Genomic DNA, 61,563 nt, shown 5'->3' on the forward strand with positions numbered 1-61,563 from the left:
AAAAAAGAATTTTTTTTTTCATTCAAATGGTTAGAAGACATCAAAGGACTTCCTGAATCTATAATTTCTGTTTTGAAGATTCCTTCAGTCTCTGTTTCTTGATATAGTTTACTGGGAAAGTCAAGGAAGCAGATGATAGGAATTGAAAAGCTCATCAATGTAATAGAACAGAGTGCCAAAATCCTTCTCACACACATGGGGCTAAAATATGACCTCTGAATGAATGACGAAAGGATTTCTGGCTAGAGTACTAGATATATTTATGGGTTTTTGTTTTTGTATCAAGTACACAAACCTCAAGTTCTTTAGGCAGTATCAATGAATACATAAAATAAATGAATTTGACTGAGTATATATAATGGGCCTGCACATTATAAGCAGACTTAAAAAGCTCTTAAATGTACTGCTCAAAAAATATTTGTTTATATTTTTCTCCAACATCATGTCATGTGAGTCTCAACATCTGATTACAGAATGATTGCAATCATTCCAGCTAGCATTGTTAAAACACTTGTCATGTCATTTAATAGAACAGTGTAAACCAGAGATACTGACTACTTTAATAAACCCAATTTTATGTCATTTTGACTGGTTTGACCAAATACGAATGGGAATGGTTCTTGACATTCTTCTGCTGCTAATTGTTAAAACAGAGCAGTCCCAGCACCAACCAGAGGCAATTCTTCATTGAAAAACTGAGGCATGTTATCTGCAAATGCATCAGAGCATACTATAATTCTAAATAGAAATGGTTTCAAACCATCATATATATTCTATTGCAGGTATAAATAATCAGCCATCTCTGATTCTGAGCAAGAATCATATTTTCTGTTTCTTTTTAAAAATTTATTTTGTCAGTATAGAAACCAACCACATCTGACAATTTATACATCAGGTAGCTGTGCTCTCTCAATTTGTATCTAATTTATATCTAGAGCCTTAGAAATTAAACAACTTTAAGATGTGAAGTTATGTATTTGAATCTACTTGTAGAGTATCTTTATTTTAATGGGTGCACTTTTAAACTTTGTCATTTTTACAAAGAACATACTATAATTTCTGTATATTTTATTAATAATGGATTTCTTCACATTTGTTCTGCATAATTATTTTTAAACTGACTTAATATTGCTCAGATATTGACAATAGGACCATATTTTCAGTGTATGTAAGTATATTTTTGGCTTATTCCAAAATGAGAAACATTAACTAAATAAAACTGAACTCTGATCAGTTCTCCTCAGTGAAAGCACCTGACTAGAACTAAAACACCAAATGTGCACAATATTAGGCCTCAAATAATTCTCCCCCAAGTTTCTCTATCAGCGTTTTAATTAGCTGGAAGGACATGGGCATAAAGCTTTCATGTAGAGACTCTTCATGTCCTTGGATACCCAACACCATCATGTATAATAGATCCTCATACAGAGGTTTCAAATCTTGAGCAAATCATCATTACTATCTGGCCCCCACACACCCTACCAATTACTTAAACACTGATGTACTGACTTCTTTTCCAGAAAGCTCAAAAATACAATATAGGAATGTTTGTAATACATTCTATCCTCTGTTTTCTCAGTTCTAGAAGTTACTGCTAAAATGTACCCCATTTTCTGTTTTGTTTGAGGGTAACTCAATATCACACTAAATTAGAACTATTAAAAACATATGATAAAGATTTGGATTTTAAAAAAGAAAAAATTTCTTTTCAGAATGAGAGGCACCACTTGAATAAATTATTTAGTATATACTGAAACAACATAGAACTTCTCCACACACAAAAAATGGTCAGTGTGACAGAGCATTTCACCTGAAGGGATGCAAAACTGTCTGCAAGTACTTCAAGAGTAATTTCAAGGGGTCTCTGCTGCCATTTCCTGGACAGATGAAGGAGGCTCAGAGTCAAAGAAAAATGAGTTAACCTATAACAGATTTTTAAATACTAGATGCAAAGGTGAAAAATATACACCTTGTATAAAGGTGATTAAATGATGAAATTGCCATTGGAAAAAAATCATAACATTTTCATTCTAGAGCTCTTAAAGAGAAAACAACCATCTGTTTTGGAAATTGAAGGTAAAACTCCTGTTATCTGCATAAAGATGAATTCGATGACAATTTATGTCAGAGTGGTTGGTCTTCTTCACCAAAGAAATGGGATACAGAAAAATTAAAGGACTCAACAAATCTTACAAAGGATGCAAATTAATGTGTGGAGATATATGGGTATGGTGTGAGAAAGAGAACATTTTTACTTCAACTTAAGTTGATACTGTCAAATAGGAGAAATCTCAGATCTTATACATGGCAAATACATTGAAAATAGTTTTCACTTACACATATTCTTTATGAAATATGTGACAAGTTTTCTTACTTTAATAATTTAGATTAGCTCTAATTGCTTACTCATTCATAGTTTTTCACATCGAATGTATAGCCTTCTGAGAAAACCAATGAGTAGGTAGATGACTGTATGCTATTAAAAATATCTTTCCAGGGACACCTGGGTGGCTCAGTCAGTTAAGCCTCCAACTTCGGCTCAGGTCGTGATCTCACAGTTCATGGGTTCGAACCCTGCGTTGGGCTCTGTGCTGACAGCTAGCTCAGAGCCTGGAGCCTACTTCAGATTCTGTGTCTCCCTCTCTCTCTGACTTTCCCCTGCTCACGTTCTTTCTCTCTCTCTCTCTCAGAAGTAAATAAAACATTAAAAAAATAAAAAATATCTTGCCAAGAAAATGGATTATATGATTCCAAACCATTGTGGATTTAGCTTTTCATTTCAGCTGAAACTTTTTCTTATATAATTCCATTGAACGTCATCATAATTTGAAAGGCGGATGTTTCCCTGTGACTGTCCATTTATAATATCTCCTAGGACCAGCTCGGGGCAAAGCTGTTTATTGTGCATGGGATGCTTATGCACAGTGAACTCCACCAAGTGCTGTCGTTCACTTTACATGACATCCATGAAGACTTTCTTCCACAAAATGAGACACAGCTCACTCTAGCATCTTTCAGGTGAGTAGAATTGTTTGCTTATCTATCTGGCAATTTACATATGTATCTAAAATATATTTGGCATTGGCTAGGTGTTAAATCTAACCTGTGAGTGATTACATACTAAAAACCCAGAAAATGACTGATAAAATGATCAATTTATAACATTTGAAAAATTACACTATTGGGCTTTAGCACTCTGGACAGTAATCAAAATTGAAACAACTTCCATCAAAAACCTTTTTAAATATCCAGCAAAAAGTTAAAGCACTACAAATATCAATGTAAAGATGGCTTTTACTCAGAGCTGCCAAGAATTTTTAAGTCTCTCCTCTCCTCTCACCATCATAAAGTTGCCAATTTAACAGTTGGTAACTTTTGTATATAATGTTGAATCTCAATTTGTGTCTGCCTGCAATCAGAATGTACCACAGGATAGCCTGATAAAAAAATCCTTTTGTGGCTCATATTCTTTTCTCTCTAACTCTTATTACATCGTTTAATAGTCTTGGTTTCTTAGTCTATTTTTCTCTGATTTATGCTTGTATCTCATTAAGAAGCAGCTTGGAGCCTATGGCTAACAAAATGGACTGTTATACCAGCAGAACAAAGTCATGTCTCTAAGAAATGCTTACTTTTGACTCTAGAATATGACAAATAAATGCTACAACATTCAGACCTTATACAAAGTTTTAATATAGACTGAATAGCTATTTAAATCTGTCTTCTTTAATGAAGGTTATCGCTTATAAATTTAAAACCCACTGTAAATTCTGCTTACTATCTTTTTTAGCTCCCCAAAAAATATTTCCTTTCTATAAAGCATAAACTTACCTCTAAGGCAAGAGAAACAACAAGCAAAAGCATACATGTAAAATGAAGAAGATTAGGAATATCAGAGGAAACAAAAATACATTCACTTAGGTGTTAAACAGAAGAGATTTATATTAACTTATTGATGATAACAACACTCTAAGCTCTTCTCATTCTGTGTGCAGCTAATTAGACCAAAGGAGGGCTTTGTCAGTGTTTATGACGGTCAAGCCATAAATATTGAGAGGCTAAAAGTCCTCTTTTAATTTTTGTTATGAAATATCAAAAAGTCAGTCAAAGGATGGTGAGAATACAGAGAAAAGATGGTCATTATTTCAATCAAGAAGTTATGAGGAGAAAAACACTGCCCTGAAAAAAATATTAATTACATATAAAAGAACTATATTTCTCGTGTATGTGCATTACATAGCCTGCTACTATAGTTTCAGGTCTTCTTCTTCGATGCTCTGTTTTATTCATGTGAATATTCCTTATCTTCACAAGTAGATTGTAAGTTTGCTGAGGGATGGCAGAACCAAGTACACGTTTGAGCTTGCTTTCATTTCTCCCAAGATGTAGTGAAGAAAATGTTTACGTAATATTTTTTTAAATATTTTTATTTTATTTCTAGGAGAGAGAAAGAGAGAGACAGGATGAGCAGGGGAGGGTCAGAGAGAGAGGGAGATACAGACTCTGAAACAGGCTCCAGGATCTGAGCTGGCAGTCAGCACAGAGCCCGACGCGGGGCTCGAACCCACGAACCGCGAGATCATGACCTAATCGAAAGTCGGACACTTAACCGACTAAGCCACCCAGGCGCCCCTAAGTAATATTTTTTAATGAAAAAAACATTCTGCACTTACATAGTGGATCTTTCTAAAATACTGTCTGCTTTGTGTATAGGCCAGGTAACAACTTCCAGGTATACCAGCTTCTACAATCCCCTAAACAGTAGAATTAGATTGTATTAATTTCTACCAGTATATTCTGTTCTATAATTTTGGGTTGGTTTTGTTGCTGCTGTTGTTTTTATTTAAATTCCAGTTAGCTACAACATACAGTGTATTATTAGTTTCAGGTGTAGGATTTAATCATTCAACACTTATATATAACACCCAGTGCTCATCCCAACAAATGCCCTCCTCAATCCTCATCACCTATTTCACCTCCGACCCCCACTCCCAGCTCCTTTCTGGTAACCACTGGTTTGTTCTCTATAGTTAAGAGTCTGTTTTTTGGTTTTCTGTTCTATATTTTTATAACTAGTTTCCTAGTTTTTTATTGTCAAAAATTATATTTAAAACTTATTTCAGATTAGTTGTAGCAAAAGCAAAAGCTCTGAGCAAACCTGGTATTTATAACTCATATAAATTTGCTCAAGAAAGAATGGCATGTCTTTTTCTATCACTGCCAGAACAGCTCCTTATAACCTCTTGTTCTAAACAAAGCACAGAGATGCTCAAACAAGTGGCTGGTTTGTGGGAGCACCAGCATTTTTCATAAGAGGTGCTATTTATGATCACCAACCTATTACCACAAATAGTAGTAGCATAATGATATTTCTACATAGCATTAATGATGTTTCTAAATAATAAATTGTTTTATGTATTGCTTGCTTCATGGATATTCATTCTGCTGAATAGCTATAATCTTCCTGACCTAAAAATATCACAATTAAATGCCAGATAATAGCATTCACTAAGTTAGCCTCCTCCCTCTCTCTCTCTTCCATTAGATTAAAAATAAAAATATAAGGAAAAAATCAGGCATCTTAACACTAATCCATAGCAAGATCATTTAAAACAAATGTTTCTTAATTTTTGCTATTTCTCTTGAAACATATTATCAGATTTAAGAAGCATTTCTTTTCTGCCCTTTCCTGCCTATATTCCTGTAAAATAACACTTTTATGTTTTTCTATTTTCCATCATCAACACATACATGTTCTATCAGAACGGCTTTCTGTAGTTCTGTGCTCTGGGCAGGATCACAACCCAGTGGCACATGCAATAATGTGAAGTGTTAACTCTGGGGGCAGAACCTAGGGCATTGCAAATTTGGCATTTCCAGAAAGGTCCAGATGCCGTATGTGGACATTCTCTGTTCACCCATTAGCATTCTATCACCATAGCTTGTGAGTGAATAGCAGTGCTGTTTTCCAAAACTCACTTTATAAAAAAGCCAAATTTTCTCAGACATGGCAATTAGGGGAGACTACATTTGCACATAAACCTAATGTACTAATTGGCATGTTCATTTGGATCTCCAAATAGCATCTACACCTGTTTCTCAGTGTGTGAAACAAGTAATTACCTTTGCTTCTATCTCATTTTAATGAATTTTATGAGAAGACAACTCATAAAGTAATTCATTTTCTTTGGAAAGTTCTAGATTATCAAAGCTCTGGCTTTCTTTAAACACATCAGATGTGTTTGATTTTTTTAAAGTCTTCAATGTAACTAAAATTTCACTGCCTTCTAAATGAGGGAGGAGGAAATGGAGATAGAGAAGCAACAAGAAGGAGGAGATAATATTTTACATAAAGAGAGAACTTCAAAAACTATGTCAAAAAGCTTTCTGAGAAAATGGATGTGAATTTACTGCCTGAATGAAACTGACCCCATCCATCACCTTCCAATGAATGATAGATCGTTCAATATAATGTTTGCTTTTTCTATGTCCCCATATTTGACACTTTAAGGAGACAGAAAAACATAGAAACCCATCAAAGACTAATCTTTTACTATAGCAATTGCTTCTGAAATATATGTGAGTGATAGAAAGAAGACTTAGAAGACTATTTCTGAAAAATACGTGGCATTTTATAAGGAAACAAGATCATGAGGTATTTCACTTCAGATAAACTCTAAATCATTGCTACCATCTATACAACACCCTGAATTACATAACACAAATTACATTTTAAAATTTATTTAGAAGAAGTATCCATTAAAAATGGCTAATAAGAAGTTACTTTTTATTTTATCATATCAGTGAGATGGTCAAATATTAATGCAATTAGACAAAATCAATGGGGTTGGAATAAATAATTTTTCTGGATACAATGGTGGCTTCATAAATATACTTCATACTATTAGAATGTGGCCTTTAATATTTTTAACTGTGCAGTTTAGTTTCTATAATAATAGATGTTTCCAGTGGTACTTTTCTTGGTAGTTTAATTTCCTTCAGATTTTATGCCATATTTTATGCAGGTTTTGCTCTTGTTTTTGTCTTTTTTTCTTGTTTTTTTTTTTTTTTAATTAAGTACCTAAGGACTCCCATATGGCAGCAAAATACAAGTAGAATGTCATAACATATTTACTCTTTGCTGAAGATCTAACAGATGTGAACAGGAATGCAGTGTAAAATTGTTAGTAAAAATCCAATGCTTAAAACCACTGTTTTAGTTTGAATTCCCGTGATAGAAAAATCTGAGACAAGGACTGAGATGGAAGTGATTTATTTTGGAAATAATCTTAGGAAGTTAGAGTGAAGGAGTGTAGAAAATGAGACAGAAAAGCAAGAAAAATGAAGTATGTCTTACTGAGCTGGTTACCCGTGTAGACAGCTGGGTCTCAGTCCCCCAGGGACCCTCTGAGGAATCAGATGGAAGGTGCCTCAGAACTGTCCCTCTGAAGGAGACAGGACTGGGGCCTTATGCACTAGACTACCCTCATCCATTACATAAGGGTTACTCAGGGGACGTCATAACCCCCACAAATTCACCTAAGCTAAGAAACTCCCCATGGTTTCAGGGAAAGCTCTGAGGCAGGATAAAGATGTTATGAGCTTTGAAATCAGACCTATATTTGAAAGCAGTCCTTACCAGATTAGACAATCAGCATTAAGAAAATCCATTCCTATGCATCAGCACTCCTATATCCCTTGGGCACAAGTACCCCAATGTTCATAGCAGCACTTTCAATAATAGCCAAATCATGGAAACAGCCTAAATGTCCATCAAGTGATGAATGGATCAAGAAGATGTGGTTTATCTATACAATGGAATACTACATGGCAACGAGAAACAATGAAATCTAGCCATTTGTAGCAACATGGATAAAACTCGAGGCTGTTATGCTGAGCGAAATAAGTCAGGCAGAGAAAGACACTTATAAGTGAATCAGGAGAAACTTAACAGAGGACCATGGGGAAAGAGAAGGGGAAAAAATAATTGGGGAGAGGGAGGGAGGCAAACCATGAGACACTCTTGAACACTGAGAACAAACTGAGGGCTGATGGGGGTGGGGTAGAGGGGAAGAGGGGAGATGGACATGGAGGATGGCACTTCTTGGGATGGGCACTGGGTGTTATATGGAAACCAATTTGACAATAAACTATGAAAGAAAAAAAAAAGAAAATCCATTCCTCTTCCTAGGGAATGATAGTAGCCATCTCCTCAGGCTATGGTCAGGATCAAATAAATTAAGGTATAAGAAACATCTGACATATTGCCAAGTGTCCATGAGTGTTAGTTGCTATTGGCTTGTCCCACCAGTAGTGATAACCAACATAGTCATTTCATATGATTTTATTCACTGAAGATATTATGGCTTTTTATAATATAAGGAAGTTTTCTTTGCTCAGCTTATTCATTTTATATGTAGCCTTGCAGGTTAGCACTGTACTAGAAAAAGTACACTCCATCACAACTTGCTTGTCATCTAACTATAAGGCTTGTTAAGTTTCAGTGTAACTATTGATTACTCAGGAAGGATTTCCTTAACTCACCAGACTAGGTTAGCTTTCCTTTCTAACACTTAAGGTATTGTTACTAATTATAGTTATGCTAAGTAGTAAGGTCTATGATGAAGAGAAATGTCCATTATGTTTTCTAGGGCTATTGAGTAATGTTTTGTTGAGTTGTAATAATATATTTCAATCATATACTAGGAGAATTAAAATTTTACCTTTCACCTTTATCTGAATGCAGACATCATATACTAAGAACACTTACAATATTATACATGTTGACAATACAATATTTGTATCTTTGTTGCCAAAAATAGATCTAGGAACAATTTTTATTTTTACTAGAGTGCACAGTTGAAATTAAGCTTGAGATGATCCTTATTATTTTTCTACACGATCCATCTACCTTATCACAGAGCCACCGCCCTCCTTCAGTAAGAGAAGAAACAGTGGTTGAGCATCCAAATATAGGTGAGGAAAGGATGCTGAATGAAATTTTCGACCTCAATTTTCTAGACTAGTCTTTTACCATACCCCCAGATGAATTAGAACAGGTGGGACAAACCCCTTAGACCTTAGTTCTTTTCTACTTAGATGATGAAATGGTACAGCCATAAATATTGCTCCTCTCAGGGGCCCATTTTCAGGAAAGAAAAAAAAATATGTTAGTCTTATATATAAACTTCCTGAGGAAGCAAAAACACAAACTCTAATGTTTCTCTCCCTACTTCTTTCTTCTCCTATCAGTCATATCACATTAACTTTTGCTCATGTTGTTTTCTTTAGTTTTTTTTCCCCCTAATTTTCTAATTTGGTTTCTAGTCCTAACTTGGGTTCTTCTCTTCATTCAACTGTTGATATTTTATCAAATTTCAAGTATGGTTTGATTCCCTTTTCAATCCTGAATCCTTTCCTGAGTTGCATCATGCTATATGACAGCTCTATGCTTTCTTCACACCCAGACTCATTTGAGCACTGACCTTCATGATTTTAGATTTATCTTTTAAGTTCCCTCCTAGCTCTTAAAACTAATAACCTTAACTTAGATAACCCTTCCACTCTCCATTTGGTTTTAATTACTCAGTTGCCCATTACTTGGAAACTGATCTATAAATTGATAAAATTTCTAGCATATTCATGTCAGAATCCACCCCTGTCAAAACCATGTCTGATGTCCCTTCTGTAGATTAATCAAAATGGGACCCTATATGGAATTACAGTGAGTGGTCTGTCATCATTACTAATCCTCTCCCAATTACACTCATTCAATTATCTCTATTCACTGCTCATATGGCTTGGATGAATGCTCTCTACACAGAATTACAGTGGTATTGAAGGGAAGCATCCGGGTGGGCGTCCAATAAATGCTTTGCTGATTAAACTTTGAGACTGTTATTTTGCTCCAGGGATTAGCATGAAACAAACTATTTTGCATATAATGGGTACCCAATAAATATTTGTTGAATTAAATCAAGTGTTTTCTATATGTTCAGCTTTAGATGAGACTAAAGTACAATACATGGTGGCATCCTTTGGCGTTTGATTTGGAGCCAGCCCTTCTGTAGCCTGTAACCTTTTATGTAGGCTATAATCATACTCATTCTATTTTGGAACTTGGACAATCACAAGGCTGGAGATGACTTTGAAATCAACCAGCTTTTCACACAGCTGCTGTACCATCTTATGCAATATTTCATATACAAAGAATATTCCAGATACAGAGGATATTCCATTGGGAAAAAGCAGCCTCTGCCAAACAATGTAATGAGAATGCAGATAGTCCTAAACAGGCCTAGCCGGAAGATGTTTCACATTTGCAAAATATTTTGATCATAGTGGCTGAAAATACCTACAGTGGTTGGCAAAGTGATTGCAGTAGTTTCAAACCATTAGAATCCACAGGGGAACTAGTCTGGTAGAAATCAGTATAGAGAGAATAACTCACCTTATGGCAGCACTTGAAGATCCTGTGGACTACCAGCTGATATGTCTTCCTAAAGGGAAAGAAATGAAATACATGACTCAGCAGTAGGTCTGAAAGACTGGTCAGGGTTTGTGTGATAAGAAGTTGGTTTTTGTTGGTTTATTGTCACAACACATGGTGTCAACCCATGAAGAACATTACCTAATGCCAGGGTCTCTATCACTGACACCATTCCCCCAGAACCGTATGTCTCATCAAGATTTGCTGTTTGCGGCTACACCTCTGAAATATATTTAGAAGGTGCCAAAGAAAAAATAAAACTAAAATAGTTCAGTAAACAAAAACTTGTAGAGAATGAGGGCTTCTACATCCATTCCCTGGTGAATCACAACACATATTAAAGGCTGGGGGAAATCCTGCAGTAAAGAAATAACTTTAGGGGCGCCTGGGTGGCTCAGTCGGTTAAGCGTCCAACTTCAGCTCAGGTCATGATCTCATGGTTCATGGGTTCGATCCCACATCGGGCTCTGTGCTGACAGCCAGCTCAGAGCCCAGAGCCTGTTTCAGATTCTGTATCTCTCTCTCTCTCTCTCTGACCCTCCCCTGCTCACACTGTCTGTCTGTCTGTCTGTCTCTCTCTCATAAATAAATAAAAAAACATCAAAAAAAGAAATAACTTTAATTCATCTAATGCATCCTTTTTGTTTATTTTTACATAACATTATCAATATCCTATGAACAAAATTTTCTTTATACATATTGAGAAATGCTTCTCTGGAACACAATCCACAAATGAAAAGGATCTCCAGAACATTTCAAGTTATTCTCCCCTTTTCATGGACATGAAAAATACTAAATGGCCTTTTAGGTCCAAGAGTGCCTTTATTACACGCTTTAGGATTTCTAAACAGCTGGTTTAATTGAGTAATCCATTATGGATTCTTCTCTGATTGTAACTTCAGTAGCTAATAAAGTGCTACTTTCTTGCTGAGCATAGAACTCCAAGGATTCTCTGACTTAGATTTTCCAATTAAAGATTCTGGCTTGTCAACTTTTTTTTTTTAATCTGAAGTTCTCTCTTAAAGAGAGAACAGTCTTTACCTCCAGGCCTCAGAAAAAAATTTATCGACATTTAGCCATTATATTCACTTAGTTTAGGATTTTTTAGTGAATATTATTCAAATTCTTACCAGGTTACAGTTAAAAGACTATACACTGAGAATATGAAAATGATCAAAACAGACCCTTACCTAAGAGAATTCAATACTGTAAAGATTTAAGAAGAATGCTAAACAACTAGGTACAATTCCATCAGGATTATGATGTTTTATAGGTCATTGCAAAATACTATTGTAATACATTAATACTATTAATTCTACTTTGAAGGACTTGGGAGCAATCCAAGAAGTTGATAAACAAAAGATGACTATGTGGGGACGCCTGAGTGGCTCAGTCAGTTAAGCGTCTGACTTTGGCTCAGGTCATGATCTCACTGTCTGTGAGTTTAAGCCCCATGTCAGGCTCTGAGCTATCAGAGCTATCAGCTCAGAGCCTGGAGCCTGCTTCAGATTCTGTGTCTCCCTCTCTTTCTGCCACTCCCCGACTCATGATCTCTCTCCATCTCAAAAATGAATAAACATTAAAATCTTTTTAAAATGACAGCTGTATTCTCAGGGTCAAAAATTCATTCCTTTTCAATGAATATTCATTAATAAATATTTATTGAGCACCTATCTTATGTCAGGCACCCTTCTAGGCATTGGGGGGAGGGCACAATAAAACAAAATATACAAACATACCTGTTTCATGGAGCTTATATTCTGGTAGCAAATACAGATTATACATGAAAAAATAAATTTAAAAAATAAAGTACATACACATTTAGAAAATGATAATTACTAAAACTAAGACCAAAAAAGTAATCTGAAGAATCTGTGGCAGAAGACAAGGGTGAGAGGCCCCCAGGTGGCTCAGTCAGGTAAGCATCTGACTCTTGATCTCGGCTCAGGTCAATTTGTGAGTTTGAACCCTGCATTGGGCTCTGCACTGTCAGTGCAGCCTGCTTGGGATGTTCTCTCCCTTTTCCCTCTGCCCCTACCCTGCTCCCTCTCTCTCTAATCTCTCTCTCTCAATAATAAACTTAAAAATAAAAAGAAGACAAGGGTGAAATTATAGTTAAGATGGTAAGAAGTCCTTACTAAAGTAACTTTTGAGTAAAGACCTAAAGGAAGTGAGAAAATAAGCCTTGGGAATATCTGGACACAGTCACTTCAGGCAATAGGAACCAGGAAGGCTTAGACCACAAGCTATAAGAGTTCCTGGAATGCATGAGGAAGTGAAGAGGCCAGCATGGCTGTGGCAGCAGAGGGGAGGGAAAGAGTAATGGGGGATGACATCAAGAACTAAGGGAATCAGATAAAGGAGGCCTTATAGGTGACAATAATGACTTTGGCACTTACTTTAAGAAAGAATCCCATGGAAGGGTGCTAAGCACCCTGACTTACATATAATTGAATTTTAGGTACAGCACCTGAAATGCCATGTTGAGAGTAGACTGAAAGGCAGTAGGAGCAAAATAAGATAGTTGAATTACGAAGTTATTAAAATAATATAAATGCACGTTGATGGCAGCTCAGGTCACAGTGATAGAGTGGGATGGGAAGAAATTTTTGGAGTCTTGAGTATATTTTGAAGGATTTACTGATAAATATAGAAATTGAATGAAAGACCTAAGTCAAAATTAATTCAAATTCTTCAGACCGAGTTACTGGAAAAATGGAATCACCATCAACTGAATAACAAAGACCTAGGATGGATCAGTTTTCCCAGAAGAGGGAATTTTCCTTGAAGCTTTATGGTCCCTTATTTGCTTGTGCCCATTCCAAGACCTGGAAGAGGTCCTAAAAATATGTTTACATGTTCATATCTTTCTGTATAATTTGCCAAAGTGAAATAGTTTAATGAAGATGAGCTGACTACTATTTCTCTTTCCCTCAATCATAATTCTCCTCCTACTTGGTGGTGTTGGAATGGGCGCAGGTACTTTTGGGATCCAACTTTTAAGATCATTTAAATTGAGAATATAATTAGGTTGAGTCGCATAGTATATATACGTATCATGTCCATGTATAGTTAAGTTATTGCTAGACTTTCTCTTAGACTCCAGCTACTGATGCGATGATTCATCTGGCATTGTGACATTAAGGTGCAGAGCTAGGGTGGGAGTGCAAATGCACATATTCTATGGCATCCAGAAATAAAAGTATGAGTAAGAAAGGAGAAAAGGGATTGAAATGTACTGAACCAGATTTTAGTCTGTGGGAAACTTCTACTAATTATGTATGTGAGATTGTTGGTAAAAGATTCCACATTTATTGCCAACTAATCAAAACAGAAGTTCTCTTCTACTTACATTCAGTGATGTGGTTTATACAATTATGATCACAACAAATATTTATGAGGATACAAAATAAAATTTATCAGAATTAATGCATCTGTAGAAGTACTAAAAAGAGAGAGTTTTGTCTATGTATGAGGTCACATATTTTATGCATTCCAGTATATGAGGTCATATCTTAGTATATCTGTTGCATCTTGTTATGAAGACTGCCGTTCCTTGAAATGATTTACAAAAATGACATCTTGAAACTGAAATGACCTAAAAAATATATTCTCCAACGATAAAGCTCCTATATAAATATATTCACCATTAAATAAATGGTCATTAGGTTTAAAAGGCTATTGTATTTTTTTAATCACACAATTAATGAAGAGAAGTGAAATAATATTAAAATATTGGAAATATATTTAACTTTATTTCTCAGTTGAAACAAAATAGTGACATTAACAATAAAACAATCCCCATAATATAGAGCAGTAATGAATCAATGACAAACTGATTAATGGCCACAAACAATTCAAATGTTATTTAAGATTACAAAATAGGAGCACCTGGGTGGCTCAGTTGGTTAAGTGTCCGACTTTGGCTCAGGTCATGATCTCATGGTTCATGGGTTCAAGCCCCACATCAGGCTCAGCGCAGAGCTAGCTCAGAGCCTAGAGCCTGTTTCAGATTCTGTCTTCCTCTCTCTCTGACCTTCCTCTGCTCACACTGTCTCTCTCTCTCTCTCTCTCAGATATAAATAAAAATCATTAAGTAAAAAAAAAATTAAGACTAGAAAATATAAGGGAAAACTGTATGTGATACTCGACATAGAAAACCTGACAGTCTCCACCAGAAGCCTACTAGAGCTGATCCATGAATTCGGCAAAGTTGCAGGATACAAAATCAACATACAGAAATTGGTTGCATTTTTATACACCAATAATGAAGCAACAGAAAGAGAAATCAAGAAACTGATCCCACTCACAATCGCACAAAAAAAACCATAAAATACTTAGGAATAAACTTAACCACAGATATAAGAGATCTGTATGATAAAAACTATAGAAAACTTATGAAGGAAATTGAAGAAGACACAAAGAAATGGAAAAACATTCCATACTCATGGATTAGAAAAATAAATATTGTTAAAATGCCATTACTACCCAAAGCAATCCACACATTCAATGAAGGGAAGGGGGGTGATGGGCATGGAGGAGGGCACCTGTGGGAATGAGCACTGGGTGTTATATGGAACTATATAACTTGACAATAAACTATTTAAAAAATTAGAAAATACAGGGGCGCCTGGGTGGCTTAGTGGTTAAGCGTCCAACTTTCGCTTAGGTCATGATCTCACGGTTCGTGGGCTTGAGCCCCGCGTCGGGCTCTGTGCTGACTGCCAGCTCAGAGACTGGAACCTGTTTCAGAGTCTGTGACTCCCTCTCTCTCTGACCCTCCCCTGCTGACACTGTCTCTCTCTCTCTCTCTCTCTCTCCTTCTCTCTCTCTCTCCTAGAAATAAATTTAAAAAAAACATTAAAAAAATAAATAAAATAAATTTAAAAATTAGAAAATACAAGGGAAAACTGTATGCCCTGAAATCTTACAATTCGGATAAGAAAATACTTGAAAAAGCTTTTACCAACTTACAATAGTTTTAACATTGTACATGGCATTTCCAATTATAAGACATTTCCAATTACAAGTTCTAAGACATAAAGAAGGATTTCAAACATATCAATACAAGAAAAAAAACAATCACTGATGTTAGAGAAATAACCAAATTATCTTTTTCTTTTCTCCAATATAATTGATATACAATACAATTATTGGAATATGAGGAGATAACTGCAGAGTAGGTGGGGAAGGAAAGAATTACAGGGGGCTTTTAGGCAGTTCGTTAACAAAATTAGTATGTTAATTTTCTGGATTTTCAGAAGCTTATGGTACTTGCTATTTTTTTAAGTTTATTATTTGTTAATATTTCTTTTCTCATTCATCTGTCATGAGGAGCATGACAGAAAATGTCTAGAGTGATTTGAACAGACTGTTGTAAGAAATATGGATATTGAGGACACCATTGTTGAAGCCTTGAAGTAAGGAGCATTGTAGGGGAAATCTAAATTGCCTTAGGGAATATACGAATCATCATGAATGAACTGTTAGAAATATCAACCCAGAAGGTAATTCCAGTGCTGGCTTAGAAGGAAATGAGAAGCATGTTTCTAGAAACTAGAGGAAAGGTGATCCTTTGTTATACAGTGGCAGAAAGCTTAGTGTCCTGCAGTTACATGGAAAACAATTTTTGAACTTGGATATTTAGCTGAGGTGATTTCTAAGCAAGTGTTAGATGATTTTCTTGAGGCTTTTAGTAAAAATGTGAGAATTTGTGGGGGGGATGTTAAATGAATAGGAACAAGAACTTCAGGATTCGAGACATTTTCAGAGTATCTGGATTGCAAAAAAAATGCTAAAATTAAGAGATTCACTATTGGGAAGCATGCTCTAGACGAAAATAAACAAAACAAAACAAACAAAAAAGCAAAAACAGAAACAAAACAAAAAAACCCAGGGGTGTGTCTTTACAACCTTTTGCCTCAGAAAGATCAAGGAGCCTTTACACGAAAGGCTCTTTGAACAGACTAAAAGTCTGGATCACAGATCTCATTTAAACCTAGGAAAGGATCTGGGCAGCTTAAGGGCATTATCCTTCACCCATCTCAGCAAAAGCCAAAAATAGGGATAAGATTATCTAGGAATGATCTATGGATAATCCTCCTGCTAATGACATAAATCTCAGTGGCATATACAGGACACTCACAAGGTTCTTAAGTACTTTATACAAGCAGAGACACCACCAGCTTGGAGCATCAGGGACAAGAAGTACCAAACAAGAGAAGGCCATATCTGTGTACCACACCACCCTCCCTTCCAAATACTAAGGGCAGGAAACAGGCTGATAAAACACTCAGCTGCCAATACTTGCTGTCTTTAATGAAAGAAATAAGAATGACTCAGAGGGTAGAGCCTAGAGGATAGAGCCACAAACTATCAAGGATTATCCCCAGGTCTTGCAATTTAATGGAGTTTGCCAGACTGAGTTTCAAAATTTCTTGGGACTGGTGACTGCTTCCTCCTTCAATTTATCCCTTTTTGAACTAGGATATCTGTAAATATTATGCTATACCTGTCCCACCATATATTATGGGAGCAGATAATTTGTTCTTTAGTTTCACATGTCCACAGATGGGAAGAAAATATGCCAAAGATAGATTATCATAGCCTCACATATACCTAATTTGGATGATATAGATAATGATTATTTGAGATTTTTCAGCTTATAAGGTTTAGGTAAGACTTTGGGCTTAGAGTTGATGCTACAATGCATTAAAACTTTGGGGGGATATTGGGTTGGATTGTATGTATTTCATACATGGGAAAAATGTGAATCTTTTGAGGCCAAAGAGTGGACTGTACTAGGTAGAATAATGGTCCCTCAAAATCCATCACCTAATGCCTAGAGCTTTGTGAATATGTTAACTTATATGGCAAAAGGGACTGTACAGATGTAATTAAGAATATGGCCTTTGATAATGAGGAGATTATCCTGTATTACATGTACATAGAATCACATAGTCGTAACAGACTAAAAGAATCTTTTCTGGCTGTGGTCAAAGAAAGAGATAATGATGGAAGATAACTCAGAAAGATGACACATGACAATTACTTGACCTGCCATAACTGGCTTTGAAGATGGACAGGGGGACTATTAACCAAAGAATTCTATGACCTTGTAGAAGATGAGAATGACCTTCAGTTTATAGCCAGTAGGAAAACAGGGACCTCAATCCTACAATCACTAGAGACTGAATCCTCCCAGTAATTCAAACGAACAAGGAAATAGATCATTCCTCAGAGCCTCAAGAAAGGAGAAGAACCCTCTTAACATCTTTGTTTTATTTAGATCTTTTAGTGCAGTAATATCTGGATCAGACCTTTGACTACAGAACTGTAATAAAAAAGATCATTGGTTAAACCATTAAGTTTATGGTAATTTGTTGTTAATAACATAAAACTAATACAGATGTAATTCAAAACTGTGAACTTACCACTTACAACAATAGCATGAAGTTCAGTGTGGCTGAGGCACAGTACTTCAGCTAGAACAGCAGACAAAATGATGAAGCTACCAAGAAGGTTGGGCCAGATTATGCAAATCTTGTGATCTAATAGGATTCTTAGTTCTATGAAATAGGGACCAATTATAGCTATGTTAATGAAAAAGAAACATTTTGGAAAATGAGCAGAAACTGAAGCAGTTCTAGAAGGCCCAAACCAATAATTACCCAAAACAATGCTTCCACCACAACTCGGCAAACTGCTGCTGAGTCCACAAATGGACAGATTTTAACCAGCAGTTTGATTTTGCCTCAGCTGCTACAAATTGAATTTCAGACATAAATGTTCTGGAAAGCAAGTCCAAATCAAGTGCATATATTCTTTCTACAAGAGAGTTGATGGAGTTGCTCTGACTTCTACAATGAAAGACAGAATTCCCTATTGTAAACTTTATACTTAAGGGAGAGTAGGAAAATAGGAAGGGGGGAACTGTCACTGAAAATTACAAATGATAAAGTTTTGCATGTGTAACAAGAATCCTGACAAACCTTAATTATAAAAGACCAAAGCTAATCTACCAGACATATAAGGTAATTTAGGAATGAATATTAGCAGATTATTTCCAACTGCCAAAATGTTTTGACAAATAAAAGAAATCATAGAAAGCGGAATGCACTTAAAAAAACTGTGAATCCTGAATAAAAATCAATAAATTGTTTTCCATTTGGTAAAACCTGTAAATTCTCACAACTGTGTCATCAGTAGCTTCCACAGTGAATGGGACAAGTAAATATCCACCTAAACATAACCAGTGATTCAGCACAAGAATTCACAAGTGTGAGAAAAAGACCAACCACCACATGTGCCTTTCACTATACACTGAAATAAGCATCACTGAACCATCTGAGTAGTCTGGAAATATGGACAGAAAGAAACTTCTGTATCATCCCTCTATTGGGAAAGAGAGGAATCCATTTAACTAGTGACATCTAAAAGCTATTATTTCCTTGGCATGAACTCCATTCAGGTACTTTATTAATTTTGATGTACTGTCTTCACAAGAGTTATATGAGTGGGTATTAATGTACCCCTTTTACAAATAGAGATTCTGAAACAGAACTTGAGAATTTGCTAAAGTCATGAAGATAGTAAAGGACAAGAGACAGGCCAGGACAAAAATAAGGCCAAGCAACAAGGGACAGGCCAAGACTCAATATTGGTGACAGTAAGAAAGAAATAGACAATGTCCAAAAGAAGTTATTTACACACACACACACACACTCCTCCATTAACAAGGAAGAACACTGAAAAAATTATGAAAAGAAACACTTTCACAACTCTAGAAATTAACAAAAGATTGCATAATTCCAGGACCACTCATTCAAGGGAAATGGCTGAATCTCAGCAAAAACAGTGATCTTTGTCATATGTGACTTGTCACAACAAATGGATCCTCCATAAGATTAACACTTGACAATAAGGAAATAGAAAATTTGAACACTATAAACCAACTAAAAATAAGACATCCACTCAAGAGCACTAGAATACACATTCTTTTCAGGTGTACATGGAACATTCTCTAGGATAGATCCTATGCTAGTACATAAAATAAGACTCAAGATATTCCAAAGGATTGAAATCATACAAAATATCTTCTCTGACAACAGTATAATTATATATTAATAAGAGAAGGAAATTGTAGAGTTCACAAATACTAAAAATTAACACACTTAAAGATAACAAATAGGTCAAAGAAGAAATCACAAGGGAAATTAGGTAACATTTTGCTATGACTAAAAACAAAAATACATTAAAACTTATGATATTTGAAATCCCTTTTATGAAGATGGTCCCAAAGCAAAGAAGGTCTCTGCCTCTCCCAAAGCCAAAGCCAAAGTTAAAGTTTTGAAGGTCAAGAAAGTGGTGCTAAAAGGACTCCATAGTCACCAAAAATAAATAAATAAGTGAATACAAATTCATGCATCACTCACCTTCCCATGGCCCAAGACACTGCATTTCAGAAGGCAGTCCAAATATCCTCAAAAGAGCACCCCCTGGAGAAACAAATTTGACTGTTATGCTGTAATCAAGATCCCATTGACTATCGAGTGAGCCATGAAAAAAATAGAAGACAATACACTTGTGTTCACTCTGGATGTCATGGCCAAGAAACATCAAGTCAAACAAGCTGTGAAGAAGCTCTATGAGATTGACAAGGACAAAGTCAACACCCTGATAAGGCCCAATGGAAAGAAGGCATATGTTTCACTGGCTTCTCACCATGATGAGTCAGATCTTGCCAACAAAATCAAGATCATTTAAACTGCATCCTGCGGGAGGCCGGCTCTGGCAGGTCCAGGGGTCCCTGAAGGATGGACAGTGTCAGCGAGAGAGAGAGTGAGAGAGCCCCGAGATTCTTTCTGATCACCAGGCAGGCATCTCTGCTCTGACTGGGGCTCAACTTTATTTTATCATTAAGTGTTTGAGGGACTGCACAGAAGTGGCATTTGCCTTAGACAATGATTTCTGATAACAAACTTCTTTGATATGTAAGAATTTCCCAGAACATAGGTTTGTAGAAGACTCAAGCATAATGTTTACAATGGTGATTGAGGTAGGTGATTTAGATGCCTATCCTATGGGGAAGGAAGGCATCTTTAGCATACCAGACAAAGTTTTCAGCATAAAAAGGGTGAAGTTACTTCTCTGTGGGAAGGGGTCAATAGCTTGTTTGTTTAAGATGGAAGTATCAAGAAAAACAGGTCTTTCAGGGAACACCTCTGCTGTCGTAATCACAAAAGAAGAAGTTCCTCAATAGTTTCCTTCACAGGGAACAATCAGCATATACAAGGCCAGAAAATGCTCCAAGCAGAAACAAATGGGTGGGGGTGGATATTTGCCCTTAACTCTAAATTAGGCTCTTTGTCTCAGGGCCAGACTCAAGCCCCTTTTATTATGTAAGTCTTGGATGTGAAAGGCCCTTAGGAAGAGCCTTTTAACAATCATCCACAATGTTTTCATCTGAAATCTCTTTGGAAAAGGCAGGGGAATGCTTTTCCTTATGAGCAATCTGTCTGGGGAATATCGGTCTGATCTGGAATATTGTGAGGCCTGGTCAATACCAGCAGGCTCATTTCCAACATGAGCCAGTAGTAGCAGAAGGAGATACCAGTTTTCATTTATCATGGCAGGAGCTGTGCAATCGCTACCATTTCCTCGCTGTGACTGTCATCCAGTGAGGCATGTGCGGCTCCCAGGAGCATCCAGCTGACTAAATCTAAATACAAAATTTTCCACCATAAAACAAAACAACAGTAATAAAACCATGTGGTTTTGTTTTGTTTGGTTTTGTTTGGTTTGGTTTGGTTTTGGTTTTGGTTTTGGTTTTTTCGTTTTTATATCAACTGAAATATTTCCTGAAGGGAAATTGTAGCTATAAATCTCTACCTTAAAAGAAAGAAAATATCTCAAATTGTTAACCTAAACTTCATTTGTAAGGCCACAAGTCTAAACGCCTAAACCAAACTGACTCCATGACAGGCTTTAAGTTTCCCCTCTGAACTAGAAGGCCTGAGTTTCAGCTTCCCCGAAACTATCAGGCAGTTACACATTACCCAAGGCAGGAGAAACCACCCTTGCAACACCCAATCAGGAAAGGCCAGAGACCACCCTCCACATTACTGAGGGAGAAGCCTATAGATAGAAACTATAGATAGGACTCTGCTATCTAAAGTTAAAGTTAACCTGTTAGTCCCTGAACAAGACCCTAGGCTCGCTCTGTGATTGGTTGAATTTAAAGGTACTCTAAACGTTGTAATTGGATCTCGCCAAAAGTAACGAATACTCTAGACAATGTGTATGGTCAAACCCGCTGTCAATGATGTTGAATAATTATGATTGGATCACTGTTTCCATGTCACAACTTCCGTAACTCCCCCATCTCAGCACAGATCCATACGCTGGTGAAGTCTGGGAGTCCAAGTTTAAGCCCGTAATAAAGCCCTTTGCTTTTGCATACGTGACTCGGACTCCTTGGTGGTCTTGGGATTTTGGGGAGATCGTGATCTGGGCATAACACATTAAGAACTAAAAAAGAAAAGCAAGCTAAACCTATATCAAGCAAAACAAAGGAAACAATAAAGATCAGAATATAAATACAAGAAATAGAGGTAGAAAAACAATAGAGAGATTCAATGAAGACAGAAGTTGGTTTTTTTTAAAGATCACCAAAATTCATAAGGTTTCAGATTGACTGCTCAAGAAATTTTATGAGAGAAAAAACAAGTGAGAGAGAAGGATGGAGGCAGGGATAAGACTCAATTTATTAAAATAGAAATGAAAGAGAGGGCATCATCACCAGTCTCAAAGATTTTAAAACTATCATAAAATAACATGAAGAAATGTCAAAAAATTAGATAATCTATATCAAATGTACAAATTTCTAGAAAGACAAAAATTACCCAGATTCAGAAATACATAGACAATCTGAATAGACCTATAACATTTAAAGAAATTAAATAATTTTAAAATGTGGTAGGCAGAATAATGCACCCCCCCCCCCAAAATTCCCATGTCTTAAATGCTGCAGCCTGTAAATATGTTGTGCTACATGGAAAAAAGAGACTTTGCATGCATGATTAAGTTAAGGAATTTGAGATGGGAAGATTATTCCACCAATCAGTGGTTTCTAATCGCGTTATGCAGGTCCTTAAATGCAAAAAACAAAAACAAAACAAACAAAACAAAAAAACAAACAAAAAGAAAGAACATTTCCAGCTGAGTTGGAGTTAGAGCAAGATGTGACTATGGAAGAATAATCAGAAACGTACAATTTTGCTCGTCTTGAAGATGGATGAAGAGGGCCAGGAACCAAGGAATGCAGGTGCCCTCTGGAAGCTGGAAAAGACAAGGAAATGAATTCTGAATTCCCAGAACCTCCAGTGCTGGTAGAAGGGGAGCAGCACTGGCAACACCTTGATTGTAACTCTGCAAAACCTGTGCTGGATTTCTAATATACAGACTGTAAGGTAACAAAGTTGTGGTTTTATAGCCACTAAATTTGTGATCATAGCAGCAAAAGGACATTAATACAAAAACTTCCCACAATAAAATCCAACACCCAAATGGCTTCATGGGTGAATTCTATCAAAAAGTTTTTAAAAAATTAACACCAGTCTTACCTAAAGTTTTCCAAAAATTAGAAAAGGTTAACATTTCCTAACTTACTTTGTAATTAGTGTTACACTGACATCAAAACTAGACAAAATGTTCACAGGAAAACTACAGACCAATATTCCTTATGAATATAAATGCAAAAAGGCTCAACAAAATAATAGCAAACCCAATTCACCAACATATTAAAAGGATTATTTACCATGAGCAAGTGGAATTTTTTTTGCTGGAACATAAGATTGGTTTAATACATGAATATCAGTGCAATCACCCAATTAATAGAATAAAGGACAATATAGTAGAAAAAGCATTTGTCAAAATCTAATACCCTTAATTGTAAAAAACACTTTAAAAATATGAGAGTGAAGGAAAGTCCTCACCCTGATTGTTATCTATGAAAAATCCATAGCTAACATTATATTTAATGGTGAAAAGGTGAATTATTTCTTTTTACAATTAGGAAGAAAGCAAGATATCCATTCTGACCTGGAGGTTCTAGACACAGCAGTTAGGCAAAAGAGAAATAAAAGGCATTCAAATTGGAGAGGAAGAAGCAAAATTATCTGTATTCACAGATGACATGATGTTATTTATAGGAAGTCTTAAATAATAGGGACACCAGGGTGGATCAGTCAGCTGAGCACTGACTCTTGATTTCAGAGAGGTCATGATCCCAGGGTTGTGGAATCCAAGTCCATGTCAAGCTCTGCATCGGCGTGGAGCCTACTTAAGATCCTCTCTCTCTCTTTCTCTCTCTCTTTTCCCCCTGCCCCTCTCCCCACTCATATACTCTCTCTAACGTAACAAAAAAAAAAAAAGGAAAGAAAATAAAAGAAAATCTTGAAGAATAAAAAATAATCCCAGAACTAATCAATGAATTGAGCAAAATTGCAGGATATGAGATCCATATACAACAATCTATTTCTATGCTCTATGAATGAATAAGAAATGCAGCTAAGAAAACAATTCTATTCACCTGAGCACCAAAATAATACTTAAATTTAATTAAAGATGTATAAGGTGTATATACCAAAACTCAAAAATAATGTTGAATGTAATTAAATAAGACCTGTATAACTTGAAAACCACTCTATGTTCAGATGGATTGGAAGACTTAATATTGTTAAGATAGAATATATTTTCATATTTTATGCAATTCCATTCAAATAAAGTTGGTAACGGAAGAAATTGCTATTTTTATACAAAAATACCTTCCAAAATTGACTCTGATAGAGACAAAATTTTGAATGGAGGAATGACAACAGAAAACAGAGAAAGTAGTTAAAGAGCTACCCCAAGTAACAGCATCAGGCCCAGGTGGTTTTATAATAACTTATTGTTAAGAAATACTTTTATATCAGGGCGCCTGGGTGGCTTAGTCGGTTAAGCGTCCGACTTTCGCTTGGGTCATGATCTCGCAGTTCGTGGGTTCGAGCCCCGCGTCAGGCCCTTTGCTGACTGCCAGCTCAGAGCCTGGAGCCTGTTTCAGCCTGTGACTCCCTCTCTCTCTGACCCTCCCCTGCTCACGCTGTCTCTCTCTCTCTCCTAAAAATAAATAAAAAAAACATTAAAAAAAAAAAAAAAGAAATACTTTTATATCAGATGCTAATTGTTCTAGATCACAGAAAAAGAAAAAATATTCAAATTTCCTTTTTGTGATGAATATAACATAGTTCTCCAACTCTGACAATGAAAAGTATAGCAATGCTCACCATACAAATATTTTACATACACACACATGCACACACCCACACACCTTATTGCAACATCTAGCATTGTCATGAAAAAATATGAAGTCTGGAAAAAAGAAAGTTTGCCCAATATCTTCACTAATGTTAAACATTGTGTTGACGGTATCTGCAAGTGCAATTAGAGAAAAGAAAGGAAGAGAGATTTTACAACTGCAATGCAAAAAGCAAAATAATATTTTGCAACAATAAGATACTTCAACCCTACAGTTGTATACATTCATTTTACTACAAATAGTTGGATCATTTAACATGGCAAGCTATAAATCAACATGCAAAACTCAAAAAGCTTCATTCATATAAAAAACATTAGAAGATATCGTAGGGAACTCCATTTCTAAGAGTGAAATAAGTGAATAAATTGGCAATCCATTTTCAGAGATAGTAGGACAACATCATCAAGATACTATCATGGGCTAAAGTGTGTCCTCTAAAAAGTCCTAACACCTGGAACCTGTGAATGAGTATGACCTTATTTGGAAATACAGTCTTTGGAGATGTAGTGTTCAAGGTGGGTTCCTAATCCAATGACTGGTGTCTAGAGAAGACAGGGACACACAGGAAGACAGCCACATGATGACAGGCAGAGATTGCAGTGATGAGCCTACAAAATCAAGGACTACGAAGGATTGCAAAGTTTCTGTCAAACACCAGAAACTAGGAAGATACTAGGAAGGATGATCCCATAGGGGCTTTAAAGGAAGTATAGATCTACCTACACCTTGATTTTTGGACTTCCACTTCCAGAATTATGATATAATAAGTTATCCAGTTTATGGAATTTAGTTATGACAATCTTTGGAAGTTAAGAAAGACACTAATATTTTTAATGTAAAAATTAATGTGATTCCGGTTTTTTTGAAAGAAAGTTAAGCTAGGATAGCCTGAAAACCTTTGAAAAAGAAAAAAATGATAACAGGGTACCTTCATCAAACATTAAACAGAATGCAAAGTCTTGATAATTAAAAGAGTGCAGTACTGGTACTTGAATATAAGGAAAGAACCATAGAACAGAATAGAAAATGGCAAAAATAAACCCAACTGCATATGAAAATTTCACATATGAGGGGCGCCTGGGTGGCTCAGTTGATTGAGCCTCCGACGTTGGCTCAGATCATGATCTCACGGTTTGTGGGTTTGAGCTCCGCATCTGGCTCTGTGCTGACAGCTAGCTCAGAGCCTGGAGCCTGCTTCGGATTCTGTATCTCCCTCTCTCTCTGACCCTCCGTTGCTCATGCTGCCTCTCTCTCTCTCTCTCTCTCTCAGAAATAAATAAAACATTTAAAAAATTTTTAAAAAGAAAAGTTCACATGTGGTAAGGGTGGCTTCTCCAATTATTAAGGAAAAGACTTTTTTAAATAAATGGCTTGCAAATAACCAAAAAGAAAAAAAACACTGGATCTATTTCTCATCTTATACCCCAGGATACATTCCAAATGATTCATATATTTAACCTTTAAATAAATAACCATACAAGTACTAAAAGAATATGTAAATGAATTTCTCTAGAAACTTGAATGGCAAAATTGTCTTAATTATATTTTAATATCTAGAAGCAATAAGGGAAATAAAAGTTAAATTTAACTACACAAAAATAAAAAATTGTTTACTTGGTAAAAAAAAAACCTACCACAAGCAAAATAATATATATATTATAACGTATATAATACATAAATAAAGTTTTATATATTGAGCAAAATATAATATATGTTAATATATTATAAATGTTTAATATATATAACAAATTAATGGGAAATATTGCACCTTAAATCATAGAAGAAAAATTAGCACTTCTATTACATAAAGAACTCAAAAAATAGGCAAGAATCAATAACCTGATATAAAATAATCAAGAGATATAAAACATATACCTTTCAATAAAATAAAATGTCAATAGCGCTTAATCATATTAAAAGATCATCGACCTTGCTCACTATAAGAGAAATGTTTAAAACTACCATGAGATATAAATTCTTATCAGATATTCAAACACCAAAAAATTTGACAGCATGCAGTATGGCTGAGGAGAAAGAGGCATTCTCAAAGATCGCCAGTGACAATCTAAAATTATGCAACCTTTGTGGAGGAAAACTGTTCAATATCTAGAATTACATATGCATTTACTCTTCTCCAGCATTATGTTTCCAGGATCATTCCCCAAGTCAAAAGATACAGAATGACAACAAAAGACATGTATACACATAGGTCTAGTGATCATGTTCTCTAATAAGTTATTTCTGACACATCTCAGTGATGGAGACACTGCAGTGCTTCAAGACCCTGTAGTTTTTACTGGCTTATTGATTTTTCCTGACTCTTGCATTTAATCTCTGAAGTTGTTCAAAATGCTACTCTTTTCTTTATTTTCTCTATCTACCATCTTCTCTGTCTCTTTTATGTTCCAAAAGTAAGAAATGTGTACTTTCATTTATATCCCCCCAAGTTTTATTTATTCCTCAACTTTTTCTTACTTTTCTTAAGTGTTGCTTTTTGCTATTTATTCTGACTACATCATTTTTCTTTGATTCTAATTTTTATTTTCAAATATTCTTCCATAATCCTAATAAGATCAATGCCTGCTTCTTCTGAAGATGCAAATGGGTAAATTGACATTTTTGACCCAGTGTTTCCTAGAAAAGAATCACTAAATCACATGTAAAAATGGAGACTTTTCACACACAAGACACTTTCCTATTAGAAACCACTTGCTATCAACTTCCAAGCAAACTTTTCCACTCTTACTATCCTTTACTGTAATTATTATAATACCTCATTTTTCTTTTTAAATACAATCAAAGAAAAATTTAGTCTTTGAGACATAAAACTCTTTTATCCAGCATGGTTGGGATAAAAATTTCAAATAGATACATGCACCCCCGTGTTTATTGAATCACTATTTACAATAGCCAAGACATGGAAGCAATCCAAGTGTACATCGATAGATAAATGGACAAAGAAGATGTGGTATATACATATAATGAAATATTACTTGACACTAAAAATGAATGAAATCTTGCCATTTTCAACAACACGGGTGAATCTAGAGGGTATTAGGCTAAGTGAAATAAGTCAGTCAGAGAAAGACAAATACTGTATAATTTCACCCATATGTGAAATGTGAGTAACAAACGAACAAAGAAAAAAAAAAAGAGACAACAAAACCCAGACTTTTAATATAGAGAACTGATGGTCACCAGAGGGGAAGTGGGTGAGGGAGACGGGTGAAATAAGTGAAGTGCATTAAGAGTACTTATCATGATGAGCACTGGATAATGTTTAGAACTGTTGAATCATTATATTGTATACATATATTGTATAACATTCATATTAATTATATTTGAATGCAAAAAATAAGGGAATTTTTATATTTAATTTTAATACTGATAATTTAGAAATGTTTCAGTTCATAGCTTGTTAATGATAATATTTAATTGTAATTGTTAAATTTGAAAATCTTCTCATTTCTTTCATATATAAACTGTACACTTTCACAGCATTTTATGTTTTATTGAGATAAATATTGAATATTCTTTGAATCATAGCACTCATTAGAAAATGTGTCAATAATTGGAAATGGTCCCCTAAATTAGTTCTGCTGTCATATAGCTAAAACAGTTTCTTTTCTGCTAACCATGTATTTCCGTTGCCCAGGGCCACTGTCACACTACAATAAGAAGTCTGGCCCAGCACGTTAGGTTTACAAAATCAGGTAAATCAGTGCAGTCAGTGTAGGAGTAATTCTGGACACCATTCCTACACCAGGATAGCAAGCAATAATTGTAAACAATAAAACATAAATATATCCCACTAAACTCATCCTCCTCTTTAGCTGTAACCCTAACATACCATTACATAATACCACCTGAGAAAAGGAAAAGTATAATGAGTAGGAAGTGTGATAATAGACCATGGGCCTTAACTAACTGCAGTTAAAATTATTTTTTTAATTTATAAAATTATTCAACTACATTAATATATTACTAGGATCTCTACCAGGGAGGAGCGAAGGGATCTGAAGCTTAAGCTTTATATTAATTTCATAATAAATCCACCTGTGAATAGTATTGTTTTAGAAACAGGAATCAGAACTTCTATTTATTAACTTTATATTCTTAAAAATTCTACAGAAAATAATGGAATATTATGTAATGAAATAATTCAGTGTGGTGCCCAATTAAAGATTTGCATAAAGTCATTTCATGGGTTGGGAGCAGGGCCAGGGTGAAGGAGTGGTACTGATGAAAAGAAATGCAGTTACCAGGGAAGCTAAATCCAGCCTCATGAGTCTATTCATCAAAAAGTTATAGGGCACCTGGGTGGCTCAGTCGGTTAAGTGTCCAACTCCAGCTCAGGTCATGAACTCATGGTTTGTAGGTTTGAGCCCCATGTCAGGCTCTGTGTGGACAACTAGCTCAGAGCCTGGAGCCTGCTTCAGATTCTGTGTCTCCTTCTCTCTCTGACCCTCCCCTGCTCATGCTGTCTCTATCTCTCAAAAATAAATAAAACATTTAAAAAATTATTTTATAAAGTTATGATGGTTATGATGGTTCAGATCTAGTTCAGAGTTAACCCAAAAGAAGGGCTTTTACCTTCTTACACTCCAACTTGGATAGAAGCAACAATTGCTAAATTATGTACACTCATGATCCTCAAAGCAAATATTAGCTCACTTCACCATGAACAATATGCATATGTTCTAGGGCTTAAGACTTTCAAAAATCCATTCCAAAGGCCCTTTCTTGGAACATGATTTCTGATATCATAAAGAATCTCTGGTATTATATTCTTTTAAATGTGTCTATGAAATATGTGTAATTTATGGTTTTCTCTTTTTCTCCAGTCTAATGAAGTGTGAAAGTAGGCTTGGAATAATTTTTATTTTAAATACTGCAACTGTAAATTGTCCTCACCTAAATCACCCATTAAATGAATATCTTAAGCTTATATTTTCCTGAATAAAATTTCAGCAGGAAACAAAAAAATATCACAAAATCTAATTAATATGTATGAGCTAAAACATCACTCATCATTAGGGAAATACAAATCAGAACCACAATAAGATTCCACCTCATCCCAGTCAGAATGGCTAACATTAACAACTGAGGGAACAACAGATGTTGGCGGGGATGTGGAGAAAGAAGATTTCTTGTACTGCTGCTGGTAATGCAAACTGGTGCAGCCACTCTGGAAAACAGTATGGAGGTTCCTCAAAAAATTAAAAAATGAACTACCCCACAACCCAGCAATTGCACTACTAGGTATTTATCCAAAGGATACAGGAGTACTGATTTGAAGGGGTACATGCATCCCAATGTTTATACCAGCACTATCAACAATAGCCAAAGTATGGAAAGAGCCCAAATGCCCATCAACTGACAAATGAATAAAAAATATATACATATATACACAATGGAATATTACTTTGTGATCAAAAAGAATGAAAGCTTGCCATTTGCTTGCTATTGCTATTGCCAATAGCATGGATGGAACTAGAGGGTATTATGCAAAGTGAAATAAGTTAGAGGAAGACCAAATATCATATGATTTCAGTCATATGTGGAATTTAAGAAACATAACAGACGAAAATAGGGGAAAGGAAGCAAAAATAAGATAAAAACAGAGAAGGAGACAAATCATAAGAGACTTTTAAATATAGAGAACAAACTGAGGGTTGCTGGAGGGGAGGGGATTGGGGGTATGGGCTAAATGGGTGATGGGCATTAAGGAGGGGACTAGTTGGGATGAGCACTGGGTTATATAAGTGATGAATCACTAAGTTCTATTCCTGAAATCATTATTACACTATATGTTAACTAAATTTGATTTAAATTATATATATACATACATACCTTAAACAACTATGTTTGAGCTAAAAGCATCTTCTGTCAAAAGAAGCAGAGGTTTTTTTTTAAATTTTCAGGAATAAAACATTATTGCAGAGCTCACCATTATCTCCAGGTCTAAAGCTTCAACAACACGGTCATTTAAGGCAGATACTGAGTTAAGAAACAACCCACTATACCAGATCTATTATCATACCAACAATTTAATTTTAGAGTTTTCTATTGAGAGAAATACATTGTGAGAATTTCCTACTATGCCCATTCTGGCTTTTTTTTTTTTTTTTAAAGTCCTTATGGACACTAGTATGTCTCAAACTACTTGGTTTGATTTTGGTCAGGAGACAATAACAAGTGGCTCTTTATTCCCAGAAACATCCCCATTTTTAATCCAAATGAAGAATTCATTTTCCCAAGTATTTAGAGCAAATTTATTGGAGAAAATATTGCAGAAGTTTTTGGTTTCAGCTTTTGGCTGTGCAACTTTAGAAAAAACATGTTTTTATCAAATTGTACTTCAATCACTACAGTTTTTAAAAATGAAAATGTAGAGGTGCTTGGGTGACACAATTGGTTAAGCATCCAACTTTGGCTCAGGTCATGATCTTGCGCTGAGCCCCACATGGGGCTCTGTGCTGAGAGCTCAGAGTCTGGAGTTGGCTTCAGATTCTGTGTTTCCCTCTCTCTCTCTCCCTCCACTGCTCAGGCTCTGTCTCTATCTCTCTCTCAAAAATATACATATATTTAAAAAAATTTTTAATGAAAATGTTAAGTGATGGAAGAAATAAAGAAAAATCTCAGGTTATACTCAGGTGCCAAAGCTGAATTTTGAAAATCAGAAAATGTCGTAAATGCAAATATAAGGAAATGTGTAAGTATAATTGTGTGTGTGTGTGTGTGTGTGTGTGTGTGTGTATACAGACAATGTTTTTCTCCCTGAGGAGTCTATACCTACTTGATTGCTATGTCTCTTCCTTGCTTCTTACCTTCCTAGTAATACTAATTTTACTAAAATTTAGTAAATTTCCTCATAATTTTATAATTTCCCATTCTTCCAGACTCATCTTCCCTTACTCTCCTTGTTGAACGCTGAAGATAATTCAGGGAATAAATGCCTATTATATGCCTCTACTTAAACTCCTTCAAATGTTTTAATGTACTCATGATGTCTTGTTAATATGTATATCCACAAGATAGTTTCTGTCTAGGAATGGATATTATACTCCATTCTGTGCTAATATACAGGCAGTTTATCAATTTTTTCCCACTATATGAGACCCAGAATCATTATCTTGATACATGTTAGTGGTTAGTCTAAAAATCCACATTTAACTTGACTCACAGATTATTTAAAAAGGATAAACCCCTATTCTAACCTCTACCTTCTGCCTTAGACATTTGAACAAATAAATAAAAAGAGAGACTATGATTTGAATTCTCAAATCAATGGTCTAAAATAGCCATTAGGATCTGTACAAATGCAACAGAAATTTGTCATGGGACTGAAGAGCAATCACAAATAAATCTGTTCTTGCCTTTGTCATATGCCAGGTTTACAGGCTTTCAACATCTTAACTGGCATCACTTTCCTGCTCTCAATGAAGTGCTGAGATTTTGGTATTTCCCCCAACTTCCTCCCTCATTCCCAAAATCATGTGAAGCCTCCACTGAATCCTTCTATTTGGTGGGATGGTCTGAGTTAAAATCTTTTATGAGATCTTTAGGGGAAAAAAGAAACAAACATGCTACTCTCCCAAGAAAGTTGACCAATTCAGGAGCTACATTACATTTTTATTTGCGAAAAGTACAGTATAACTTCTATCGCCGTGGGGACAAGAGTAATCTCTTCTTTTCTTTGATGTCCCCACAGAATCTAATACTGTGCTGGCATGCACTGTTCACTCACAAATACAAATGTTGCCAGGGTGGCTCAGTCGATTGAGTGCCCAACTTTGGCTAAGGTCATGATCTTGCAGTTCGTGAGTTTGAGCCCTGCATCAGGCTTGCTGCTGTCAGCACAGAGCCCACTTCAGATCCTGTGTTCCCCTCTCTCTCTGCCCCTCCCTCACTAGCACTCTCTCTCTCTCACACACAAAAATAAATAAACATTAAAAAAATACAAATGGCATACAAATTATTCAATGGGATAAATCTAAAGTATGTGGCATTTCAGTATTGTTATGGTCTCAAATGCCTTCTGCGTTGTGGTGGCCAGAGGCCATCACTGCCACAGAGGGGGAAACATCTGTTTAAAAATGAAGTAATTATTTACATTTTAATGTGTTCCTGACATTACATTTAAGAGATATCATAAATGGATTCAGAATTTTTCTTCAATGGATTTTTTTTTAAATATTTTATTTATTTCTGAGAGAGAGATAGAGACAGCATGAACAGGGGAGGGTCAGAGAGAGAGGAAGATACAGAATCTGAAACAAGCTCCAGGCTCTGAGCGAGCTATCAGCACAGAGCCGGATGCGGGGCTTAATCCTACAACCGTAAGATCATGAGCCGAAGTTGGACGCTCAACCGACTGAGCCACCCAGGCGCCCCCAATGGATTTTTAAAAATAACATTTCATCCCTTTCTTTTTTTCTTTAACTTTTTTTAAAAAATGTTTTTATTTATTTCTGAGAGAGAGAGACAGCGTGAGCAGGAGAGGGTCAGAAAAAGAGGGAGATACAGAATCTGAAACAAGCTCCAGGCTCTGAGCGAGCTATCAGCACAGAGCCGGATGCGGGGCTTAATCCTACAACCGTAAGATCATGAGCCGAAGTTGGATGCCGAACCGACTGAGCCACCCAGTAGCCCCTTTTATCCCTTTCTTCATAGGCATACACACACCTACACAAGATAGGCTAATAAGCTCATGTACATGGACAATTCTAACAGGAAGTAAAGCAAGTCATGTCTCACTGAAGAATATCCCCACTAATTTCTATTTGAAGGGACTTCTGTATAAAAGCTAGATTTCTAGTATGAGTCAATCTTATCTGTAAGGACTCTTATATTTTATTTTTACAGTGTTGTTGAATGTCTAGTCAATAAAGTAATGTATTAAGATCTCAGTCACAAAGACATTAATATAGTAGCATATGGGGAAACTTTGGGTCCAAGCATCTTGAAAGTCAAGAATTTGGTTATTCTGTAGGGTTTGGCATGAAAAGACATTCTCCCCCACCCCCTCACATGGAAAACAAGTTTTTATTGGCTTTAACAGTTTGGCTGAAGTTTGTCACAACTAGCCTTACTGCACACCAATTTTCTACACACACACTCTTCCATACCATTACCTTTCTATCTGCCCAGCTTCTCAATGTAAAGAAATCTCCTAATTCAAATATAACAGTTGTAATCATGGCCATAATCATTTTTTCCTCGTGACACCCCACATTGTTTCAGTTTAATTTCTTATTGAAAAGATGCTGAGCACTCACAATTGCATCATTCATAAACACTAGTACATCTGTAGCATCCTATACTGTGTGTGGTTTTGGCAAGCTTCCTAAGGCCACTCTGGTCATAGGCAGATTTTGCCCTCAGCTCACTCAACACTCTGTCAATGCCCTTGCCTTTGTCTCGTAATTCTAGCACATAAAATGCAATTATAGATAAAATCCCTCTTGAGACTAGTTTTTCATTGTCTCTTCAAAGTACATTTTCTTCATGCATTAAATCATATCCCAGGACACCCCCCAACACTAGCAGCAGCCTGGATTCTTGCTAGCTCTGTGTCTAAGAGGCCAATTTATATTCTCACTCTTAACACCTCTAAGTTCCAGTCAATTCCCTGGATATATTTGCAGTTCAGATCACATATCTTTTAAACAGGCTTCTTGATATATTAATACGTAATCAATAAAAATGATTTGCTTAAAATAAAAATTTGAATGAACTACATTATTATTATTATTTGTAGCTTATTTTTGAATCATAAACTTTCAACATTTAAAAAAACTATTTTCCCCTCTCTAAATGTATTATTGCTGCCATCAATTCTGTGGCTTCTGGCTATAATGTTATGCTGATAAATCTAGTCTCTATAATAACTATTTTATCTTTCTTGTTATAAGCCATCTGGCCTGTGGATTTTTAGTCATCATTCCATATTATGAGATTTACTCTGTATACCCAGATGATATTTTACATTGTTTTTACTGCATTTGTTTTTCTCTCAGGAAAATAATTATTTTAATGGGAATAAGTAGGGGTGCCTAGGTGGCTCAGTCGGTTAAGCGTCCAACTCTTAGTTTCATCTCAGGTCATGATCTTATGGTTTCATGGGTTTGGGCCCCATCAGGCTCTACACTGGTAGGGCAGAGCCTGCTTTGGATTATCTCTCTCCCTGTCTATCTACCCCTCCCCTGCTCATGCTGTCTCTGTCTCTCTCAAAATAAATAAGTAAACTAAAAAAAATAAAAATTAAATAAAAATTTAAAAAAATAGGAACAAGTGGATCAAGAATTGTAATCTTTATCTTTTATATTAAAATTGTCTAAGTCTTCTGCAGGTAAAATAATTATGTTAGAAATTTCAAAAAGTACAGTTAGCTTTAGTTTCTAAATGGCATCCCATAAAAAGATTCCACCCTTGATCTTCCATTCTTCTTTTCTCTCTCCCTCCTTACTTCCTTCTTTATGCCAATAAAGATTCATCAAACACATGTTTTGTACCAATATCACAGTAAATGATGGTAGAGCTAGAAGTAATACAAGCACCTTCATTGGTCTTACAAACTATTGCGATGGCTGGGATCTAATTTTGGCATGCCGTTAATTATTTCTTATAAACCCATTACATTTTAAAAGTAAAGCTAACTGTGTGATAATAGATCAGATTATGTTGGAATCCTAGTTCTTATATGCACCAGATTTTCAGATCTACGTTACCTACAGCAAAACCACATATATTGATGGGTTTTTTCTTTCTGATATTTGATTTTTTTAATGTTTTATTTATTTCTGAGGGGGAGAGACAGTGTGAGCAGGGGAGGGTCAGAGAGAGAGGGAGTCACAGAATCTGAAACAGCCTCCAGGCTCTGAGCTAGCTGTCAGCACAGAGCCCGACGCGGGGCTCAAGCCTACAAACCGTGAGATCATGACCTGAGGTGAAGTCAGCCACTTAACCGACTGAGCCATCCAGGCACCCCTCTTTCTGATATTTAAAGGTGGATGTATGAGAAATAATGAGAGCAAATCTGGGTAAATAAGTTAAGAATGCCCAAAGGTACTATAATTGCTGCATCAATCTTTCCTAAAAAAGAAATTCATCTGGACCCTAAGGGCCTAGGAGATTCAGGTTCACCACATACAGTGGTCGTAATGGTGAGTGGAGTGTGTGAAGCTCTCCTCTCTGCCTACAGAAGGAGGCATGTTTTTTTCCACACAAAAATGATATCTGATATCTGGAATCTTAAAAGCCTGTATCTTCCAAGAGGGGGACTCTTTTTCCTTATTTGCTCACGGGCCATTGGTGACCATGATTATATCACTGAAAGTTTATCTTCCTTCTTCCAAGCTGCAAATCATTGTTCAATGGCATCTTATGGCTTTCATTACAATAGTGGAAGTGGAATGACTATTTGTTTCCCATCTCTCTGCAAAGCCCGGAAGCCCAAATGAAGGCAGAAGCTCAAAATATTGTGGATTGTTTTGGCAGCACAAGCAGCCAGCTGTTGACTGGAGTTCCACAGGACTAGCCAGGGACATCTGTGGCTGACTCTGGCATCTGTGTTATAAATGATATCTTGGGATAAAATCCCACCCCCTCTAGTTTCTTGGCAGCTTAAGAATCTCAGACTGAGATGAAAACATGGCTTTCAATGCCTCAATGAGTTGCTGGAATATTTTGGACCTGCTTGAGCCAGTATGATATTTGTGCACATCTCTAATTTTCAATCCAGCTTTGAACTAATATTCAACACCCAAGAAGTAGAGACTTAAAATGAAAAACATCTTTAATCGGTTCAAAGTTCCCAAGTTCCATTACCTCTGAAGAAAGAATACTTATTGAGGTTTTTCTGATCTGTCATCTGCCCACAATTGCCTTTCCTAATCAAAAGTAGCAAGGTAAGAATTTTTCTCTTTTACTATTTGAAATATAGTACTAATCTTTGGAGGCAAGCAGAAGGAAATTATCCTTTTAACTAGCAATATCTGGTTCAATTTCAAAGATTATACAAAAAGATGTGTCCTTAGTCTGTTTACAGCATTTTAATCCTTTCCCGTAGCAGCTTGGATATTACATTACAGGGTTGTTTTTGTTTTTTAAGCAGAGATGCAGACTCAGATGTTCAGTTTAGAAGACGAAAACAATGACTGTGATTAGGACAGGTCTGGAAGTGTGGTGGGAGATGAATAGGTGAATTAAACCACCATATGCCCAGTGAATTAAGTCCTAGAACATTAGAAAATGCTTATCTGATTTAAATAGAAAATTCTTTGCCTAAAAATACAAAGAAATGAAAATAGATTATTATATCATACATTGCTGACTTGTTATAGACAGCTGAAATGTTTCATAACTTTGGCATAAAAACATGATATCAAGAAAAGCAGTGAATTTCATAATTATTTTTGAAAATTCCTTCTACTTCAAGGCCTTATAAAAAACCTCACATAGACATTGTATATATAACATACACATATATGTGTACATACATATTTATGTATATGTTTATGATTACTAGTTAATATACTTCATTGCTAAAGAACAAACTCCTTAGAAGAAAAACCATGGTAAAAGAAAATACTTTCTGCAATGTTCTGCATTTTAGTTGAAACTGAATATTTGAAGAAAAAAATAGTTAAAGGATGATTTTATTTATTTATTTATTTTTTATGTATTTATTTTTGGTTTGGAAAACTCTGCTGGTCTTCTCTTAAATGACAATCTTATGAGGAAAACAACATTTAAAGATTTAAAAATATTTGTTATTTCACTCTGTGAGATTCTGTGGGAATAATTACATAGCCATATGGTGATGGCTTAGAAATTACATTTTGTCTATAAAGTCTGAGATTCAATTTTTATTCTTGGTTTGCTTGACTTCAATTGTTACATTATATAAATTTTTGAATAACAATTTATTGAGCCCTTACTATACTAGGCATTGTGCTAAGGAATTTATAATGTTGCCTTACTTAATCCTCACAACAATCCTGTCAGTATGATTATCCTTACTTGACAGATGGTAAAATAATCTTTAAAAAGTTATAAAAATTATGTAATGAGCCCAAAGCCATTCAGCTAATTGTTTCATACCTTATCAACTCCTATTCCCACACTATTAAAAATGACTGTACACATCTTCCTCATAATTTCCATTCATCCTCAAACTTTTCTGTTAAAAAGTGAACAAATATCACCAAGGTTTTGTTTGCATAAGAGACAGCCAAATCCACTTTAAGGCCTACTTTTTTTTTTGGTTAATGTTTATTCATTCTTGAAAGAGACAGAACATGAGCAGGGGAACAACAGAGAGAAAGGGAGACACAGGATATGAAGGAGGCTCCAGGCTCTGAACAGTCAGCACAGAGTCTGAGGCAGGGCTCAAACCCAGGAACCGTGAGATCATGACCTGAGCCGAAGTCAGACGCTTAACTGACTGAGTCACCCAGGTGCTCCCATCAAGGTTTATTCTTATGACTGATGAATATTCTATAGAAGAGCATTAAAATAAGCTGTCTTGCCTTGTCCATTTATTTAGGAATAAGATGTATAGGACTTACATATGTCTGCTCCATAGATGGAGAATGATCACAAACATCCTAGTACACATTTGTTTAATGATTCCTATTGTTAACTGAGCAGTCGGGGATGTGTGGCCACAGTGACCAGATGAGGAAAGGAGAATGGACACAGAAGGCTCCATTATAGGACCACTTCCTTTCAATTCGTCTCTATAGTCAACTCAACTCAACTCTCCTAGATCATCCTCTATCCAAACTCAATCCGGTACAATACAAATTCCCTCTGACCAGCCATTCTTTACTTATAACAGAATTGATAGAGGAAAAAATCATAATCCCAGTAAATATTGGCTTAACTAGCAGCCTAATAAGGGTAAAATAATTGAAAATACTAACCTAAAAATATCAAATAATAAAGTTTAAAGTTTTACTTTTATATGACACTTATCTCAAATAAGTTTCATATTAATATGTTATGAGACTTATAATGATATACTATTAATACTGAATATAATTTTAGAACTAGTGTCAAAACAGCCTTAATCAGTTAAGATAGATGCTCAAAAATGTATTAGCCATTCTTGAATAAAAATAATGTTCATATATAGGGGTGAGGTAGAGGCGTTTACAGTTTAGAATAAAGTCTAAACCTTTGGAGGCAGATAGGAAACTATTCTTTCTTTAGCAATGTGTATTCATTGTTTACATGAGTCAGTTTTTATACATTATTTTCTCTCCTAGATTTAAGATTATATCATATTTGATACTTTTCCTTAATCTCCCTCAAATTTCATTAACTGCAGCATTCTAATAAAGATGTATATTCAATTGCCTTTGCTGATAATTTTTAAAAATGTCATTTCATTTTTGCACAGAAAATAGGGAAAAATGACTCTCAGAGTCATACAATATCTTGACCCAGATATTAAACCTTCTCAAGTACTAGGATAAAAAACAAAACCAAAATTTGTCTCTAGGGTTATTTATATTAGATGATAAGATTTTAGTAGAACAGGAAAGTTTCAACAACTTAACACAGTCCAAAAAAGACTTTTCCTACTCTCTTAATACAGAACAGAACTCCAAAGAAATGTATACTATTTAATCAAACAATTAGGTTTGTATGCACGTTTTAAAAATGGTTCACCCAGTTTTTCAATTGGATTGTTACTGCATCCTCACCACAATTGAATTTAAGCGCCCAGGAGTGGAATACTTAAAATTAGAGTTAAATTATTAGCAAAAATCAAGTAGTAGATGATTCTGTTGTTTTTCAAATAATGGAAGAATGACTTTTCCTATATTCACTATTAAAAAAGAAGAAAATTCTGCAAAACTGCCGCTCGTAACGAAATACTTTAAGTGCGGAGCTCTAATCACCCATTTCTCCAGTCTGTCAGTCTTAAAATATTGCAGAGTTAAATTCCTAGCTGCCGGTTGGCAGTCCAATTTTAAAAAGCAGCCACCTAGAGAACTGCACAAAAGAGCTTATGTTATCTCCACGCTGCATAGCATGAAGTCTGCCACCACCTCATGAGCAAATGCAAGGACACAATGCAATGAAAGGGTTAATTAGGAACCTACAGAGAACTTGGCATTGTGGCACTAACTTCCCTTTTAACCCTATTTGTTGTAGTTTTTGTAATATGCTGTTTGTGCTTTCAGATCGCATCATAAATTCATCCAAGGATTTTCTGAATATATTCGTATCCTTCAATTAGATGAACAATTGAAAAAGTTATTCCCCTAAGAATGGGTTTGATAGAAAATTCTACTTGCTGGCTTTCATGAAAAACACCATGGCATTTTCAAAGCAATTGTTTGAAGCAATCAGTTAAATATCTGGGTTTTATATAGGTTTCTCATTTTTTGGTTGCTCAAGGGAAGTCTGGCTATAGTATCTTACTGCTCCGAAATGAACAGAAGCAAGGAAATATAAAGGTAATTTAACTTTAAATAAACCTACTGTTCAGCAATGCTCAGCAGACATAAATGAATACATTTTTTAGAAGCTGTGAATACTTTATCACAGTTATTGTTCTTTTTAATGTATTTCAGAGGCACTGCAGGTACTATAACTCCTAATGATTTCCACTTAAAGTTCTCACCAGATATAGTTTGCACTTAAACTGAAAGCTTAAGAAAAGGTCAAGATGAGCACAATGATAACTACACTAAAACATGTTGGGAGCCATTCTGAACCCACTAGTTGAGAAAACTCCTGGTGAGGTTAAAGCAAGTTTGCACGGTCTCTTGCCAATCAGATGATGACGGATATNCAAAATTCCATCTCCTGATGCCATGTTAACGTTTGACCTATAAATAAAGACACCAAAACCGACAGGATGGAGATGCCTGCCTGGTGATCAGAAAGGATCTCGGGGCTCTCTCACTCTCTCTCGCTGACACCGTCCATCCTTCAGGGACCCCTGGACCTGTCGGAGCCGGCGCGGCCTCCGACAAAAACACAAAAGAGTAAAGGCCCTAGATGTGATGTGCAGTTTAAAAGTATGCAAACTATGCATGCATGCTAAAAGAAATTAGGGTTAACTAGCTGACCAGAAAAGTTTAAGTATTCAGGGCTAATTATCAGATTTACTTGATAACCATGTTTCTTTTAAAATTCTCTTCTTGGGGCACCTAGGTGGCTCAGTAAGTTGAACACTTGACTTCAGCTCAGGTCATTATCTTGTGGTCCGTGGTTTTGAGCCCCATGTCAGGCTCTGTACTGACAGCTTGGAGCCTAGAGCCTGCTTCAGATTCTGTGTCTCCTTCTCTTCTTCCCCTCCCCTGCTCACACTCTGACTCTCTCTCAAAAATAAACATTAAAAACATAATTAAAAAATAAAATAAAATTTCTCTTCTTGGGTGCCTGGTTTGTTCAGTCAGATAAACACTGGACTCTTGGTTTTGGCTCAGGTCATGATATCATAGTTCATGAGTTTTAGCCCCAATTCGGGCTCCACACTAACAGCATGGACCCTGTTTGGGATTTTCTCGCTGTCCTTCTCTCTCTGCCCCTCCCCTACTCATGCTCTCTCTCCTCTCTCTCTCTCTCAAAATAAAATAAATAAATAAACATATATATAATAAACATATTATTTATATGTTAATTTCTCTTATTTATGGATGCCCAGCTTTCATATCTCTAATTCCACATCAGCTTGTCCAACAAAGGGAGAAAAGGAAACCTCTCAATATTGCTGCAGCTTTATCTGATAGCATGCCCATACTTTCTAAGTATGCTAAGGGTCAAAATTACACTTTTGAGGCATCGTAGGATTCAGGTCAAAATTACTGGGGAAGCACCATTTGTTCACTGAGAAACAGTAGAGAATGGTGGTTGGGGTGAGAGTACTTATTTGTTTTGAATCCTAATGCTACCACATAATCATTAAATGACTTTTAGTAAGATGCTTATCTCTACTGTCTATACTTCAGGTAACTCTACTGTCTATACTTCAGGTTATCATTATAGAAATGGGGTGATATAAAACCTCCCATATAACATATATAAGAGGATTAAATAAGGATTCCATATAGGTAGTACTCCATACTCAATTATGTCATGGCAGAGAATAAAGCCCTTAAAACCCATTATTTTTAATTTTAAAACTTTGTTTGGTGTTTGCTATATAAAAGTGCTATGCTAGAAGCTGGGGATACAGTCATATATGATACAGACCACACTCAATAAACAGAAAAAAATAATTAAAATCAAATTATTTGTGACAAATATAAGCTGAGTTTTATAAAAATCTTTTACACTATCAGTCTGTGAAAGAATAGAATTCCAAAAGAAGATGCCATCTGGGCATGTTTAATGCTTATTTATTTACTGAGAGAGAGAGAGAGAGAGGGAGAGAGGAGGGAGGGAGAGAGAGAATGAGCAAGAGAGGGACAGAGAAAGAGAGAGACAGAATCCCAAACAGGCTCTGTCTGCAGTATCAGCACAGAGCCCCATATGGAATTTGAAGCCACCAACCATGAGATCACGACCTGAGCTTAAGTCCTTCTTTTAATCTACTGAGTCACCCAGGTATCCCTAGGCTTATTTTTAAAACATAAATGATTTCTGAAAAGTTTCAAATTATTTTTAATTAATTGGATCTTTTATTGCTATTGGAAGATCTGATCCTATTTTTGAACCTTTTCTGTCCCCTAATTTTTCACTCATCTAAATTAGCAAATGGCTGAAAGGATATAAGACAGATACAAAGAAGATAATAAGGAAAATAGTCAGAAAATTGGTCTAGGACAACAGCTTGCATCCCCTCTTGATATACCCTCCATGGTGTCTTAGTGACAGGATTTCCTAGGCTTAAAATAGTTAAATACACTAAGTTATAGAATTCTATAAAAAGTGACCTAATATTATTTTTTATTAAAGCTAAAGGGAAAAAACTTCCTTTGGAAAAGACATGAAATTTCTATAGTATGCCAAAAACATTGAAAGACACAGAAGGCTTTGAAGTAAAGACTCAGGAAAAGTAAGTGTTTTAAGTAGAGGAGAAAAACATGACATCATGGACTCCTTAATTCCAAGGGTCCCAAGAAGTACAATTTCTTTTTTTAAGACTCACTCCATTTTATTGAAATATACCAGATAAACCCAGAACTTGTGCCTCGGTAGACCTAAATGTTAAGCTCTGGTAGTAAGTTTCTGTTTTTCTTAAACACTCCATTTGACCTGATAGGAGTGATATACAATTAGTGTAATGCCTTTATATATATATATTTTTCAAGTCTTTCAGTACACTTAAAGTGCTTAAAGTCCCTAAGCCAAAAAACTGCCAATCACAGTAACTAAGTAAGTCAATTGTCATGTTTTGTGTTAAGATTAAGCATGGAAAAATGAGCTACATCAGGAAAGGACAGATGAGGACAAATGAAAATTATTTAAAACTTGCCCACCATACTGGAGTCAACTTCCTAAGGTTAGTGATTAGAAAGAGATTAATTTAACCACTGTTGTAAAAATGAGGAGGACATAAATCAGATGGTAACTATGCCTTCCTAGTTCTGGTTCAGCACAAAGCTCAGTCTTTGAACAGTCGCAAAGCCTGACCTGTTGTGTTACATTTACATGATCTCTTTCGGACAGAGATTTGCCACAGCTCAGTCAACACCTGAAAATGATAACACTACAGTTTCTCAAGCTAAATCTATTCTCTTGATAGAACATCCACAAAGCCTGGTATGACATTCATTTCCATTTTGCAAACAGCTCTTTTGAAATATATTTAAATAGCATTCTGCATCAAGACAGTGACTGAGCGACTTCTGGGATTCTATGAATTATTATCCCTTACCAGTCAAGTACATAAATTGGTGAGGGAAGGCGAGATAAATATCAAAAGGAATTTCATAAGGCTTCTAATCCACATGGGAAAGGGGCTAGAGAAACACACACACACACACACACACACACACACATATATGTATATGTATATATATGTGTGTGTATATATATATATATATATATACACACACATATATATGTAACACAAAAGACCTAAAAGAAAGAGCTTTGAGGAAAGCTTTTTGAGCATACATTTTATTAATATTGAGAGTAAAAGAAGAATGAGCAACATCCAGCGAGTTAGCTCAGTCTTTCTGCTAAAGAACTAAAACAAAATCCTACTACATCACATATGCTCTGAAGAAACAGCTTGAATTAACATTACTTATGTTTTCAAAAACTTAAAAAAACATATATTTTAGACAGAAAACCAAAACATGCCATGTTTCTCGAATGGGGGGTGGAGAAGGATGGACACTTTGGTGCACATAGAGTGAAGATTAAAGTGAAATGGCCACATTTACAGTGGTGATAGGCACTGGGTCTGGGGAAAAAAATATATATGTTGGCAGGTGGCTAATGATGAGAATAAGCTATTTCTGTGTTTGGTGAAGAAAAAAAGAGGGGGTACTAAGGTTTGAAAAAGTCATTAAATGTACAGCACAAAAGAAAGGTAGCAATCAGTGATTCTTCTTCTAATTTTAAATGTAAAGGACCATGGTTTAATAAAGAAATGTGTTGCCTGAGGAGGTCAGGGTCTCAGGATGGCTTGCTAGATGAATTCACCACTGTGTAGGGCTTCAGGCTCAGAAAGCAGATTTTCTCAGCACTAAAAGAAGAGTTTGTGCACAAATTAATCAAGTTACAGAAACTGATGTCTGAAAATCAGAATGCCTGAGCAAAGAACAGAAATGGAAAATTCACAAGGAGGGGGTAACAATGGCAATCCAAGAGATATCACTGTTAACTTGCCCATTTTACAAAACATAATTAATGGTAAAAACAAATTGCCAGGTAAGTCAGGAAATGAGCATTCCTACCCACTGCTTTTGGAAATGTAAAGTGAAACAATTACAAAGGACAATTTAACAAAATGCACCAAAATCCTTATATATCTTGGCCTGAATCTAAGAAATTATAGTTAAAATTAGTTGGAAAGTACATAAAGCTATATATACAAAAGTGCTCTTCAAAACATTGTTGAAAAAAGAAAAAGAGATGGAAACAACCCAAACTTGAGAACACTGGTTTGAGAATAATCTTAGGGAAGTAGAACTGGAAGAACTATGTGTTAAAAGGAAGCTCAATTTATTTTAACTACTCTGGAAAGAAACTTACTTTGTGAACAAAAGGCAGATGGTCTGCCATGGAAACAGAGAAGGGAGATCTATTACCCAAAGTCTTGGCTAAAGAAGGCAAAGTTGAACATTATGGCTGTGTCTAAATGTCTACTGAGGGAAGACAGAGAAAAACTTATATGAGAAACACAAAATATCACCTTACACTTTTTGTTCTAATTGCATGACTACCAAACTCCTGATAATATACTTGTCTAATTTTTAGAGATTTTATGATCCTCTCTCCCAAGAATTATGATCTATTCGCAGGTTGGATTTATTCTTGAAATTTAATTAAATGGAATTCCCCTTTATTTTTAGCCATCTTTGCTTTGACTTTTAAAATGTAAAGTTTTAATTAGAGTAATTTTAAATTAACAAAAACGTTGCTTAGTATAGTTCCCACTTATCCCTCGTCCAGTTCTCCTATTAATATCTTACATTATTTTAGTACAATTGTCACAACTAAGGAATCAACGTTGATACATTACTATTAACTAAGCTATACACTTATGCATACTCTATTTTATTAAATTTATTTAAAAGGGAAATAATATGTTTAATCTTTTCATATTATTTCTTTGGTCAATATGCCCAGCTATAAAGTCTTAATAAACAGTTATTCAATATTCCTGTTCAAAAATAAAAATCTCAAAACCTTTTCTGTATTCCTTAAAAATGTAAATTTATTTACAAAATAATAGCATGTTGTAATATGTGAAAACTAGTCCAAATTTCTGCAATGATGTATAATTCTGCTTTGCAAATCAGGAATTAATTTATTTTAGGGGTGCCTGGGTGGTTCAGTCAGTTAAGCCTCTGGCTTTGGCTCAGGTCTCACTGTGAGTTCCAGCCCAGAGCCTAGAGCCTGCTTTCAATTCTGTGTCTCCCTCTCTCTCTGCCCTTTCCCCACTTGTGCTCTTGCTCTCTCTCTCTCAAAAGTAAAATAAACATTTAAAAAGTTTTCTAATAAATAATTTTAATAAAACAAGAGATTAATTTTTAAGGCATTGGCTGAAAGTCTAAAATCCATAGGTCAGGCAGCTAGGATTCGGTAAAGCACTGACTCCATCTTGAGGCAGAATTTCTTTTTCTCTGGGGAACTGAAATTTGTTCCTAAGGCCCTCACCTGATTGGATTAGATGTATGCACATCAATCAGGGCAATCTCTTTTACTTAAAGTCAACTGATTAGATGTTGATCTCACCCACAAAACATTAGTGTTTTGATTTAGAGTTTGAGTAAATCATTGGATGCTAGGGTCCAGTCAAGTTAACACACAAAACTATCATGGCAGAGCACATAACCTCTGACTATATCCTACTGGGCAGAACTCAGTCAAAACTCACTAGAAAGAGAGAGAGGGAGAGGAAGAGGAAGAGAAGGAGAAAAGGAAGGAGGGAGGAAGGATCATTAAGCTTCTCAGTACTTTAATTTTCAAAAGAATGGCTGTTATCCATTAAAACAGCTTTACTTTTGTCATCCTAAACTTTATATAGGAATTATTAAATGTAATTACATAGAATAAATGTTATATAATGAGCAGTATTCTTTTCAACAATATTCTTTAATTGTTACTGAAGACTTTATATCTGTATAGACTAGGGATTGGTGTTCCTTGAACAACAGTCCTTTGTTAGAGCAAATACACTATGAAATACTTCATCACAAGTCCCTGTAATACAGCAAAATGAATATAAAAGAATGAAAAATACTAAGTGCATACTAAGACATATATACTTTGGTTTATACTACTTCAGTGCCTTTAGAATAGTGGGCTTATGTGTCATCAAATGCCTTATATACTGGGTGAGTGAATACCTAAATTTTAAAAAGAAAACATAAAGTAGAGATAACATATCTCCTCATCACTACAAAGGGAATAAGAACAAAATCTCTTTTATATTTACTTCTCATATTCTGGCATTCTTACCTCTATGGTAGTTATAAAAATTAAATTTAGTTATTTAAAGTTTTTAATACTAATATTACTGTTTAATTAGGTACACAATACTTAAAAATGTTTCATAATTTAATACAATAGAAATTATGTCATTCACAAAACGTATCAATAAACTAACAAAAAGAGTAAGATAAATGTCCCTGGGCCAGTATTGAGCACTCAAGCTTTTTCATATTTCAAGTGATATTGTTTATTAGTTTCCTTTTTTCCCCAAATTCTCCTTGCAAATTCTGTGTACCTCCTAATAGTTATAAAATACTTTCAGGAATTTTAAGAAAATTATTTCTTAAAATGGCAGATGCATTATAACAGGAAGTAATAGAAAAGCAGAAGTGCAAGCAATGCTTTTGCAATAGCTGGAAAGCTATCCTTAAGCATTTAAGTATAACACAGACACACTACCAAAGCAATTGTTGTGCACAAAGCTACTCAAATCTGAACATAGATCAGTTCTAACTTGCTTTATAATCAATAATATATATCACTGCTCATAATTATGGAACATCAGAGATAATCTATAATTATGGTATATCCATGGCACTTTATAACAAAGCCAATATCCCCCTTTCTTTTCAAGTTTTTATTTAAATTTTACTGAGTTAACAGGCAGTGTAATATTAGTTTCAGGAATAGAATTTACTGATTCATCACTTACATATAACACCTGGTGCTTATCACAAGCACCCTAATTAAATATCTATTCACCCATTTAGCCCATCTCCCCAGCCACCTCCCTGACAGCCACCTTCAGTTGGTTCCATGTATTGAAGAGTCCCTTATAGTTTCCCTCCATCTTTTTCCTTTCCCTGATATTCATCTGTTTTGTTTCTTTAATCCCACATATGAATGAAATCACATGGTATTTGTCTTTCTCTGATTGATTTATTTCACTTAGCCTAATGTACTTCAGCTCCAACTATTTTGTTGGAAATGGCAAGGTTTCATTCTTTTTGATGGCTGAGTAATATTTCATTGTATATATAACCACATCTTTATCTATTCATCAGTTGAAGGACATTTAGCTTCCTTCCATAATTTGGCTGTTGTTTATAATGCTGCTATAAACATTGGGTGTGTGTGCCCTTTGAATTAATATTTGTGTATCCTTTGAGTAAAAACCTAGCAGTGCAATTAGTGAATTATAGGGTAGTTCTATTTTTAACTTTTGGAGGAACCTCCATACTGTTTTCCTCAATGGCTGCACCAGTTTGCATTCCTACCACAAGTGTAAGAGTATTCTCCTTTCTCCACATCCTCATCAACTTCCATCATTTCCTATGTTGTTAATTTTAGCCACTCCTACAGGTGTGAGGTGGTATCGCATTGTAGTTTTGATTTGTTGTTTCCTGATGAAGAATGATGTTGAGCATCTTTTCATATGTCTGTTAGCCATTTATGTGTCTTCTTTGGAGAAATGTCCATTCATGTCTTCTGCCCATTTCTTCACTGAATTATTTGTTTTGGGGTGCTGAGTTTGTTAAGTTCTTTATAGATTTTAGACAGTAACCCTTTATCAGATATATCATCTGCAAATATCTTCTCCCATTTTGTCAGTTGCCTTAGTTTTGTTGATTGTTTCCTTCACTGTGCAGAAGTTATTTGTCTGGATGAAGTCACAATAGTTCATTTTTCCTTTTGTTTCTTTTGCCACCAGAGATGTATAAAAGTATTTCTGAAAAAAATTTACAGTTTTAAAAATACTTCATTGTCAAACTAGCTTATTAAACAAAAAGTAGTAAGACCATCCTGTATAGTCGAAATCAGCAGCAAAATAAATATCTAGAGACATTCTGTTGCAGGGTTGAAATTCAAATAGTTGAACAGATTAGACCATATTCTGCTCTTGAATGTATAAATAACAAAGTATACTTCCATGATCTTGCTAAGTTACTCTGGCACTAAATGACTCAAATACTAAAAAAGGCATCATTGCCAAACTTTCATCCTCAGTTGGAAATCTTCACACTGTTTTCACAGATTCCTTGGGTGAACCACACAAAGATAACACACTTGTCAAAGAACTGACATATTAAACCAGTGGGGAAGAATAGAGACAAGACTTTTAAAATATAAAACTCAAACCAGGTTTTCTTATTTAAGGGAGAATTGTTTGAATTCTTGCAGCAGCTTATGACTTGCAGAGGTTCTTGACACATATTAGAGTCACTTAGGGAGCTTTAAAAAAACATTGATTGTAAATTAATCACTCTGGGGTTAGGGTGGTGCTTGCTGTTCATATTTTTAAAGGTTTTCTGATTATTCTCATGAGTAGCCATGGTTGAAAAGTTCTGAGGCAGTAGAAAAAGATATGAAGCTCCAGTTACACACTGCATACCGAACATATATGTTTGTCCCCACTTATTTTTCCTAAGTCCCAATGACTGAACAATGAGTCCATTGTGTTCCTGACTAGGGCTTCACTCTTGCATACACACTGTCTAAGCTTTATACTTCTTAATTGTTCTGTGTGAAAACCTTTTATTTGTTTCACTACTCAGAGTTCTGAATGAGGTGGAGGAGGAGTCCTGAAATTCTCAGGCCCGAATGTTTGTCTACCATTTATTATCATTATTTCAAAACGGGCAATTTGCAGTCATTCAGAGAATCTGCCATCATTGTTCAGTTTTCCTACATATACAGATGTCATGGGGCCAAATGGCACCAAATACTTGAAATTCTGGCAGGATTTTCCCAAGAACAATTCAGAGTTTCAGTGGCCACCTCAGAGCACTTGAGATGCATAAATAGGAGAATCTAGTGTATAGTGCCTAAGAATCAAAACACTCAAAGACTCCCAATATCTTATTGTAAGCATTTGCCCAATTTATATGAAGAGGCTTTTAAGAGAAAAATTTCATGTGTGACAATATGTATGGACCTAAAGAGTATTATGCTAAGTGAATAAATCAGACAGAGGAAGACAAATACCATATGATATCACTTATATGTGAAATCTGAAAACGAAACATGTAAATAAAGAACAGAATCAGATTCATAAACACAAAGAATAAACCGGCAGTTTCCCAGGAGGAGGGAGGAGGGGGGATGGACAGAATTGATGAAGGGTATTAAGAGGCACAAATCTCCATCTGTACAATAAATAAGTCACTGGGAAGAAAAGTACAGCATAGGGGATATAGTCAATAATGCTGTATGGTGACAGATTGTAACTACACTTATTGTGGTGAGCATTTCATTTTTTTTTTAATATTTTATTTATTTCTGAGAGAGAGAGAGAGAGAGACAGCATGAGCAAGGGAGGGTCAGAGAGAGAGGGAGACACAGAATCTGAAGCAGGCTCCAGGCTCTGAGCTAGCTGTCAGCACAGAGCCCGACGTGGGGCTCGAACCCAGGAACCATGAGATCATGACCTGAGCCAAAGTTGGACTCTTAACCGACTGAGCTACCTAGGTGCCCCTGCAGTGAGCATTTCAAAATGTATACAATAGTAGAATCACTATGTTGAATTCCTGAAACTAACGTGATATTATGTGTCAACTCTACATTCATTTAAAAATATTTTTATTTATTTTTTTTAATTTTTTTAATGTTTTATTTATTTCTAGGAGAGAGAGAGACAGCGTGAGCAGGGGAGGGTCAGAGAGAGAGGGAGTCACAGACTGAAACAGGCTCCAGGCTCTGAGCTGGCAGTCAGCACAGAGCCCGACGCGGGGCTCGAACCCACAAACCGCGAGATCATGACCTAAGCGAAAGTCGGACGCTTAACCGACTAAGCCACCCAGGCGCCCCTAAAAATATTTTTAAAGGAAAGAATTAGAAATTTAAAATTTCTTTCCTTAAGACTCCTTAAGGAAGACTAATAAGAACATCAGGATCTAAAATCCAAACTTAAACTCTCTTCTTCTCCTGATCCAACTCATCCTATTTATTATCTCCTCCCTCCTTGATCTGTTTCTCTTGCTGTAACTTCACTGGACACTCTTCTCTTCACTCTACTCACCCTTCATTGACAACCCTCTCACTGACCATAACTCTTCATAATATCTTCTAATGTAAGTGGAAAAGAACTTCACCCTAACTCCAGTGGAAGTGTACCTTCCAATATTGGTGAAGTTCAGACCAATACAATACAATCAACTTTTTTTTAAATGTTTTATTTATTTCTGAGAGAGAGAGAGAGAAGGAGAGAGAGAGACAGACAGACAAAGAGACAGAATACGAAGCAGATTCAAGGCTCTGAGCTGTCAGCACAGAGCCTGACAGAGGGCTCAAGCTCACAGGCTGTGAGATCCTGACCTGAACTGAAGTTGGCCATTCAACTGACTGAGCCACCCAGGTTCCCCACTGTGGAATCTTCCTATGAGACATCTAAAGCTACACTAGTATGTATGTATTACTGAGAAATTGAGTAAAAATGTTTGCATGAGTAAACTTTTTAAAAATTAATTGTAATTCTTTCTTAAATCTCTTTTTTTTTCCACCTTCACCATCATAAAATTTTGAGGTTTAATTTAATTTTGCTTCACCAAATTGCAATAGAAATGATTCAGCCACCCAAAGAAAGCATTCTGGGGAATTGAAGCTTGCAATTATTTGTTCTGAGATGTAAGTATGCCTTANGTTCTGAGCGGGCTGTCAGCAGAGAGCCTGACGTGGGGCTCGAACCCGCTAACCGCGAGATCATGACCCGAGCCAAAGTCAGACGCTTAACCGACTGAGCCACCCAGTTGCCCCTACAATCAACTTTTCTAACTCACACTGAAAAACAAAATTTTAATGAAGAATGAGATTTTTCCCTGGATCATGATATTTCCTGACCTCTACCAATTAATATATCTCGTTGTAAGACCCAGAAAAAAAAAAAATCTGGTTTTATTAAAAAAAAAAAAAGAGGACAGATTGATTACAGAATTATATGAAAAACATGGATCAAAGTTTTAACCTAAATAGATAAAAAATACTCTGAAGTATTTTCTCTCAAAATTTGTCAAAAATTCAGTCCTGTAAAGAGGGAAAGAAATCAATTTATCCATCTTTAGAAACTATACTAATTTCTAAACTATACTAGTTAGAAACTATACTAATCTCAGAGAAAACATTGTCATGTCCTATGCATCTTCTTTGTTGATGGTTTTAAAACTGAAGAGACAGATTTAATAAGGAAACAGAAGATTAAGATGTTCTATTTGCTTTCTTTCTAAGTTACAAAAGCTGCCAAAAAAAAAGCTAGAAAAACAAAAACAAAACAAAAAGCTCTGAAGACACTTGGACTACATAAATAGAAAAATTGCAGACCAAATTAATACCTCTTCAGATTAAGCAACAAGGTCACCTCCATGTCTAATGTAGAAGAAAACACATTCATAACATTAAAAAAAGGACAATTTAAGGAATATTAACCCTGCCTTAACTGAGAAGAATATCAAAAGAAAAAAGGGGGGGTGGGGTTTGTCTAAGACAATAATGCCCTCTAAGAATACATCATCTCTGTTCTGCCCAAAATTGCCCTTACCATGAAAAGGAGATCTTTCCATGAAATTTGCACAAACAATATAATCTATATCTAGTTGACTTTATGACTGTTTTGTTATTCCTTCCCTGGAATAACAAGAAGATTTCAGAGGTAAGAATATCAAATGCCCCTCAAGCTTCTCAACTCAACTACATCCAGGGTGATCTACTTCCTGTCTGTCTGGGACATCGCATATAGTCATCAGGCTTTTCTGCTTAGGGATTTCACTCCAGTGAACCTGCTAGGAGAAAAGCTACTTTAAAAATGGGATTCCTTAATCAATTTGGATCAGACAGCCACTTTTTGGACAAAAATTTGGTCTATAATTCAATGAAAGCTTCTCTATTGATATCTCATTCTCTGAATCTCTCTCAGGGAGATTCTGTGCTATAAACAGTTCAGGTGTCAGATGCAAAAATGAGACTAAACCCTTAATGACCTCATTTGATCTGGCTGAACCTTTAGTGAAACGAACCCAATACTCACTAAAAAGAGAGAATACTTGGAGTGCCTGGGTGGATCAGTCAGTTAAGTGTCTGACTCTTGCTTTCAGCTCAGGTCATAATCTCACAATTTGTGTGTTTGAGCCCCACCTCAGACTCTGTGCTGACATCATGGAGCCTGCTTGGGATTTTCTATCCCTCTCTCTTTGCCTCTCTCCTGCCTACACACATGCACATGCACTTTCTCAAAATAAATAAATAAACCTTAAAAAGAGAGAGACAGAATACTCAAGAGCTGTGGCGTATTATATCTGTTTATCCCCTAAAACAACTTATTAGCCCTTGTATTATCCCTGTTCTATTCATCAAAAAATTAATTAGGTGCAGCTACTACTTTGTTCAAGTTTTAAAAGCATTAAAATTTTGTACTTCTTTACTTCTCAGGGATCCCCAGCCCCAATATCATCTTATCCTTGCACACCGACATTGCTATTTTCTTTATGGCATTAGATCTACACCCAGCATTCTTTAGTATATACTTATACCCAAGACTTATGGTATCTATTTACATTCATTTGAGAAAATCAACAATATGCTTGAATAGTTAGGCCCTAGAGTTTATAGAAGTACCCTCTTACTCCTTACAAATACTTAATCATAAACTTACAGACATTCTATTCCCAGGAATCCACTTATATACAATATGTTGATTATCTTCTGTTATGCTGAGAGTCTTAACAGAATTAATTCTCTTCACTTGAGAATAGCGTTACCATAAAAGAAACACAAAGCATCTACCTATGAACTCAAATTTTGTCAGACCTACATGTATTAACTAGGCTATCATTTCAGACAAAATGGGTACTCTCTTTCCCTTCAAAGACTGGAAGCTATTCATGATTTTACCTGGATAATTGCTAAAAAGATTTCTTGGTCCCATAGGATACTATAGATACTGGATCCCACAGTTGTCTGATGTGATAATCCCTGACACACCTAAGCCCTTTCTTTGAACAGGCCCTAGACTATCTAAAAAAATTACCTTTAAAAGACCCATCTTTAAACTTCCCATTACTATAAATCTTTTTTTTTCTATTTGTATCTGAAAGATCAGGTCAAGTGTTGGATGTTCCACACAATGGAGATTATAAACCTATTAATTTTTATAGCCTCTCATTGACCCCAGGGCAAAAGCTTGCCCTTCTAGTTCATGTGTAATGATGGCAGCAGCATAGTCAACTGGAGCCTCTGTTGAAATCATTTTAAAATATGTATTTTATCTCATGATTTTTCAGGTAACTCATACCTTACCCTTGACTGAAAACACTCACCATTTTTCTTCTAGATTGATCTCCTATTTAAGGAGCCTAACAAGGAGGCTACTAAGTTGGCTGTAAGTCTAATCTGCTCAGTCCTGCTCACATCTAACCCTCTGCCAGAAGCCAAATCTTCACAAGTTGCTGACACTGTAGACCTTACTTGGACCTTCTAGTAAATGGAAGTAAGAACACAAACATGTGTACAGATTATACAGATATGCTTTTGAGGTGGTTCATAATTTTTGTACACTTTGGAAGCAATATAATTTCTTAAATGCAGATGGTACTTGGAGCAAATATGACAATCATATAAAACCCTCTTAGCTGTCTTATTTTTTTCTAAAGGAATTTGCTATAGTAAGCCTATTACTGGATGCCCCATGTACCTATGGATCTCCCCCCTTCTTTGACTTTGCCTTTTTATAGACTAATATATACTGATATCCTAAAGGTTTAATGTGTATACTCAAGAATGTCATCAATAAGTTCAAGTAATTCACCAGAAGTATAAACCTCAGGAACCCCTAAACAGCCCATAACCTGGAAATCTGGTTTCCTGGAAATTACATCACTCTAAGATTGCCCTTAAGGTTTATTAGAGGAGATCTTATCAGGTGCTGTTAACCACAAATACTGCAGTAAAACCCTAAGAATCAACCTTTGAATTCATATTTCCTAGTTAGAGAGAAAGAAATATATATACATACACACACATATATATACACAGAGAGAGAGAGGAAGAGAGGGAGACATTTAATGTGTATGCTTCAGTTGGGATACACACACACACACACACACACAACTAAGTAACTTCTCATGTTTATAAATTTATCTAAATTTTGTAAATATCCAAATTTTGGCCATATACTCCTACCATAAAACAAATCTTAATAAATTTCAGAGGGCTGAAATAAGCATGGCATGTTCTCTAGTTTCAATGCAACTAAAATTAATAACAAACAGGTAACTAAAAACCTACAATTTTTAAGATTAAGAAATAACTCAGGGCTCAAAGAAGAAATCATAACTGAAAAAATGTTTTAAATAATAACAAAATTCTGCAGCCAAAAGCTTTTAGATATAGCTAAAACTCTAGCTAGAAGGAAATTTGTAAACATACTTGTAAAAGTGAATCACAGTGGTTCACGGCTCAGGTTCTCAAGCCTGATGGATCTGAATCTGTATCCTGGCTCTGTAGAAAGAGAAATGGAAGAAACAGGAAGGGAGAAATCTTTGGCAGCTTTGGCATTCTACTATTACATCTGCAAAATGATAAGTGATCTTGAAAATATGAAATTCCCCATTAAAAAAAATCTTACTATTTACTACTGGGGAGAAGAAAATACTGCTTTGTTGAGACAATGGATTTACTTTTGGTTTTCAACTTTTTATTCCATGTATTTCTATAAACCAACATTTTTATAAACCAAGTCAAACTGCCTCCTTCAAGAAGTCCAGATTGGACATATAAACACAACATTAAGCTATGGCTTGGGTTACACTGAAAGGCTCAGGTCAAGGCAGAACAACCATACAATCAGTGTCAGGGCAAGTCTTGGACAGCTGTGGGAAGAGAAGGAATAGTTTAGTCCAGGACTTGACTAAAGTAAAAAGCTACATGATGCAATTAAGTCCATGGGTTAATACCAGGCTAAGTACTTTGGGATAACCACATTAAAGAAAAGTCTAATGCCAGGAATTGTGTGTATTTGAGTGAAAGGGCCATTAGCCATAATTTCATGCTGAATCCCAAATCAGAGTGTGTCTTGAAACAGCAAGAGAACAGTCAGCTGGCAAGGGTGCATGGGTAGTATGAAGTCTCATTCAGGCAGATGGGCATTGCAGAAGGCTATTACTTCCCTGAAGGAATTATGTTAGAGCAAAGGTTAATCAGAAATCCTCTGTAACATATCTACTTTACATTCAAGGCCTAAAATTTCACTGTCTATGATATTTCCCACCCTGAATTACAGCCAACCACACTGTCCAATAGGGACTACTAGAGGATTCTGCACTGACGTAAAATGATAATAGCAAGAGATTCCAACAACAAAATATCACCAGTATAAAAGATGCTGAAAATTTGAATATGAAAAATCTTCTATTATAAAATTTTCTGGGACAAACAATCAAAAATTAAATGTTTGCCAGTTAAAGCCCAAATTTAAAGTCCCAAGTAATGTCCAAATTCAAAGTATCTTGCTTCTGGGAATTAATTAACACTTAATAATTACCCCCCTCCCAACCTCCTGATTCTACCCAGTCTCAGCTGGGTAGAACCTAACTCAGTTCCAGTTAGGATTCTCTTGGCAGCTGAAGCTTTTGCTCTTTCACTGGAATCAGTATAGTCCTTTAGGAATTAAGTTGTTGAATTATTCAATAATAAATTACTCTCGAGCCTTACTTTAAAGAGTTCAAAGCATTAGTAAGACACAAAATTTTTGCAACTCTGGCCCATAGCTTCTAAATTTAGAAAATAAGTCAATTCCCAGCCCATAGAACCATTGTAATAGGTAATAGTTCACAGAGGCCAATGCTTAGAAACTCAGAAGTAGGTAGAAAGTCAGTCTGGAGTCAGTTTACAACAGTTTTCTTTGTTTGAAGAATGCAGAGCTGTGAACACAAACTCAAATGGAAGACCTAGCCCATAAAGATTTTAAGTATGCTGATTTGTTTATTTTATCTTCTTAAGGGTAGGAATCTACCAATACAAATTATTTTTTTAGAGAGAAGCATTGGAAACATTGTCTTTTCTCAATCTATGGGAAATGTATAATGGGGCTAGATGACACTCACTAATTCTAACTCGAAATGTGTTTCTTTCTTAAGCAGTACAGTACCCTCCAGTATGGAATCCAGTGGGGGCCACTTGGAAACACTGTATCTACCCTCTCATGAGCAGGCATGTTCCGTCTTATGTCATAGTGGCTGTTTCCCCTGCCTCTTGTAAAATTGTTCAGGACTCTCTTATCTGAGAGATGTCTTTTCATGCAGTTTTTCCCTGTAGCATGCTATGACTCATTCCTGCGTTGTGAATGGGTTCCTCATGTACTGAGTACTTGTGTCCTCCAGGCATATCATAGTCTGGTGCATTTACTCCAATGGACAGCAAATACACTATTATGGTCAATATGTGCAATGGCATGAAACCGTTGGGAGGCGCTGAAACCAATCCAAATTGAGAGCCAAATTGAGAACACCTAATGAGCTATTTCTTAAGCCTTTGCATGAGCAATATGAAGATAAGATTAATCCTTCCTTAACCCTCAATTCCATTCACTGAAGTGCAGTTTGGAAAACACTACCTCACTGGATCTGGGCAGACCTCTCACTATCAACTTATCTCGAATTTTACCAAATCTCTACAGCATTCACAAGACTCAGCTGCCTTGAGGTTGAAAGCAGCAAACACTCTTCTGTGCTCCACATACGCAGAATATATTTTCCCTATAACCAAGTCCTTGCTCCTGGTGCTTCAGACTCACAGGATTGATGACAGGGTGACCATTACAATTTATCATACAATTTTGGTCATAAAATGAAGCACTAAAAAGCATTATCGAGATGTAGCCGAGAAAATGGGGACATATAGACTGTCACCCTAGTCACTGAAGAGCAAGCCAACAATCAGACAATAGGTTAGGAGGTTAAATAACATGAATTACTGATTGATCTAGAAATAAGATTGCTTCCCTCTTACTGCGTCAGGGCTCCACCAACACATGGAAGGTGAGTGGTCCACATTGGGCAGATTACCACATTAGATAAAGAGGTAGTTCACCAGGGGTTCGAACTCCATCTTCATCTCCACTTCTTAACAAGCTTTGGTATGCTGGATACTTTTCTCTTTATTGAAAATCTTCAAGTACCACTGGGTGATCACAGTTCTCAAATCTTCCTACCACTTCCCTGCACATACCTTCTTAGTGGCCCTTGGTGCCCCTCCTTCTGCCTTGTCAGGGAGACGTGTTGGATTGATGCTGAGGACTCATTGTGACACTTTTCTTGGCACTGTCTCCACAGCAACTTCTCATCAAATGGTTTTAAATAACATTTATGCTGATGATCTTCCAAATTCTATCTCCAGATTGGTCAATTCACTTCTGCCCCACATTGATAAACTAAGTACTTAAGTGTCATCACTATTATAACCTAATAAAACCCAAGTTAAACATAAATTTTGGCTTAGAAAATGTACTTAGCCTCAAACCTTCCCTATCTCAATAAATGACACACCATTCATATGTTTACTCAAATGTAAAAACTTGGACTGACCTTTGGAGTATTTTTTATTTTTGTCTCATACCCATCATCTAATGTATCACTAACTCTTCCTGTCCCTACTTGAAAGGTGCATCTCCAATCGGGTCATCTCTCTCTCTCTCTCTCTTTCTGCTACAACCTAAGGCAAATGATCTCATCTCTCACCTGGAATACCATGTTAACTTCCTAACAGATCTCCTGGTCTCCCACTATTAATCCCTGTGATTCATCCTCCTCAGTGCTTTTTGGGAGGGAGGGTTTCTATCACTACTTCCTCTCTTTCTAAAAACTCACCAATGGCATCTCATAGCAATCAGAATAAAAGTTTATTATGGCTTCCTAAAATCTTAAATAATCTGGCACTTGCCTACCTCTCTGACCTATTCTCTCTTTGTATTCACTACATTCCAGCCACACTCTCTGTATTTCTGTCTCTTTAATAGGCAAATATCATTCCCATATCCAGGGCCCCTGATCTTGCTAGTTCTTCTGTTATGGATGCTATTCTCCAGAATCTTTGCACAACTGACTCCATATTACTCAAGTAAGCCTTCTCAGAGATATCTTTCCTTTTTTTAAAAAAAAAATTAATGTTTTCTTTTATTTATTTCTGAGAGAGAGAGACAGCATGAGCAGGAGAGGGTCTGAGAGAGAGGGAGACACAGAATCCTAAGCAGGCTCCAGGCTCCAAGCTAGCTGTCAGCACAGAGCTGGAGAGAGATATCTTTCTTTATCATGTTAACTAAAGCTCCTCCCTCCCCTTGTATGTCCTGTTTTACTTTATCATTTATCAACTCCAGAAAATCCAGGGCAATATAATCTCTTTCAACAATACCTGGCACCCAGTAAGTAATCATTAAATAGTTCTTGACAGAAAAATATGGAAAATCTGTCACTCTGAAACCATTAAAATCCATTGAAACCACAGCTAAACATTGTGGCCTTTACAAATATTTTTCCCAGATCTTTATTTTCACAACCAACCTTAATTCTGAACTTTCGGTTCACTCCCCTGTGGATGTTTCATCTTCTCTCACAAGTCTGATATAGCTTGTGTTAGCTCAACAATCCCAACATCTACCCTCATGGACTGATGTTATTTATAAGTTGGTGAATTTACAACATGCTGTTTTATGAACTATCATAATTAAAAATACAATTTATACAATTTTGACTCCTCTTTCTCCTTTATTTGCTTGCCAGTTGAACATATATAGAGGTCCTGCAGAGTTTTTTCTCTAAATACAGTTTCTTTGTCTTGTTTCAATTGTTGCCACATCCTGTCTTTCCTCAACATCACCCATCCTTCCAACATCTGGAAGTTATAGAAAATAAGAAAAAGGAAAACAATGCCTTTCTTACGTTCACCTCCTCTCGTTAATTCCCTGTCTGTGGCAAAGAATGTTCAGACCTCAGAGATGCCAACACACATTCTCCTCTCAGCTGTCACCAAGACTTGGCTTTTTCATTCTCAGGTTCATAAATATATGCAGGCACCTTGGAAAGCTAATACCTTACTTCATTTAAAATTACATTTCTCAAATGTCTGTTTCACATTGTTAGAGAGTAGAAGGAGGCTGTTTTTTGCATTAACAAAAATAGTATATAAAAACAAATTTGCTCCCCAGGTCTTCTCCACTGGTTAAGGAAAATCCAGGTTATGGAGAAAAAAAAACAAAAACAAAAAAAAACCCTCAATGAAATATTTCCTACTTTTTTGCAGTTCTTTTCAGTTTTCTTTTGCAGAGGTATAAACTTCCCAGACTGCTTGCTGGGAAGCATATTAGAGAAATTAGATTTAGGTTAAATTTTATGAAAATCACTCATCCAAGTATACTACAGTAGACTAGATGTTCTTCAAGCTCAGAGTTTGAGGAGACTATAGCTTCTGACTTTGGCAGACTGCAAGTAGGTTACAAAAAATGTTTAGCCTATGTATGAACACTGTGAGAATGTTTTTTTATTCTCTTCCTTTCCATTTAAGGGTACTCTCTACTTTTGCAGAAGTGTGGCCAAATTATATTTTTCCACTTATGTAAGCAGTTACGTGTGGAACTTGGCTTAAGCAGCTCTTTTTCGTTTTAGTGATATTTCAGCTTCCTTTCTGGATGGTTTACTGAATAATTGCTGCTTGGCTGTCCTTTCCCTAAATCTAGCTCAAGTCGTACCACCCTGCTCAGTCTTTGCTTCCGCTGCCACAAATTCTATCAGTTGTGTCAGCATCCTTGGGCTAGTCATACACAGCCAACCTACCCCCCGGGCCAGTGGGCTTTTCTCCTGTGTCTTAAGCCCAACTCACAGAACACCTTCTATGTTTATTTGATATATTGAGTATAGAGTTGAAAGCAGCTATACCCAGGAAGCTCACAGAACAGAAGAGACTTAGGAATGCTGCTAAGGGAGGAAAACAGTTGTCAAAAGGGGAGGAAAATCAATCAGGTCATGAGAGTGGAAAAACTTGAGACCAGAGAGACACATAGAGTCAGAGATAGAAGGAGAAAACTGATCAGCAGTACATTGAGTCAGACACAATTTTCAACATAGTATTATTTTTAGATATAAATGACCTAGAAAAAAAATAGATTTCTAAATTGGTTGAGTTGTTTAAAACAAAGGTTTAATCAAGTCATATTCTTAAACCATATGCTATCTATGTCTAATTACTTTGCAGGAAAGTATTATATGTTGTTAAACATCAAAGAAACCTAAGAAATTTTGTTTGTGACTGAGAGTGGAGGCCCAGTGGCTGTGGGAAGCTTCAGTGGTAAAGGCCTAGCCCTACTTCCTAGTCTCTGTCCTATCTAGCTGTTGCTTTAGCTGTGAGTTTTAGCTGATTACAATAGTAAATCCATTCTATCTCTATGCTCAGTCTTTATGGATTCAATGTTTGCTTCTTTGAAATGGCTCACAAAGTATGACTGTGTCTAACTGAGAGAAAATCTGATTATACTATAAAACCACAGGAAGAGTACCAATTCAGAGATGAAGATTTTTTTTTTATAATAATCCAGTTCATAAAAGAAGAATGCAAGAAAAGAATAGTTAAGCCAAAAAAAAAAAAAAAAAAAAAAAAACTGGTT

General features: G+C 35.8%; 1 pseudogene; it reads left to right on the plus strand.

The window, feature by feature from the left end:
* The first annotated feature begins 13,458 nt into the window (after positions 1-13,458).
* On the plus strand, positions 13,459-20,254 carry LOC144216565 (large ribosomal subunit protein uL23 pseudogene; annotated as a pseudogene).
* Positions 20,255-61,563: the final 41,309 nt, after the last annotated feature.

The sequence above is a fragment of the Crocuta crocuta genome, unplaced genomic scaffold, assembly GCF_008692635.1.
Source record: "Crocuta crocuta isolate KB4526 unplaced genomic scaffold, BGI_CrCroc_1.0 scaffold928, whole genome shotgun sequence".
NCBI lineage: Eukaryota > Metazoa > Chordata > Mammalia > Carnivora > Hyaenidae > Crocuta > Crocuta crocuta.